Source organism: Lactuca virosa, chromosome 4 (genome assembly GCF_052849685.1).
Source record: "Lactuca virosa cultivar CGN04683 chromosome 4, Lactuca_virosa_CGN04683_v6, whole genome shotgun sequence".
Taxonomy (NCBI): domain Eukaryota; kingdom Viridiplantae; phylum Streptophyta; class Magnoliopsida; order Asterales; family Asteraceae; genus Lactuca; species Lactuca virosa.
The window spans coordinates 20,698,438-20,770,526 of NC_136429.1; positions in this window are offsets into that span (position 1 = coordinate 20,698,438).

Consider the following 72,089-nt stretch of genomic DNA (forward strand, 5'->3'; position numbering starts at 1 on the left):
GAACTTTTAATTCATAAGTTATGAAATGAAAAGTTTTGGATAGTTACAAAACTTGCCCTCAAGTTTTGGAATTTATAAAGTTTCACACACTTTAATAAACTTTAATTCCAAACCCTTAGAGTTTTAAAAGTTAAAATTCAACCCTTATACTATTTATAACATTAATGGTTAATTATTATATATATGTATAAGATCAAGTCGTTTTACCGTTAGTAGGCCTCATTCACGAAGCCGGTCTATAAGGGGGGTATAAGGTTGTTGCCTATAAAATGGCAACTTAATGGGTGTCTATTCTCACCCACCGCTTCCTTGATCGGTGGAGGGTCGTTAGCCGAACGGGTAGGACAATGACTTTAAATTCTCATTAAAAGTATAATGAATATTATAAAGTAACTAAACCTTTTATAAATTCCCAATCTTAGTTACTTTAGGAAAATGTGAATATGGTGCTAACCCATGAAATTCACACTTTGTACCTTACCAAGTCGTTGGTGGAGCGTGTGTGGTTAACCGGCACACTAACTTGGACTAGTAAGGATCACGAAGGGTGACTTAATGTTTATCATATATCGGTGGAGCGTGTGTGGTTAACCGGCACATCGATTAGGTGATAATATTAAGGGTACCAAGTGAGTTTGCATGGTTATTCACACCTTGTTTTGTGATCCTCGGCATCCCAGTCACAAAACATGAAGGGCACAATCGAGATTGAAACATGCCATTGAAAACTTCAATGAATCTCAAAAGATCTAGGAGTTTCAAATCCAATTAAAACCTAATAAATTATTTCGTTTTTCATGGTGGAAATTGGTGAATCGTCATTCACCTACCTTCAAATATTTTATAGCTTGGATTACGGCATCCCTCTTCCAAGTTATAAAATATTGTGTTGGGTCCTAGCCTTAATATTTCATATTGGGTGTTATATTAAGGACTTGAATCAACTAACTTGATTTTCTCCCATTGTAGATGTCTGGTTCAGACAACTATGATCTTCCCAAATTGCTTGAAACAAGCTTTCCTCTTGAAGATGATGTCCCTCAACATCATGCTTCACTCCCCCCACCTCCTTCATTTATTCTCCCTGACCCACAAGCCCGAAGACTTGAAAGGTTCAAGATCACTCAAGCTCTACTAGAAATGAAACATAAAGATGGAAGACCTGTGTGCACTCATGTCTTAGGAATGAAGTCACACATAGACAGGTTGAGAATGTTGGGTGCTGTTATTTCAAGGAAGTTCGCTGTTGACTGGGTTCTTCAGTCACTTCCTGAGTCATAGAGTGAGTTTATTAAAGACTACCATATGACAGATCCCGACATAACCCTAATAGATCTTTCTTATTTGCTTGTTGCTGCTGAATCAACAATGATTTCGCGCAATGGTCGAGCAAATATTGATGGAAAATCTATTTCTCAAACTTTCATGGACATGGACAATGGTAACATTGGAAGTCCAGAAAAGCTTTCTCGTCCCAATGGAAGGGGATCGGCCTTGGTCAACCCGGTTGACCAAAAGGTAAAGGGAAAGGCTAAGTCTGTGATTGTCTCGTGTACCATTCCCAAAGAGTCTATATGTTTTTATTGTCATGAGAAGGGACATTAGAAGCGAAGCTGCCCTGAATACCTGAAATATTTGAAAGCAAGTAGAGACAAAATGTTTGACTCGGCTTCAGGTAAGTCCACTATCTTACTTTGTTAAAGTTCCTAATTGTTGATTCTTATTACATGATGTGGCTAGGTTGCATCTTGATGTTTAGCAGGATCGAGCAAAAGGAAGGTTAAAATAAGAGTGTGCTGAATCTGATCACGAAGATGGATTTCTATCGCATGGTTCGAGGATCGGATTTTTGAGCTACTACTTAAAAGTTATGATAGATTGCTAGGAAATATGTAATATCATAGTTTTCATTTGAAGATGCATTGTAAGGAATATTTTTTCGCATTTTAATAAAGAAATAAAAGTTTTGTTTAGTTTATTTTATATTATATCCCCTTACAATGGCATTTATGGAAATTGATGTTTGTATGTTTCTAGCAATATTGGAAATATGAGTTTGATTCTCTCATATGTGGTAGTGTCTGAATTTACCAAATGAGGAAAGGTTCTCATCACCCAAGCTTCAGTTAGACAGAAACTTGGAATCATACAAGTTGTATTGTATGATGAATGAGAATTTTCATCTTTGTAAAAATTGAGACTAATTCATTGATCACATGCATATGTGAGTCAATTGAAGGACTAAGGAATTAGGTACACTGGGTGTGTGCTGGTCAAGGTCCACCACAAAGATCAATTCGTCATGATTTACTAGAGATTAGTAAATATGGTTATACTTATAAGGTTAAGTATAATTCTGTAACATTGGAAAAGTTTCAATGTATGGCAGAACGGATGAGATGAATCAAATTTGGCGGAAAGATAAAAGTTTCTCAAATCTGAAAAGATGGGAGAGTACTTTAGTATCATGTTTTTATGATCATCTTAATGATTATGAAACCATATCACAAATTCATACTCTAAGGACATCTTAGTGCATTGTTATGACTAAGATGAGGGGTCATGAATTGTTGGAATGGTTAAAATCAAGAAGATGGATCATACATGTTTTTTATGATCATCTTAATGATTATGAAACCATATCACAAATTCATACTCTAAGGACATCTTAGTGCATTGTTATGACTAAGATGAGGGGTCATGAATTTTTGGAATGGTTAAAATCAAGAAGATGGATCATACTTCGTTCCAAAACAACTCTTAGAGACATACTCCAAGATTGTAACATTGAGTGACATAAAGTAAGGTTTAAAACACTTATCAAATGTAGTGTAAAATGTTTTCTACTCCTGTACATTTGAAATTGGTAAGTTGTGATGTCTTGGATAAGACAAAGACCAACTAAGACCAATTATGTGAAGTGTTTATCTTAATAAGAATCTGCGCTATCCCTTGAATATTTGTTTTGTCAAGGAATGGTTCTTGACTAGGGAAACTTATATGTCAAGAGGACAGTGGGAGTCTTAAAGATCCTGAAAGGATTTCAAGATTTAATCAAGAGTAAAACCTGAGTTTTATCACTAGCACACGACTTAAGGTTTGAAACCTATTAAGTTGACTATGCATATGAGTTCTGTTAGTTCTAAACTGTGTGCATAACAGCTTGGAAGCATTGGTGGGCCTTGTGCTACCAGATGACAAGAAATTAAGATTGAACAAGTTCAATCCATGTAAGGCTGAATTTGTTACTAACCTTGTCTTGTGATTATGGTTTTGACAAATTCACATGGATAGGAACTCATACACCATAAAATCTGAGTGTCATAAGGTTTCTCTCCGATTCATGAAAATGATGGTGAGGAAATGCTTTCACTAAGAAGATTTTAAGTAGATAGCAATTGTGATGTTTGCATTCTCAAAGTCGTTAGTGGAGCGTGTGTGGTTAACCGGCACACTAACATGGACTTGTGAGAAATGGCAAAGGTCTAAACAATTAAGACTATGATTACGGCATCCCTTTTCATAGTTCTGGAAATTGTTTAGACACACATGTGAGCTATCTAAGAAAGGGTGTACGAATCTAAATTTCAGAAGTCCAGCTGATTTCTGGAAATATGTCAGAGCTAGTGGGAGCATAAGTGTTATGCTGATAATCATCATGTTAGTGGGAGCATGATTATTATGTTTAGTGTTGCAAGTTAGCAATGTTAATTATAGAAAAACAAAATTTTCAATTCGTAAAGTTGTAGGGGTTGAAAAAGTTGTTTTGCTATAATTAAGGGAGAGGAAATTATACTTCATTTCAATTCTAAAAGCTTAGATTGAGTTTTAATCATCTTTAGTCAAGGATATATATATGAATTTTATGTTGGAATGGTTCAGCATAAGGAAATTCTATATATATTGCGTTCTCAAATTCGATTATGATTACAGCATCCCTCTTCATAGTCGATTTTTGAAAACATGGAAAATAAAAAAATATTGTAGCAAAAGACTGATCCAGTATCAGGTCTTTATATGAGACATCGTGAATCGTGTCCCATATGCTTCGGGTATAGGATCGGTCACATGTGCTATAATATTCATCCTTTCTAAATTTTCCAAATGCTCAGAGCATTAAGAAGGGAAAAGTCTAGAATTGGATAAGACTAAAATGATTAAGCAATTGTCGAGGACTATCTAAGGCTCACCAAAGATTGGTTGCTCAGGGACAGTTGGAAGTATAGTGTTAAATTTTGGAAGGACCATATGGATATATTCTGAAAAGAGGTAGCTCTTGTTCGGATATGATAATCAAAATAGGAATATGGAAATTTTCCATATTGGGAGTTGGATATTAAGAATCTATGAGAAAGTTAGAAACTTTTATGCAAGAAGGATGTTCAAAGCAATGTACTTTGAATATGAGAGTTCGTTTCCATAGAGTTGATCTCCTTTGGAATCCTCTCTAATGACTGATGACAAGGTTTTGGTGACCTTGTGCATAATCATTACGAGAGGATCAGTGCATATAAGTTTAAAATCTAACAGTTTTTTGGTAAATGGTAGGAATTAGGAATTCTTACATTTACAATAAGGATTTGGGATTGTGAAATGAGCATCATTGGAATCATGTTCAATTAATCTATTTCACAAAGTAAAGATCATAGACAAACATAGTGTGCATACTTGGAGTATGGCATAACTATTGTTTAGAAAAACAAAGTGTACTTGCTAGGAGCATGGGACGACTGTTGTTTTTGTTCAAGTATTAAGTTGATTATTTGAAACATTATACAATGAATAATGTGTAATCAATATGGTGATAAATAAAAGGTGGTTTTATTTATATTCAAAAGGGTTCTGAGACCATATTGGATTCGATTATTATTGTGTTTCACTTTGCATGTTTTGACTTCCAGGATAGCTAGGTTACTCTTTCCAAATGACTAAGTTATTTAAACACTCCACAGTCGTTCATATGTTGGAAGTAGGTATGAATTAAGACTGTCATGAATCGAGTTTGTAGATGGCTAAACGTGTTTAGACATAGCAATGGTTGCTACAACATTCATGAGTACTCATAAGTTATGAGTATTGGAATTAACCCACGCTCACTTGTATCACTTCATGGAATTTATCTCGAGTGATCGTGAGACGGTAATATCATATAAGTCTTCAAACCTAGAGATATGAGTTGTTACCTATGAGTTGGTTGTGCATTGATTGCACGTAAACGCATCAGTAACTTGATGTTATAAAACGTGCCTTTGTGTATAATTCAACAAGTAGTAGAAACAAGTATATGAGTCGAAGTTTATCTGTTCCTTCTAGTCCTTGGAGGATTAGAAGCGATATCTGGGCCCCTCGATGATTTTGTTTTGACCTATGTACCGGGCCCGGTCAGAACCTAATTGATGTGTTCAATTTAGTTCTTTGTCACACAAATCGGAAATCGGGAAACAAACTGCTGGACAATAAGTACGACGTTGTTCCATGTATTTGTCCGGCTGATATCATGAGAACAGAGGATTATATGATCACTTATCTAAAATGGCGCTTCATAGTTCAACAGAGTTTTCGAGAGCTACGATTGATGGTTGGTTCCTGAAGTAACATACGCAAATACAGTTATTAGACTTATCCAAGTGGGAGACTGTTGGATAAGGTGTCTAAGTCCATAACTTATTTGGTATATACTTGACCCGACCCGGCATGGTCCATTTGGGTTGCACTTCACCCAAACTTTTTATGGATAATTTTATGAGAATTGTATACTTACGATTTATTAATATATTATAAGTTATATATATTAATATAAAGTCATGTTATTTAATTAGTTTTAATCTTGAATTAATTATGAATTAATTTAGTGATTAAAAGGAAGACCAATTAAATCATGGGCTATTATATTTATATGGTGTGGGCTAATACTCATTTGTTAATGGGCTAAGCTTATGTGGAAGTCCATGGATGATCCATGGAGCTTTTAACCCATGGATCCTTGGAAAGGAAAAGACATGGGTTATTAGGGTTTCACCCTAACCATGCACACTATATAAACAAGCTCATGTTGCATGAAATAAGACCCTAGTGTGTGTGTAATAGTGGTGGCCGATTTCTAAGTGTTAGTATACTCTCTCATACATTTTCCAAGTTTGTGGTGATTTGTGATTTCCATTTGAGGCATTCACATTATTGGTGCTTGGCTCTCAAACTCCAAGGAATCAACAATCAACAAAAGGTATGTAATTCATCTAGTCCTTTTATGTTTAAAAGTACCCCATGCCATGCTAGATAGGTTATAAACCTTGGAAATTAATATTTTGCATGTACCTTAGACAAACATAGATCCAAGGTTTATTAGGGTTGCATGTACACTTAGGAAGTGTTAGAATGCTCAAAACCCAACACAAAAACTCCCTAGCAAGCTGCTGCACCTCAATAACAGGTGCGAACTCGGCTCTGAACCTGGTCGTGAAATCACCCCAGGTCATAGCATCCAACACAGTGTCATCTCCAATGGCTCTCCCGACCTCCTCCCACCAATCTCGTGACCTGTCCTTCAGAAGACATGATGCTAATCTGACCTTGTCCCCCTCGGGACATTTGCTAGTACGAAACGCGTTGGCGACATCTGCCAACCATCTAGTACTCGCAATTGGGTCCCGAGCCCCATGGTAGTCGGGAGCTCCACAAGCTCTGAACTCCCTGAAGGTCAATGTGCGCAATCCCATCATGGCTTCTATCTCAGTACGGAACGCGCTCAACTTCTCATCCAGAAGCTCTAAGATACCCTCCTTGACCGATCCAAAGATCACAGGAGTCTGGTCTAGTATGCTGTGCGTGACCTCCGAGGAGATGAACTCCCTGGTCTTCTCATCTAACTGCCCAGCTCCAGAGCCTGAGCCCGATCCCTCTCCTGCACCTGAGCTACCCACTGCTGGTCTAGAGCGCAAAACCACCATTCTGAAACACATCATAACAAATATCAAAATACTAATATAACTGGAGGGATCACATACACTACTAGTTCCCTGGTCTTATCTCAGCCTTCCTTGATTCGAGTACGGATCCTCTGCTTTCAGTAATACGGGCCCATACTACCTTCCACATCTATCCGTACTTTCCTCAAGAACTACCTCGACTCCACCAAGTCCCTTCCACTCTCCGCCATCAGCTGCATAAGAAGTCTCTGCTTTCTTTCACTAACTAGCTCGCGAATACTATTACATATTACTCAGACTAGATAATTCTTCGAATGAGAGATCCTACTCTACAACGGTTGGACTCAGACAAGAGCTGCGAAATAGAGCTAGACTTAACCTTCTGAAATTATTTAGTCCTTGCAATATGCAACGTAACATATTCGTTTACTACTTAGTGAAAGATAACTAAGACTCCTAAAAGCACAAAGCAAGCAGCATTCAAGCATCGAGTACACATAGTCAAGCATCTACTACTCTGCCTATCATACTGACTAATTTGTACTAACATGCAGTTCTCATAAAGCTAAACACATATAACAGGCACATAAGGCATCCTTCCTAGATCCTTAGTCCTAATCTAGCATGCTGTTCTAATAAAGTTGATAATCATAACATAGCATAAACTTGTATGGGTAATTTGGGAGTACTTACTTGAGCTCGGCTGATTGCATGCACCATACCCTTTTCTCTTTTCAAAGTTCTTTTCTATTTTCAAAATCCTTTTGTAAAAATGATTTTCTTTTGAAAGTTTCATACCACTTCCTTAGTTTGAGTTCAGACACACACGAAAGTGTGCCCGAATCCCTCAAACCAAGGCTCTGATACCAACTTGAAACATCCCAAAAATACTAGCCAAAAATTTCGTTTTCAAAATCATTTAACAAACATAAATATCATCGCCATAGTATAAAATCATAAAACATGTATCTCAAAATCTCATAAAATTCGTCATCATATCACAATATCATATAACATATCAGAGTAAACTCCCAGGCTAAGAAAACTGTGGTGTGTGCCATGCCATCATCCCGAGCCCTTTCCCTTGCTAGCTGAAGTACCTGAAACCAGAACTGAAACTGTAAGCACGAAGCTTAGTGAGCTCCCCCAAACTACCACATACCATACAAATCACGTATAGCAAATAACATAACTCTGGGACTACTCCCAACTGCATCGGAACGAATCCCAGCATCGAACTCCTGTCCGGCATCGGGCTCACCCCGGCATCCGACCGCATCGGGCATCGGGCTTACCCCGGCACATACACAGCATAACATATATCATAAACATATAATCTGCATCGGGATTTCCCCGGCATCGGACCGAAGCCCGGAACACATAATCGTAACATATAAACTAGCATACATCGGGCTTGCCCCGGAACATATAACTCATGGCATAATAATTAACATACATCGGGCTTTCCCCGACATCGGGCTTACCCCGTAACACATAACATATAAACATGCATGAATCACAAAGACATCAGGCATACATAACTACTTCTCGGGACCGCTCCGACATCGGACCGAAGTCCGGAAACATATAAACTGCATCGGGCTAATCCCGGAATCGGGCTCACCCCGGCATACTCTACAACTTAAACGGGCCGGAATTGTGGCCGTAGACCCGTTCCTACTGGAAGGAAACTCACCTCATATGGCTGACTGCTGAAAAACTGGGTGAGGGATCCCTATCTGCTGTTCCGACGACTCTCCGGCTATAATTCCATAACAACACTTAATCAAAAACTGATAATCCCTCTTAGGGTAAAATGACCATTTTACCCTCCTCGTCAAAGTCAACGCCAAGGTCAAATTCAACTCTGAATCAACCCAACTCGCCGAGTCCCTCTACCAAATCGTCGAGTTCAAACGGTCATAACATCGGGACATCTCGATTCTACTCGTCGAGTCTCTCCTTGGACTCGTCGAGTTCTTTTGTTTTCGAGTCTCACTCATGTCCAACTCGCTGAGTCATCTCCTTAACTCAGTGGTTTCACTCATAATCAAATAAGGGTTTGGGGACATCGATCCGACTCGTCGAGTCCCAAGAACAACTCGGCGAGTCAATTGCATGCTCATATTATACAGTTGATCCTAGGTGATTCCACTGCCTCTAATTCATAGATCTGGACTCCTTAGGCTAGAATAACACGTAAAGTTGCTAACTTTACGTGCATGCATGATGCTATGAAGCTAAATCACCCAAAACAAGCTAGAAATGAGAGTCTAGGGCATAGAATGGGATCTTGGCTGAATAAAGGTTGTAACTTTGAGCTTCTGGAGCTCAAGAGTGCCTAGATCTAAAGTCCTTACAATCCCAAAAGCTCTCTACCCGAAATTAGCTTGGAAAGGACCCAAAAGTGGCAACAAACAAGCTTTCATGAAGATCTAAGTGAAAATAAGCCAAGGTATAAACTTTATACCTTCAAGAGCTCTGAAATGCAACAAAAACTCTGGATCTCCTGCCTCTTCTTGAATCACCAATAGATCTCTTCCTTCTCCTAACTTCAAATCACACAAAAATGGCAAGAAAGGCTTTAAGACACTCAATGGTTGCTAGGGTTTCGAGAATGGACTGTGGAGGTGATGGAGGTTGGGGTGAAGACTCATAATGTTGCTTAAATAGGGTGCAAACCCTAAGGTTTAGGGTTTCCTCCTGATGGACCTACTCGCCGAGTCCATTTCTGACTCGTCGAGTAGTCCACTTAAACCCCGCGGTACAGCTCGCACCTACTCGACGAGTTAGGGCTACCAACTCGTCGAGTAGCTCTTATAAAATGAACATTTAGAGAATTACTTTCGTACCAGGAATGGGGCGTTACATCAAAACATGCAAATGAAACAATAGTAAACAATTGATATAAGACAGTAACCTTACTTATAAATACAAAACACCTTTTATTTAATCATCAAATGTCAATTACATTTTATCTATTAAATGTTTCAAAATAGCTATCTAATCATTAAAACTAATATCATCCTTCAGACCAATGCGCCTCGCATGCTATAGATGCTTAACCATACTCAGTCCCTTCGTGAGGGGATCTGCTGGGTTTTCATCCGATGATACCTTTTTTACCAAGAGGAGTCCTTCTTCCACCCGATGTCTTATGAAGTGATATTTCCTGTCGATGTGCCTGGATCTGCCATGATCCCTTGGTTCCTTGGTTAAGGCAACCACACCCTCATTGTCACAGAAAATATCCATAGGCTCCTTTATAGTTGGTACAACTCCATGGTCTCCGATGAAGTTCTTCAGCCATATCGCCTCCTTTGACGCTTCGCTTGCTGCTATGTACTCTGATTCGCACGTTGAATCAGCTACAGTCTCCTGTTTGGAACTTTTCCAAGTTATTGCTCCTCCATTCAGTGTAAAAATCCAGCCCAACTGAGAGCGGAAATTATATTTGTCGGTCTGAAAGCTGGCATCACTATACCCTGTGACTCTTAATTCATCACTCCCACCAAGAGTAAGGACCCAGTCCTTAGTCCTGCGTAGGCACTTAAGAATGTTCTTTACCGCAGTCTAGTGAGCTTTACCAGGATTTCCCTGATATCTGCTGACCATGCTCAAAGAAAAGGCCACATCAGGGCGAGTACAAGTCATAACATACATGATCGAGCCAACTGCGGAAGCATATGGTACTCGACTCATCTCAGCTATCTCAACCTCTGTACTCAGACTTTGAGTCTTACTCAGTTTGGTATTGCCTTGGATGGGTAAGTCACCTTTCTTGGAATTCTCCATGTTGAATCGTTTCAACACCTTATCCAAGTAGGTACTTTGACTAAGTCCAATTAGTCTTTTACTCTTGTCTCTCATTATCCTTATCCCTAGGATGTAAGCAGCTTCTCCAAGGTCCTTCATAGCGAAACGCTTCCCAAGCCAGGACTTAACCTCCAGCAAGGTTGGAATGTCAATTCCTATGAGGAGTATGTCATCCACATACAACACCAGAAAGCTAACTATACTCCCACTAGCCTTGACATACACACATGACTCATCCTCGCTTCTCGAAAATCCAAACTCTTTGACTTTCTCATCGAAACAAAGATTCCATCTGTGAGATGCTTGTTTTAATCCATAAATAGATTTCTCAAGCTTACACACTCTATTAGGGTACTTTGCATTGACAAAACCCTATGCCTGACTCATGTAAACATCTTCTGCCAACTTCCCATTAAGGAAAGCGATTTTGACATCCATTTGCCATATTTCATAGTCATGAAATGCAACTATGGACAACATAACCCTTATGGATTTAATATTCGTTACTGGTGAGAAGGTCTCATTATAGTCAACTCCATGAGTTTCAGTAAATCCCTTCGCAACCAGACGCGCCTTATATATGTGTACATTCCCATCCATGTCGGTCTTCTTCTTGAAGATCCATTTTCTCCCGACTGTCTTACGACCTGGTACATTGTCAACCAAGTTCCAAACTTGATTGTCATACATGGACTGAATCTCGCTGTCCATAGCCTCTTTCAACTTTTGCAGACTCGGGGCCTGCCATGGCTTCCTTGTAATTGTTAGGTTCATCCAAACTTACCAGTGTGTTATCACTGATAAATGTATCACCCTCAGATGTTATACGGAAACCATATAACACAGGTGGAACACTAACTCTACTGGAGCGCCTCAGAGGTACGGACTCATCAACTGGATCAACAGGAGTTTCCTCCTCAAGTTGATTGCTAGTGTTTTAGGTTCCTTCACCGCTTGACTCTTGAAGCTCTTCAAGGACAATTTGCCTCCCACTGTTTCTTTAGCCTATGAGTTCTCTCTTGCGAGAGGCTCCTCTCCGTGCAACGAAGCCAACATTGTCACTCAGACTATAGAAGAGATATCCAAAGGATTTATGTGGGTAGCCAATGAAAATACACCGCTCACTACGAGGTTTGAGCTTGTCGTGAGTCTCGCGTCTCACGAAAGCCTTGCTACCCCAAACCTTAATGTGTGCTAACGAGGGAACCTTCCCCGTCCACATCTCGTGAGGTGTTTAGGCAACCTTCTTAGTTGGGACTAGATTAAGGATATAGGCGGCAGTCTCTAAGGCATACCCCCAGAATGAGATAGATAATGAAGCTTGACTCATCATGGAACAAACCATGTCTAACAAGGTTCGATTGCGCCTCTCAGCCATACCATTAATCCATGGTGTCCTAGGTGGCGTCAATTGTGAAACAATCCTACATTCCTTAAGATAGTCTAGGAACTCGATACAAAGATACTCACCACCCCGATCAGATCGGAGCATCTTTATCTTCCTGCCCAGCTGATTCTCCACTTCTTGTTTAAACTCTTTGAATCTTTCAAAGGTTTCTGACTTATGTTTGATTAAGTAGATATAGCCATATCTGCTTTAATCATCAGTAAAAGTCACATAAAAGCGGTTAGCATCCCTTATGGCGGTTCTGAAAGGTCCACCCACATCGGTGTGTATGAGATCCAACAAACCTTCACCCCTTTCACAAGTACCAGTGAAGGGTGATTTGGTCATCTTTCCAAGCAAACAAGATTCTCAAGTGTCATCCGACCTTAAGTCGAATGACTCCAAGACTCCAGCCTTTTGGAGTTGGCCTATGCGCTTCTTGTTGACATGTCCAAGACGACAATGCCACAAGCATGCCTTATCCAGATCATTGGAAGAATCATTGTGCAACACATTATTTCCTAAGTTGTGTACAACCATCACAGTTTCATATACACCATTACAAGGCAATGCTTTAAAATAAAAACACCATTATAAAAAGCATTAATAGCACCAATTTCATTATCAAATGAAAAACTAAAACCTTGTTTGTACAAATCATGAAAGGAAATAACATTTCTCGCCATTTCAGATGAGTAGCAACAACTATTCAAATCTAATTCTAACCCACTACTAAGCAATAAAGAATAAACTCCAATCTTGGTGACAGGTGAAACCTTCATATTCCCCATGATCAAGTTCATCTTCCTGTGCCCCACATCCTTACTTCTTTTTAATCCCTGCAAATCAGAACAAATGTGAATTCCACAACATGTATCAAGGACCCAAGAACAAGAATGTGATGAGTTATTAGATAGAATAGTATAAATACCTGCATGGGTGGGTTTAACCTTCCAATCCTTTACATCCTACAAGTATTTGGGGCAACTTCGCTTCCAGTGCCCCTTTTCATGACAATAGAACACTCTGCTTCCTTAGGAATGGTAGAGGGAGCAGCAGAACCAACTTTGGTCCCACTTGAAGAGGATCCATCAAGAGACTTTCCCTTGCAGCTCTTAGAGGGAGCTTTCCTCTTCTGCCCTTTCCCATGTCCGATTGCCAAGACAGGGGTAGTAGCAGTAGGAGTAGAAACAACAGATTTACCTTTAAGACTACTTTCAACAGTCCTCAAAAGGCCTTGAAGCTTACTAAGAGTGACCTCCTCCTTGTTTATATGATAGGTCATACAGAACTAATCATAACATGGAGGTAAAGAGTGTAGAATGATATCTATGGTCAACTCTTCATCGAAGTTCACATTCAACTTCAGCAAGCAGTCCACAAACCTTTGCATTTTCTGCAAGTGGGCCACGATGAGTTCTCCACCCTTCATCTTTGTTGTTATCATGGAGGCGATTATTTCATACCTCTCTTGCCGAGCACTCTGATGGTATCTTTCCATCAGGTATTGGTGCATCTCAAAAGGGTAGAAGTCCTCATAGGACTTTTAGAGTTCAGCTGTCATAGTGGCCAACATGATACAAGACACCTTGGTGGCATCCTTCTCACGAGTCCTAAACTCAGAGATCTCCTCAGGAGTAGCAGAAGACTCATCAATTTCCTTAAGCTCTTTGTCAAGGACATATTCCTTGTCCTCGTAACGAGTAACCATCTTGATGTTCCTGATCCAATCATTGAATTTGGAACCATCAAAGATAACTCTCCCGCAGAAGTTCATTAGGGAGAAAGAGCCAGTAGGGTTTGAGCCAGAAGCATTGTTGGAAGACATCTGAAAAGAAAGACAAAGTTTAGATTAGATAAGAGTCCTTAATATAACACCCAAATGAAATATTAAGGCTAGGACCCAACATAATATTTTACAATTTTGAAGAGGGATACCGTAATCCAATTGCAAAATAATTGAAGGTAGGTAAATGACGATTTACCAATTTCCACCATGAAAAATGAAATTGATTATTAAGTTTTAATTGTATTGAAATTCCTAGATTCCTTTGAGATTCATTGAACTTTTCAATGGCATGTTTAATTCTTGATTATGCCCTTCAAGTTTGTGACTGGGATGCCGAGGATCAGAAACAAGGTGTGAATAACCATGTAAATTTACTTGGTACTCTTAATGTCATATATCACCTAATCAATGTGTCGGTTAACCACACACACTCCATTGATCTATGATAAACATCAAGCTACCCTTTTCCACAACGACTTGGCAAGGTGCAAAGTGCAATTTCATGGATTAGCATCAAATTCATGTTAGTGTGCCGGTTAACCACACACGCTCCACTAACGACTTGGCAAGGTGCAAAGTGAAATTTCATGGATTAACATCAAATTCACATTTTTCCTAAAGTAACTAAGATTGGGGGTTTAATAAAATTTTAGTTACTTTATAATTATCATTATACTTTTAACGAGAATTAATGTCCTATCCTACCCGTTCGGCTAACGACCCTCCACCAGTCAAGGAAGCGGTGGGTGAGAGTGGACACCCATTAAACTTCCATTTTATAGGCAGTAACCTTATACCCCCCTTATAGACCGGCTTCGTGAATGAGGCCTACTAACGGTAAGACTGACTTGTCTTATACATATATATAATTATTAAACTTTTAATATTATAATAGTATAAGGGTTGCATTTTAAAATTTTAAAATTCTAAGGTTTCGAATTAAAGTGTTCATAAGTGTGACTTTACAAATTCCAAAACTTGAGGGCAAGTTTTGAAACTCTTCAAAACTTTTCATTTCCATAACTTATGAGTTTAATGACTTTTAAAGAAAAAGACTTTTCATTTTCCATAACTTGATGACAGCTTATGGAATTCATTTAAAGACATTTAGATCAAACATTTTAATCAACAAAGTAATCAAATTAATCTATGATCTAGTTAAACTCATAAGTCAAGATAATTTATATTAACAATTGCAAGAAATTAGCCTAATCATATAAACTAATACAAATCTTGAAATTTTGACAATTATCTCTTAATTGGATGAGCATGATCATTACCATATCAAGAAAATAAATTACATGTTTCAAAAAACAGTTTGTGGTAATGATCCTAATCCAATTCTGGCCAAAAACTCGAAATTCTGCACCCAGACCCAACAACTCGGCGAGTACACGAACTGGATTCGTCGAGTTGGTCATTTACTAAGTGGACCCATCGAGTCAGCCAGTGGACTCGGCGAGTTCATCAGTCAGAAGCCAGAAAATCGATTTTTTCAACTTTGAAAAGCAATAAGCATCAAGTATAACAGAACACAATCCTAGGCTCTGATACCACTAATGGGTTTTTAGCGCTCTAACAACCTTATGGTGCACATGTAACCCTAGATTCTTTGGATCTATGTTTTCTCTAATTATACATGCAATTTGATTTTCCAAAGCATTCATCCTAACTAGCATACATTTGAACAAAATAACTAGTTAAATAATTTACCTCTTAATAGGACTTGTAGTTCTTGGCCTTCAAAAGCTTTAGCACCTCATGTGTGATGCCTCTAATGTGTCACAAATACCAAGTGCAAAAGGAGGCTTTAGAGAATAAGTTGCTTAGCTCAAAATCAATATCAAACTCTAAGAATGATAGGTGTAACCGATTTTAGGGGTGTCTATTTATAGTGTGGCAAGTGCTAGGGTTACATCCATGCAAACCCTAATGCACCATGACTCTTCATCTTACTTAGGCTGCATGGGTTAACCTCCATGGACTATCCATGTTGGTTTAGCCGACCCAAATAACCATGTATCATTGACCCACACTATAAGAATCATTGATTTACCAAATCAGTCCCTGTATATTTAATTAGTCTCTTTTGATCACTAAATTAATTCCAAATTAATTCTTGATCAATACTAATTAAATAATATGATTTCATATTAATATATTATACTTGTAATATATTAACAAATCACAAATAACCTTATTCTCAAAAGTCCATCCTATCAAGTTGCATTGGTGAAGGCAACACAAAAGGACCATGCTACTCTCGGGTCAAGTACATACCAATTATAGTTATGGGCTTAGACACCTAATCCAACAAGTCCATGCCATGTTTTTGCCTTTTTAGACCTAAGACTTGAGATCTACACCTCTTAGAGAGTCTTAAGGGGTAAAGTTGAAAACTTTATCCATCTAGACTATAAAAATGACCAAATAAGGCTTTAGAACCTTTGGAATAAGAGGATTTGGCTTAACCTGTTAAGATATTTTGAATCCAGTGCGCACGACGTGGCCCTAGGTTGCCACGGCCTGGCGAATGGGGGTAATCGCTTCTGTTTTGTCGTTTGAGGGCCATGACTTGGCCAAGGATGGCCATGACGTAGTGAGTCAACTTTTACTGTTAACTTTGACTGTTGACTTTTTTACCTAAGTTTATTTTTGGTTAAACCCTTAGTTTTGTAAGGTAAACTAAGGGTATACCTTATATGGATATATAGGTGGTGTATAACATTTGTACTCTCGACAGTAGGATCGGTAGCAGTTGATCATTGTCTGATAGGTGAGTATTCTCACTGTACTATGTAGGATGCTAGTTGTCTTTGTGATACTTGCATGGAAGACCTTGGAGGTAGCCCATAACATTTGTATGAATCATCATAGGGGTAGCCCATGGCACTTTGTTGTGATATGCTGGAGAGGATGGAGTCGGAACTGCATGAGGGATCCGTATGAGTATCTTCTCCTGTTATTACAGTGCAAAAGAGAGAAATGACCGTTAGTCGATGTCCGGGAGGAGCTCCCGGGACGAAGCTCTGACGATCAAGTCAGTATGAGATCTGAGAAAGATGGTAGCAGATTACAAGGAAGAGAGAATTTCGTCCCCTTCCTTGTAAGGAAGATGGATCCTTTTATACCTGTTTTAGAGGCGTGTCCCTCAACCGATTCTGTTGAGGATTCCCTCGTGAGGTGCGACGTGACGGACCCATATTGGAGGGTCCTTCGTCACGCCTTTTGCCTCATTTCCTCATTGGATGGGAGGGAATCTCCTAAACGCTTATGAAGACCATGGCTATCGTCTAATGGGCGAGTGGTACTCTTTGATTGTTCCCACATTTGTCGGGATGTAACTTCCTGAAGAAGGGATGAAGGCGCGGTTCTGCACCTTAACCGCCATATCAGCGCTCTTCGCGTTGGCAAAGGCTGGAACTTGGCTTTAGACAAGGTTCTGAGTAGGCCAAGCCCGGTGTCAGTTTGAGTTCTTTCTTGACGTTCCCCAGAGGGATACGTTAACAAGTCCCTTAGACTCGTAGGTGTATGCGTCAGCTTGACAGCGTCACCGTTCGAGTCTATGTCCCAAGATGTGTATGTTCGGGATTAGTTCTATCGTTTGACAGGCTTTATGCAGCACCGTCAATGTGTGTCAGTCCCGTTGAGAGACGGTTCGTGACACCAGTTTCGCCTTTAAAATCCCCCTTTTCCCCCAGGATCTTCATCGTCATATCCCCATTCTGGCTTTGCTGCATCAATTTGGGTATTCTGTTAATTTTCTTTTCGATTGTTCATCCTTTTCTCAACGATGGAGCGTTACGGTAGAGTCCCTACTGCTGAGGAGTTCCAATTTCTGCAAGATCGCTTCGGCTTCTTACTAGAGCACGACGTAATGATTCCGGCAAAGGGGGCATCAATCTACGACCGCCCTCAAGATAAGGTGGGGGTTCCGATTCCTCTATTTAAAGCGGGATTACGCTTTCCGACATCTGATTTCTTCAAGATGATTGTGGACCACTATGGCCTTTCCGTCGACAAGTTGACCCCGAGCGCAGTTAATAAAATCGTTGGTTTTGAGCTGATTTGTTGATCTCTGGGTTATGTACCAACTTTCTGGGTTTTCAGTTACTTCTTCTGTTCGACTACGAATTCAAGGGTCCGTACTTTAGTGAAGAGAAGAGGCATTCATCAGTTGATTTCTGACCAAGATGCTCCGAGGAAAAATTGACAACGTCTGTGGCTTTGGGTTAACCAAAACCTTGTGGGGCGCGGATATCGTAGAACCGGAGACTTTTTTGACCATCTCCTCAAGTTGTTTGGGAGTAATCTGACTCTTGGCAAGCGTCTGGGAAACATCACCATCGCTGGGAGGAACTGGGAAGATTTCATTCTTGCAGCGGCCGGTATGAGTGCTGCCAGGAGGGCTCGTGGGAAAATGGTGCAAATGTTCGTCGTGAGATGCGGTATTAACCCTTCTCCTTCTCCCCCCTTTTTGAAAACAGAGTGAGGATAAGATATATTGTTTGGTTGTGAGATCTTACTTTTGGCGTCTGTTTTCACATGTGCTGAGGCTGAGATTTCTTTGGAGATGGCCCTGCATGGTCACTATCAGGGCAAGATTTGCCATCGGGAGATTGATCTTGTAGAGGATCTTCCTCCTCCTCTGTCTGAAAAGCACATGCGAGAGCTTGCTGGACTACCCTTGGTAGAAAGAGGAAATATAGGTTCTAGCGGGCCTGCGTCGCCTTCCCAGCTGACCGTTGGGGTCGTTTCCCCAGTTCGCTCGCCGTTTTTGTTCCTTCCGGTTCGCCTGTGGGGGTACAAGCAGGAAGAGGTAGTGCTCCTACTTGGAAAAGGCGAAGTTTGCGTGTGGTGTCGTCGTCGAATGAGGAGACAGAATCCGACGATGCGGGTCTTCGTCCTCGTAAAGCCCGTAGGACTGTATCTGTGGCCATGCTTCTTGGCGGTATCGGGGGTATTCTCGGTGGTTAATTTTCTGTGCCTGGGCAGAAAGAGGTAGTGGTGGCTCCTAGTTCTCCGGAGGCGTCACCCTTACCATCCGCGGGTTGACCCTTGGTTAACCCTGGTTCCAGCTCTATGTCTGGGGGTGCGCCGAGTTCACCTGGAGGTTCTTTTCAGCGTGAGAAGCCTTCCCTGATTGATGAAACAGGAACTTCATCTCACTCCTTGTCTTTCGAGGCTTACACTTCGGGCTGGGCAATTACTAGAGATTCCTTACTGGTCGGAAGACACCACCGCCCAGGAGTGGAGTAGATGCGCTCATCCTCCGGCCACGACGAGCTTGCTTGCGGGTCAATCAAGTGCTCGTATGGCTGGTGACCTTTTTTACGCCGCGGCCCAAACCTCTGCCCTTATGGTTGCAGCCGCCGACCGGGTTCGCCATGCTGGGGCAGTTGAAAATATTGCAGGGTGCCTTGGCAGGCATGAGGGAGGAGGTTCGTGATTCAGTGGCGGGTCGCCAATTTCTTGCTGAGCAGAACAACATTGTGGCCTGCGAGAAGGCCACTTTAGAGGATCAAGTGGCCACTTTGGAGGATCGGTCAGGGTGACTTCAGGACCAAGTGAGCTCTCTCACGCGAGAGAAGGATGTGTTGGCAAGGTGTCAACGTCAATTGGCTCGAGCCCATGTTGAAGGTGCCGTCGCTCGAGGTAATTTGCAATGGGTGCTGGAGAAGGGGGTGGTTCGCGTGATCGACAAGGTTATCTAGAGCGTTGAATTTGCCAGTGGGGTCAAGGGTGTTCGTGAGGCATGTGAGGCCCTTGGATTTGAAAAGGGGAAACGACTGGGTGGTTGCTCTACAAGTGCCGGAGAACCTGAAGTCCCAGATCCTGGCCGTGTTGCAAGAAGGGCTGAAGAGGTGGATGCCGCTCTATCGTCCCTGGCTGAGACGGATTTCGCAGGCCTCTTTCGCTTGGGGAATCTGGATTATGACAGCTTCCACCAGTTTTGTGGTAGGTCGAATCCGGGAGGTTCTTCTTCCGACTCTGAAGGCTGATTTGTGTCTTACCCTTTTGCTCGTTGTGTAGTTGCCTTTTTATGTACTATGTGTATAGTAAAGAATGTTGGCAATTACTAACCATAAACTTTGTATTTTGTTTTGTACTTTTGATTGGAAGTGTTTTCTTCCATTTTCTTGTACGTATACACGTTGTTGTGGCATGTTAGCAAATATATATTATCGTTTGTCCTGTGGTACCTTTCAGAACACTCCCTTGTTCTAGGGTTTGTGTTAATTGGCTAATGTGTGCTTCAGACGTCGTATGGCTGCTATTATTGAGCCATGCTCCGTTGATTTGTATGCTTAGTTAGGCTTATTGTGTGAAGCCGTAAAATGTTAGTCACTGTTGTGGACTTGTATGGTCTATCTGCCAATACATAGGCCGAGATCGTCACCTCAATGCCTCTTACTGTTATGATATCAGGGGAAAGGTTATGAATCTTATAGAACCCCTTGTACTGTGCCATTAATTTTGATTTAGACATTCTCAGTTATGAGATGTTATTGGCACATTGTAGGTAAAGATTATGACTCTTTTAAGACCTACGGTTGCATCATTGCATGGATTTTGGTCAAGTAGCGTAGGTGATCAGCCGTTGTTGCTACTTGGAAAATATGCACAACCTCTATGCTTTGTGTTTTTGCAATACAGAATTTTGGAAAGCCTTTTCAAAATGCAAATTATATTATTTCTTGAAAAGGAAAGAAAGACTTAAGACAATAGACCCTGAATGTCTAAGTGTCGGGGCGTATGCCCGGTCTTCTCTTCGGCAACTGGAGTATGGTTATCCTGGGCGGAGTTCGACCATAATCCTTTTTCTAGGCCTCTGCTTTATTTTGGATTGAGTGTTCTGCTATGGCTACATTATTTTGGATTGAGTGATCTGCTATGCCCCATCTGCGGCAAGTGCTTCTTGATGGGGTTCCCTCATGTCGCTGCTGGCGATACCCAGCGTGAAAGAGATGAACTTTGTTGTTCATACTCTGGAGGTGCCTGGACTTTCCTTTCTTCTCGACACAGTGCAGGACGCAACATCGGAAGCGCCTCCCCGTGGCCTGGTGAGAGTGCCACCCGTGCTGTCTAGCGTGTCTATCAACCTTGCGTCTCACATCGTTGCCTGGGGTGTCGTTTAGTGCGTCAAGGGCACCTGTTAGTTTTCTCCCATAAGGAAGTTTGCGGATTGGCACTCTGTCCCTGGCTTTGGTGCTTCTCGTGCCTATTTCCTTCATTCCTTGGGGTTTTGGTTCATATTCTGCATTGGCCAAAATGTACTTTGAGTCTCGAACGCACATTGGTCGGGCACGGCTCGACCATAGGTTATGGGCCTGGCTGGTGCCTTTGCCTGTGAGTAGGCGCTTTTTTGCTTTGCGATTTTCGCTTCATACTTTGGCTGATTCATCTTTAGGTCGACACGTTCTTCCCTTAGGGGGAGAGGTGTTGTGAGCCGGCTGAATGCACCTCTTTGTCTTTTCCTGGGTTCGCGGGTCAGCGCTTGTGCTGCTTTCCGCTGTGGATTTTCCACCTTCTGGCGACCTTCACTCTGAGGTAATTGGGTTTTTCGTTTCATTCCTCCTTGGGCGTCACATCTATTACCCGGCTTGGCTGCCACTACCGTTTCTGATCCGTCATCCGTGCTGAATTTGAGAACACCGTGAAAGGTAGACGGGATTGCCTGCAGTTGGAACAGTGCTGACCGGATTAGTAGGATATTGTGATCAGTCGGGCGGTCAACAACCGAGAATTTGAGCGCCCTTGTTATTCACTTGGTTCCATCATGACTGATCAATGTAAATGGGAGCGTAACTGTTCCTGTTGGCTAGATGCTATGACCAGTGAAACCAACTAACGGGCCCTGGCGTGGTAACTGGATGTGCTTTTTCCATTCAATCAGTAATTGCCGAAGGCAGTGTTCGTAAATCACGTTGACCCTGCTTCTGGTATCGATGTACACTTTTTCAACACGGTTTTGGCTAATGAAACCGGTGATGTGTAGAGGATCATTCGGATCCCAGTGCTCTGGCTGGGGATCGTGCGTTGAAAATGTTATATTAAGGATGTTATGTTGGTATACCTACGCGCCCACGCGCTGGCTCTGGCGATTGCTACATGGGCGGGGCCCTGTGATGGTGAGTATCTTAGCCCTTCTTTCGTTAGCCTTGCCCGCATCTTTTTGATTTTTGGGCTGGTGCTTGTCCCCATCAAATCTCACCCTGAGGTCCTTCGCTATGTCGACTATATTTCCCACAAGCTGTTTATCATCAATCTCTCGCTTCAATATTGTACACTCGTTGGTATCGTGTGTTTTGCTTCGATGGTACTTACAGAACTTGGTCTTTTCTTTGTTCTCCTTGGCTGGAGTCTTATTGATTGCGTAGACATCATTGTGGCTACTTCTTCTATCATCCCTGTTGAATGGTCTATACCGCCGTGATATGTGCCTGGAATGACGGTTGTGTCTCTGTTGGTTGCCATCTTTCTTTTCTTGGTGAACCAGGCTTGGCCGGGGCGCCATTTCCTCCTGTTTGAGGTAAGCCTTGGCCACAACCTTGAGATTGGCCTCTTTTCGTTCCTCCCCCTTGATTTGATGCAGATATGTTTCCACACGGAACTTGAGTTCGTCCCTGGATCGGGGAACTGTTCCTTGCATTTTTCTTGATAGGGGTCCAGGAAGCAGACCTTGGGAAAAGGCGCCTGTCACTACCCATTCTTCATGTCCTGGGACATTCATGGTAGCTAGCGTGAACCGATCGTAGTAGTCACGGATCGATTCTCCTCCTTTTTGTTTGCACTCCATCACGGAGTTGGCATCTCCTTTTCCTTTTCTCAATTGCATGAAGTTGTTGAGGAAAAGGTATTTCAACTGCTCAAAGCTTAAGATACTGCCTGGCCTTAGAGACTTGAACCACTTACATGCGTTTCCTGTTAAGGTACAAGGGAAATACGTGCAGGTGAAGCGGCGATCCATCTTAAGAGATGTCATCGTCCACTCGTAGTTGTCGATGTGGTCATCTGGGTCTGTAGTGTCGTCATACTTTGGCATGTTTGGAATCATCGCAGTGTGCGGGATCTCGTACTGTAGGAGTTCATGGCTGAAGTTGGAACTTACGCTTCACATGGGGTTGTCCATGTATGAATATGGCATACCACCATGAGCCATGTGTTGCTGCATATGGTACGGGCTCGCATACATCTGGTTATGCATGGCCGCCTGCGAGATGTATGGCTAATACTGCTATAGGTTTGGCTGCAATCCAAGGTTCTGGATTGCATATTGCCCTATCGGAGGAACTAGATGTGGGCTTGCTCCTGTATATTGTTGTGTGTACGGGTTGAATGGCTGACTGGCTGCCATGAAGGGGTTGAATTATGATGCTACCAAGAACTGGACGCCAAATCCATAAGGGCCAGGTCCCTGGCTGGACGAAGTCTGCACGCATGTTACTTGTGGCTGAGACGGTGCAGGGGTTACACCTGGCGTCTGCTGTGCAAGCTGGTTGAAGCTCGGCGGTTGTTGTGCAAATATCGGCACATGAGACAACCCTGGCATGGCGGCGTGTGGATGGACCATCGAGGAATATTATGGCTATGGCTGCATGGTGTGAGGGATCCAGGTTTCAGTGCCAGAAACGTGCGGGAAGGATTATTGTTGCGATGCATGGATCTCTGTTAGTTGCGTTGTGATGATTTGTGGAGTTGTGGTTACGATTGCTATTTGTGGGGTTGTGCTGGTTGTTGGGTGCCATAGATTGGCGATGTAAGTTGCCGCCGTTTCGACTGTAGAATTGGACGGTTTCTGTGAGACCGGTGTGCGGTTTGAGGCGTGATCCTCCTGAACGGAAGTTTGCCCGCCATCAAGTGACTGCATTGGGCACAGCGGGCTTTTCGCTACTGTTCCTGATGTCACTGGGATATCAACTGTCATTGTTGCTTTCTGGGTTTGTTTCGTGGATGTATCGTTCTAAAGATACGCTCGGATGGCGCCAAATGGTTTGATACGCTGGAGAGGATGGAGTCGAATATGCAGGAGGGATCTGTATGAGTATCTTCTCCTGTTATCAGAGTGCAAAAGAGAGAAATGACCGTTAGTCGACGTCCGGGAGGATCTCCTGGGACGAAGCTCCGACGATTAAGTCATTATGAGATCTGAGAAAGATGGTAGAAGATTACAGGGAAAAGAGAATTTTGTCCCCTTTCTTGTAAGGACGATGGATCCTTTTATACCTGTTTTAAAGGCGTGTCCCTCAACCGATTCTGTTGAGGATTCCCTCGTGAGGTGCGACATGGCAGACCCATATTGGAGGGTCCTTCGTCACGCCTTTTGCCTCATTCCCTCATTGGCTGGGAGGGAATCTCCTAAACGTTTATAAAGATCGTGGCTATCGTCTAATGGGCGAGTGGGACTCTCTAATTGGTCCCACGTTTGACGGGATGTAACTTCCTGGAGAAGGGATTAAGGCGTGGTTCTGCACCTTAACCGCCATATCATCGCTCTTTGCGTTGGCGAAGGCCCAGACTTGGCTTTAGAATAGGTTCTGACTAGGCCAAGCCCGATGTCAGTTTGACTTCTTTCTTGACGTTCCCCAGAGGGATACGTTAACACACTTGGATGTTAGACCATGGGATAGTCCATGACATTTCAAGGAAAGACCATGGGGTAGCCCGTGACACTTGGTTGTAAGACTCTTGGGGTAGACCATGGCATTCCAGGGAAAAGACCATGGGGGTATCTCATGGCACTTGTATGTAAGACCATGAGGGTAGCCCATAGCAATGTATGTATGGTATGTGGTATTTTGGGGAACACACTAAACTTTGTGCTTATGGTTTATGTTTGAAATGTTTTTAGGTACTTCTCGTTCGAAGGGGATGGGCCCGACATGATCGCACACCATCCACCCGTGTTCTGTATTTTATGATTTTGGGATTGTACTATGATAACTATTTCTACAATGACATGCCATGATGGTTTTTGAAATGTATGGTTGATGTTTTGGTTGATTTAAAAACTAAAATTTTTTACTTAGAATTTTTGGGATGTTACACATACTCACCTTCCTCGAGCACGAGCTTAATCAAGTAGAACTGGGTTGCGCTCCTGGATACCCCGATCGAAAAGAAATCAGTGGGGCACTTATGACGTAATGTAATCTTACCTATGTTATAACATTGACAACCAAAGTATGGCATACATACGACAGAGGAGATGTGGATGACTAGAGTGTTTCAAATATGCCGTGAGAAGTATACACCAGAGCTTTACCGGTCATTCTGGTTTTGTCTTCCCCGATATATATTTCTCTCCGCGGTTATGCATAGTGGGTGTTGGAGACAGATATATGATGGTGTCGTAGGAGAAAATCGACAGTGACAGTTGTGTTGCCAGATGTTGTCGGCGAGAAAGTAGCTTGGAATGGCATGACTCCATCATTGAAATGAGAAATTGGCGTGTACAAAGACAAGATATTAGAGCTTATTTTTTTTAATTTATACAAAATTGGTCCCTCTAGTTAATAAAATGTGAATAATATAATAAACAAATTAAGGGTATGTTAGTCATTTTGCTTTTATTTAACAGTACAATTTTGACAATAACTACCTCAGGGACCTTCGGTGCAACAAATGCAAACCACAAAGACTAGTCATGTCAAAAACTCAATACTAGGACTAAAAATGTGAATGAAAACCATAAGACCACATGTGTAATTTACTCTATATCTATTTTAAAATAAAAACATCACATTATTCAAAATTTTCAATATTCTACTTTACTTTGGAGTAGCCCTGAAAAATAGGGTTTTCAAAATTTTATTACGGAAAACCAATCAATATGTTACCAACCGAACCAAGATAGTTGGTAGCTAATATATTTGGTAGCCAACATGGTACAAAAGTTTGAATATCATGGACATACCGTGTCAACCAATTCATTATATATATATATATATATATATATATATATATATATATATATATATATATATATATATATATATATATATATATATATATAGGGAAAAGTTCAATAGAGAACCATAATTATTGGTTCTCCAAGGAACCAAATCTTTTTTTTTAATTTCTAGAGCTTATTCTTTATCGAAAAAAAAACTAAAAATATCTAAATTCATAACTTTACATTGTGAATGTTAAATATATTTTTCGGATACACCGTGTGAATTTAGATTCACATTGTGAATTTGACGAAAAAAAAAATAATTCTTTTTTTTATCGAATTTGATATCATTGGAAAAAGGATAAAAAATTATGAATTTCTGTATTTTTAGTTTTTTTTTTTGATAAAAAATAAGTTCTAAAAGTTGAAAAAAAGATTGGTTCTTTGGTTCCTCGGTTAATTATGGTTCTCTATTGAACCTCATCCTATATATATATATATATATATATATATATATATATATATATATATATATATATATATATATATATATAGAAAAGTTTAATAGACAACCATAATTATTGGTTCTTTAAGGAACCAAATCTTTTTTTCAATTTGTAGAGCTTATTCTTTATCGAAAAAAAAATCTAAAAATATCTAAATTCATATATTAACAATGTGAATGTGAAAAATATTTTTCGGATTCACCATGTGAATCCGGATTCACATTGTGAATTTTCAAAGATTCACATTGTGAATTTGACGTAAAAAAAAATTCGAATTTGATATGATTGGAAAAAGGATAAAAAGTTATGAATTTCTGTATTTTTAGTTTTTTTTTTTGATAAAAAATAAGTTCTAAAAGTTGAAAAAAAGATTGGTTCCTTGGTTAATTATGGTTCTCTATTGAACCTCACCCTATATATATATATATATATATATATATATATATATATATATATATATATATATATATATATATATATATATATATATATATATATATATATAATTACTAGATAACAGATATTTATGAGGTTCCACGACATTGAATTTTTTGACGCATATAGCCATATACATTGTTTTAAAAATTAGATGGACAAAATATTTACGTCATTAAGTATTGTATAAAAATCAACATGTGAATTGGATTTTAGTGACCCAAATAAATAATCCGACTCTAACGAATTGAAGAAACTGATTTCAAAGATATAATTGTTTGGGGTAAATTGAGGCATGTTAGGCACCATAGTTGCTATTGTTTACGTCTATAAATATTTGTAGTAGTTAAGGATTCCAATGTAATTAATTCTGAAACAAAGTGGTAATTGAAGAGACTTTCGGTTTTTGTCCATGGACGTATGTCACACTAACCAAACCGTTTTAATTTTTTTTTGTCAATATTATCATTTTATTTTATTTTCTTGTATAAAAAATGATATTAGAGTTGTTATTCGAACGGCTGGACTTGTTGGTTGAAAGGATATTGTCTTACAAACTCGATTTGTATAAGTTCAATGGATCAAATGATTTCATATTGTTGAAGGTGGTGATGAAGACTTTTTTGATTCAACAGAGTTGTGCGGCTGCATTAGAAAGAGATGCGAAATTGCCAAAGGAGAAGATAGCATATATGAAAGCGCATAACGTGATTATGTTATGCATGATTGATGAAGTGTTACACGATATTGTGGATCACACGACTGTCGTTAGAGTACTATAGGTAAAGCTTTGTGACAAATATTAGAATAACTCTCTCACAAGTAGGTTGTATCATAAACATAGTTTATACGCTCTTCTCCAAAGCACTGGGTTTATTGGTCGTAACTTTATATTTTCAAACTTTTGTATATATTGGCGATAAATAAATTTCAATTATCTTATTAGCATGTGTTACTTCTTTTGGTGACATAAGAGGACAAAAGGGTAATGTGTGTAATGGCCATGATTAGTGGGAGTATTACTTTGAAAATAAGTGTATGGAATGAAATCTTTGTGATAGATTGTGTTTTTATTTCTAACGACTTTTTCAACCTCTCCATGCTAAGGCAACCTAACCATCATACAAAGTCATATTGCACTCATAATCATATTAACTTACAACATTAATTGTGTAAAATACAAGTCTGTGGTTTGACAAATACAGAGATTTATTCTATAATAGAATGAACTGATTTAAAAAATGTTTATAAATTGTTATTATGTATTAACTAAGTCTTTAATAAAATTAAGAATCATGTAAAGTATAATTTCAAGCTGGATAATACATGTATATCATTTTTTATTTTAAATGGATATCAATTTAATAACTGAACGTGGAGTGAATACATATAGATTTTGGGTTTAATCTTATTGAAAATATGAATAAAAATCGAGTATCAAAAATTTAATATATTATTTTTTACAAAAGAAAAAAGAATTGAACCTAACATTAAACATTATAATTAGTGGGGAGTAGCTTTTAAAAAGCTTCAATCTTCTTGTAATTATGGTTTGGAATGCGACTGAGGTTGGAGTTTTCTCAAGGCAAATGAATTGTCCACTGATTAAGGGATCATCATTCATCAATAATTTTTTATTTACCCGTCAATTCTACGTTATTTATTTTTTTTATTTGACAAAATACAAATAAATGTGACATTGTCAACACAAATTTTGATTAATAATGCTCTTCGACTTATATTGATACTTAACATGACATGTAACTAGTTTTATAAAGAAATTATTATTATTATTTTCATAAATTACATTGGTTAGCTACTTAGTTATGATTTTTTTTTGATTTGTTTAAAAAATGCAACATTGCATAAAAGTGACAAATTAGTTGACATAAATAATAAAATTATTATTATTATTATTATTATTATTATTATTATTGTTACATTCAGTATTTTATCATGAATAGCTTGTGTATTACGATTGTCAATAAAACAATACAATAGAATAGGGCTAACAGATCAGGTCACACGATATCTCTAAGCGGACTAATACAACATATGTACATATACATACAATCAAATACGCTAACAACCACCCGCAGTTGGAACGAGAGGTCTCGAACGAACGTTCTGACTGGTTCTAAAGTCAAGAAACAAAGTCGATAGAAGCCTTTTGGTGAAAATGTCATCATATTGAGATGATGATGGGCCATGTAGAACGCGTATCTGTCCCAAAGCAACCTTGTCGCGAACAAAGTGGATGTCGATCTCAATGTGTTTGGCGTTGATGTTGCACCGGATTTGAGGATAAGTATACGACAATGACATTATCACAATATACCAGAGTAGCGGTCAGCGGAGGAAAACACAGCTCTCGAAGGAGATTGCAAAGCCAACTAGTTTCTGCAACTTCGTTCGCAACTCCCTTATATTCAGCCTCAACACTTGAGCGAGATATAGTACCTTGTCGCTTAGAAGACCAGGAGAGAAGGTTTTGACCAAGAAAAACACAATACCCAGATGTAGAGCGCCTAGTGGAGGGACAACCTGCCAAGTTAGCATCTGAATAGGTGATCAAACCATGAGATGGGGAGGCATAAAGTTGTAGACCGTGATCAAGAGTACCTCGGATGTATCGAAGGATGTGTTTGAGAGCGGCAAGGTGGGGCTCTCGGGGATCATGCATGTAGCGACATACTTGTTGGACAACATATGAAATATTGAGTCTGATAAATGTCAAGTACTGAAGTGCACTAGCCAGGCTGCAATACATAGTTGGATCAGAGATAGGCTTACCACTGCCATCAACTTTGGTGGATGTATCTGTTGGATTAGGTGTCTAAGCCCATAACTATAATTGGTATGTACTTGAATTGATAGCAGCACAGTCCTTTTGGGTTGCCCTCAACCTAGCAACTGGACAAGGAAATTATGAAAGGAGAGATATTAATTTATAAGATTAATAAATTAATATATATATATAAATGATTTATTAATATGTTAATGGATTAATATATTAATTAGAAATCATTATGTTTAATTAATTGTTAGCCAGAAATTAATCAGAATTGATTTTGGGGTTAAAAGAATTAATTATAAGGTGCAGGGACTAGTTTGCAATTATCTAATAGTTGAGTGGAAGGCTCTAGAACCCCCTTGGAAGAGGGTGGACGAAATCTTTAGGGGAAACCCTAATAATTTCGTCCATAGGGGCTTGGATAAGGCCCTTGGGTTTGCTTAGGCCCTAAGCAAAGGATAACTAGGGTTTCCCTTAAACCCTAGATCCCTCAGCTATATAAGGAGCCTCCTGGTTCATGTTTTTGGTGACTCTTTCTTTTGAAGAAACCCTAAGGCCGAGATTTTGCATACTCCATCTCTCCTCTCTCTTCTTCTACTTTCCTTCTTGCTAGTTTGGGTGTGACTCCATTAGAGGCATTACACTTGTGGTGCTAAAGCTTCCAAGAAGATCAAGATCAAGATCAAGAGGATTGTCAATTGTTTGCTATAACAATTGAAAGGTATGTAAACCCTAAACCCAAGTTTACTATTTTCGAAAATAGCCTCTCTCCTCTAGGGTTCTTGTTTTGCAATTCAAAGTTGTATGTTCAATAGTTAAAACATAGATCCAAAGTAGGTTGCATGTGAAATTAGGAATTGTTTCTAGTTTATTTGTTTTACCTAAAACCCATCAGTGGTATCAGAGCCATTGTTGTTTTAAATTGAATTGCTACAATTGTTGAATTGCAAATTAGGGTTTATAGCTATTAAACCCTAAAGGCCAAAATTTTCGATTTCTAGGGTTTTGGATCAAAGGGTTTTTTCGAAAACCCTAGCCTCCAAAGAACCCTAATCGAAATTAGGGTTAGGGTTTTGAAAACCCTAGCCTCCTCCCTTGTAAATTTCGAAATTTGCTTAGAAGTTTTAGGGTTTCTTGTTTTTGGATAATTGTTACTTAATTAGATTAATTGGATAATTATCCTTACCCTATTTTTCGAAATTAGAGGGATAAGGATTAGGATTAAATTAATTGATTAATTTAATTAGATAATCCTTACAAGATTTAATAATTTGATTAATAGTTAATTAATAGATAAATATTAAATCTAGTTAATTGGTTTATTTAAATTTGAATTTAACAGCTTAAATTTCGAAATTTATATAAACCCTTGAAGTTTTAAAAAGTTTTAAAACACACCTTATATATATTATAATTAAAGGTTTAATATTATATGTATAAGAATATGGTCAGTCAAATCGCTAGTATGCCTCATTCACGAAGCTAATCTATAAGGGGGGTATAAGGAAACTGCCTATAAAATGGTAGTTGAATGGGTGTCCACTCTCACCCACCGCTTCCTTGATTAGTGGAGGGTCGTTAGCAGAACGGATTTGATAGGACAACTACTTCTCATTAAAAGTATAATGATATTAAAGAAAGTACTAGAACATTATTTTCAAAATCCCAACTCTAGTTACTTTAGGAAAAATGTGAAAAGTATGCTAATCCATGAAATTGCACATTATGCTTTATTGGTCGTTAGTGGAGCGTGTGTGGTTAACCAGCACACTAAAAGGCACTAATAAAGAGTAGCAATGGGTATCTCATAATTGTCATTTTGATGGAGCGTGTGTGGTTTACCAGCACATCAATAGTTAATGATAAAGACAATGAGGTTACCAAGCACATTTGCATGGTTATTCACATCTTGTTTGTGATCCTCGGCATCCCAGTCACAAATAGAAGAGCATAATCTGAGAATAAAACATGCCATTGAATAGTTTCAATGTATCTCAAAAGAATTAGGAATTTCACTTTGTTTGTTTCGTCTAATGGTGGAATTCGTGAATCGTCATTCACCTACCTTTATGAAATTTGCACTTGGATCTCGGCATCCCATTTCTGAGTTGTGAATCTTCATAGTTGGATCCTAACCTTGATATTACATCTCTGGGTTATTTTATTAAGGTATCTTGAAATCTAACTAAAACTTTCTTTCTTTTAAGATGTCTACTCCTGGAAACACTTCTGCTTCGTCCTCCTCCAACCAAAACTTCTCTTTGCTCAATATTTGCTCCAAAGTCGTTATGGATGGCTCAAACTATAACGATTGGATGCGCAACATCAAGATGGCTCTTCGTTTCGAGAACACAGAATATGTTCTTGAAAAGGAGCTCAAAGAGCTTGATGAGAATGAAGCTACTCCTGAAGATCTTGCTGCCTACAAGAAACATTACGATGATGCTACCAAAGTGGCATGCATCATGGTGGCAACTATGTCCCCAGAACTGCAGAGGTACTATGAGGACTACTGGCCTTTCGAGATGAACAAGGACCTTATGGAAAAGTACCATAAGCGAGCTCGTCAAGAAAAGTTCGAAGTAGTCAAGTCACTCATGGCTTGCAAGATGAAAGATGGGGAGTCGGTTGTGTCACATGTGCAAAGAATGCAACGCTACATAGAGCGTTTGGTCAAGCTCAATATTCACTTTGATGAGGAATTGGCCATTGACATGGTCTTGAACTCACTTCCTGAATGTTATGGTCAGTTTATTCTAACTTACCATTTGAACAATACTGAGCAGACCTTGGCCCAATTGCACAACTTGTTGCAGACAGCTGAGGCAGGGATGAAGGGTAAAAGTATACCCTCCACACCTGCTAGTGCCCCTGTTTTGGCTATTGGACAGGGAAAGGGGAAAAAGAGGAAAGGTCCTCCCAAGCAAAACTGGAAGAGCAAGGCTCAAGCTGGGTCATCTAGTAATGGCCCAAAGGCTAAGCCCAATGGTTCCACTCCCCATGTTTCTGATCCAAAAGAGGCAGTTTGCTTTTACTGCAACCAAAAGGGGCATTGGAAGAGATCTTGCCCACAATATCTGCAAGATATCAAGGATGGCAAAGTGAAGCCATCTTCGGCAGGTATTTACACTATTTCTGCTAATAACTCATTATCTTCTCGTTCATGGGTCCTTGATACAGGATGTGGTTTTCATATCTGTTCTGATTTGCAGGGTCTAAAGGAAAGTGAGGAGATAGAGCGAGGAAGGATAAACCTGATCATGGGAAACAGAAAGTCTTCACCAGTAACCAAGATCGGAGTTTATCAGCTTCTGCTTAGTAATGATGTTAGATTAGATTTAATAAATTGTTGCTATTCGTCTGAGATGACGAGAAACATTATTTCATTTCATGCATTGTTCAGACAAGGTTTTACATATTCTTTTAATGATTTGAATGGTTCAATTTTTGTTTATAAGAATGGTGTTTTTATGTTTGAAGCTTTGCCTTGTAATGGTGTGTATGAAACAGTGACTTGTGTTGATAGCCTAGGAAATAGTGTACTTAATATTGACTTGTCTAATAGTGTAGACAAGGCATGCTTGTGGCATTGTCGTCTTGGACACATTAACAAGAAACGCATAGCCCAACTCCAAAAGGATGGAGTGTTGGAATCATTTGACCTAAAATCAAATGATATGTGTGAATCTTGTCTTTTGGGAAAGATGACAAAATCACCATTCACAGGGTCTTGTGAAAGAGGTGAAGGTCTGTTGGATCTCATACACACGGATGTGTGTGGGCCCTTCAGATCAACTACAAGAGATGCTAATCGATTCTATGTGACTTTCACTGACGATTATAGCAGATATGGATATATCTACTTGGTCAAGCATAAGTCAGAAACTTTTGAAAAGTTCAAAGAGTTTAAGCATGAAGTCGAAAATCAATTGGGCAGAAAGATAAAGATACTTAGATCCGATAGAGGCGGGGAGTATCTTAGTATCGAGTTCAACGACTATCTGAAAGAATGTGGGATAGTCTCACAATTGACTCCTCCTAGGACACCACAGTTAAATGGTGTAGCTGAGAGGCGCAATCGAACCTTATTAGACATGGTTCGTTCTATGATGAGTCGGGCTTCGCTTCCTATTCACTTCTGGGGGTATGCCTTAGAGACAGCCGCCCACATCCTCAATCTTGTCCCTACAAAGAAGGTTGCCAAAACACCTCACGAAATGTGGACAGGGAAAGTTCCCTCGTTAGCACATGTTAAAGTCTGGGGTTGTGAAGCTTTCGTAAGACGAGAGACTCACGACAAGCTAGCAGCTAGAAGTGAGAAATGTGTTTTCATTGGTTACCCAAAGCAGTCTTTTGGATATTTGTTCTACAGGCCTAGTGAGAACGTGGTCTTTGTAGCACGAAGAGGAGTCTTTCTTGAAAGAGAGCTCATATTCAAAGAGGACAGTGGGAGCACTATTGATCTTGAAGAAATTCAAGAGTCAGCCAATGAAGGAACCTTAGATGACACTAGCACTCAACCAGAGGAAACAGTTCCTGTTGAACCAATTGATAACTCATTACCTCTTAGAAGATCCACTAGGGTGAGTGTGCCACCTGAGTTGTATGGTTTTCATATTACTTCAGATGGTGACACATTCATAAGTGACAGAACACTGGTAAACTTAGATGAACCAGTCACTTATAAGGAAGCAATGGCAGGCCAAGAGGCTTCCAAGTGGAAAGAGGCAATGGACAGTGAGATTAAGTCCATGTATGACAACCAAGTTTGGAATTTGGTTGATAGTGCACCAGGTCGCAAGACAGTTGGGTGCAAATGGATCTTCAAGAAGAAGACAGACATGGATGGAAATGTGCACACATTCAAGGCTCGACTGGTTGCAAAAGGTTTCACTCAAACCCCAGGGGTTGACTATGATGAGACCTTCTCACCAGTAGCTAAGATTAAATCTATTAGGATATTGCTCGCCATAGCTGCCTTTCATGATTATGAAATCTGGCAGATGGATGTCAAAACTGCTTTCCTTAATGGGAAGTTGGCTGAAGATGTTTACATGAGTCAGCCAGAGGGTTTTGTTGATGCAAAGTTCCCCAATAGAGTGTGCAAGCTTGAGAAATCCATTTATGGATTGAAACAAGCATCTCGCAGTTGGAATCTTTGCTTCCATGAGAAAGTCAAAGAGTTTGGTTTCTCTAGAAGTGAAGATGAGTTCTGTGTGTATATCAAGGCTAGTGGGAGTATAGTAACTTTTCTGGTGTTGTATGTCGATGACATATTACTCATTGGTAACGACGTTCCAACCTTGAAAGAAGTTAAGTCTTGGCTTGGAAAGTGTTTTGCCATGAAAGACCTTGGAGAAGCTGCCTATATTCTTGGGATTAGAATATTGAGAGATAGAAAGAAGAGACTAATTGGACTTAGTCAGAGCACATACTTGGATAAGGTACTAAAGAGGTTTAGTATGGAAAATTCCAAGAAGGGAGAGCTACCTATCCAGAGCAATACCAAATTGAGTAAGACTCAATGCCCGAGTACAGATGTTGAAATAGATGACATGAATCGTGTACCTTATGCTTCCGCTGTCGGATCGATCATGTACGCTATGACATGTACTCGCCCTGATGTGGCATTTGCTTTGAGCATGGTCAGTCGCTATCAGGGAAACCCAGGTAGAGCTCATTGGATAGCAGTTAAGAATATACTCAAGTATTTGCGAAGGACAAAGGACTGGGTCCTTGTGCTTGGTGGCAGTGATACTTTGAGAGTAGATGGTTACAGTGATGCCAGCTTTCAGACGGATAGAGATAACTTCCGTTCTCAGTCGGGCTGGGTATTTTTACTGAATGGAGGAGCAGTTACTTGGAAGAGTTCCAAGCAAAATACGGTGGCTGATTCTACTTGTGAATCAGAGTACATTGCAGCAAGTGAAGCGTCGAAAGAAGCAGCTTGGTTGAGGAACTTCATCGGGGATCTCGGAGTTGTTCCAACCATCCAGGAGCCTATGGAACTGTTCTGCGATAATGAAGGAGCGGTTGCCTTGACAAAGGAACCGAGAGATCATGGTAAGACCAGACATATCGACAGAAAGTACCATTTCATTAGACATAGAGTTGAAGAAGGCCATCTTATAGTAAAGAGGGTGTCATCTGAAGATAACCCAGCAGATCCCCTCACAAAGGGTCTGAGTAGGGCTAAGCATATTCAGCATGCTCGGAGCATAGGACTGAAAGATGATATTAGTTTTAGTAGTTAGATTAGTTTTTGAAACTTGTAACAAAGTAAATGTAATTGACTTTTGGTGATTAAATAATAAAGTATTATTTATAAGTTTGGCTACTACCTTTTGTCAATTGTTTATTATTGTGTTTCATATTTTGCATGTTTTACTTCCTGAATAATGAGATTATTCAAACTCCACAGTCGCTCGTACTCTTGGAAGTAAGTAGTGAATTAAGACTGTCATGAATTGGATTGCAGATTGTCTAAGGATAGACATGGCAATAGAATTGCTGCAATGTTCATGAGTACTCAGAAATTGAGATTTGAGTATTGGATAAACCCACGCTCAGAGTATTACTTCATGGAATTCATCACGAGTAATACTGAGACGATAATATCTTATAATCTTGAAACGAAGATATATGAGTTGTAATTTACAAGTCGGTTGTGCATTGGTGATACGAAAACGCATCAGTAACTTGGTGTTATAAAACGTATTGTCATGCATAATTTGATGAGTAAAAGATACAAGCATATGAGTCAACGTTTATTCGTTCCTTTTGCCCTAACAGGAAAAGCGATATATGTGGGCCCCTCGATGATTTGGTGTTGACTTATGTGTTGGGCCCAGCCAGGACTAAATTGATGTGTTCGATTAGAAGTCCTACATCATCACAAATCAGGAATCGGGAAACATAGATTCTGGACAAACAGATTGATTACATTCCATGTCTTTTGTCTGGGGATATCAAGCAGAACGAAGGGTTATATGATCACTTATCTTAGGACACGTAACTGACTGGGTCAGAGTTCGGCAGCAGCTTTTTGGAAGCTACAATTTGCTGGTCAAATTTAGAAGGCATACTAGCAATTATAGTTACAGACTTATCCAAGTGGGAGACTGTTGGATTAGGTGTCTAAGCCCATAACTATAATTGGTATGTACTTGAATTGATAGCAGCACAGTCCTTTTGGGTTGCCCTCAACCTAGCAACTGGACAAGGAAATTATGAAAGGAGAGATATTAATTTATAAGATTAATAAATTAATATATATATATAAATGATTTATTAATATGTTAATGGATTAATATATTAATTAGAAATCATTATGTTTAATTAATTGTTAGCCAGAAATTAATCAGAATTGATTTTGGGGTTAAAAGAATTAATTATAAGGTGCAGGGACTAGTTTGCAATTATCTAATAGTTGAGTGGAAGGCTCTAGAACCCCCTTGGAAGAGGGTGGACGAAATCTTTAGGGGAAACCCTAATAATTTCGTCCATAGGGGCTTGGATAAGGCCCTTGGGTTTGCTTAGGCCCTAAGCAAAGGATAACTAGGGTTTCCCTTAAACCCTAGATCCCTCAGCTATATAAGGAGCCTCCTGGTTCATGTTTTTGGTGACTCTTTCTTTTGAAGAAACCCTAAGGCCGAGATTTTGCATACTCCATCTCTCCTCTCTCTTCTTCTACTTTCCTTCTTGCTAGTTTGGGTGTGACTCCATTAGAGGCATTACACTTGTGGTGCTAAAGCTTCCAAGAAGATCAAGATCAAGATCAAGAGGATTGTCAATTGTTTGCTATAACAATTGAAAGGTATGTAAACCCTAAACCCTAGTTTACTATTTTCGAAAATAGCCTCTCTCCTCTAGGGTTCTTGTTTTGCAATTCAAAGTTGTATGTTCAATAGTTAAAACATAGATCCAAAGTAGGTTGCATGTGAAATTAGGAATTGTTTCTAGTTTATTTGTTTTACCTAAAACCCATCAGTATCAACATTTGTACGAGCAGGTTTGCAGTTTGACATTTTGGTGTGCTCAAGGATCTCTGTGGCATATTTCTGTTGAGAGAGAAGCATGTCACGCTTGTCACAGGTGACTATAATGCCAAGAAAATAGTTCAAGGAGCCAAGATCAGTCATGGAAAACTAAAACTGTAATGTCATGATGATCTGCTGAAGTAGACCCATAGACGAAGCAGTGAGAACAATGTCATCAACATAAAGAAGTTAATATGCAATCTGGTCACCATGTCTATAAATAAACAAGAAGAGTCAGATTTGATGTTTTGGAACCCGAATTGTGTAATAAACTGAGCAAACCGCTGGTACCATGCATGTGGTGCCTGTTTCAGGCCATACAAAGACTTCTGCAAAAGACAAACATGATCAAGAAAAGAATGGTTGCAAAAACCAGGTGGCTGATGTTGGATTAGGTGTCTAAGCCCATAACTATTTTGGTATGTACTTGACGCGATTGTGAGCATGGTCCTTTTGGGTTGCCTTCACCATAGCAACTAATAGGATGAATTATGGAGAAAGAAGATTTATTATGATTTATTAATATATTATGAGAATAATATATTAAAGGAGAAATCATATTATTTAATTAATATTGGTCAAGAATTAATTTAGAATTAATTTTGTGGTCAAAAGAGATTAATTGAATTAACGGGGACTGATTATGTAAATCAATAATATTTATAGTTTGGGCTCATGGACCTTATTGGTATAAGGTGGACGAAATCTCTATGAGAGTCCATAAAGATTTCGTCCAAGGCTTGTCCATTAAGGAGTCCATATGTTGCTTAGGGCCTAAGCAAGGGAACTAGGGTTTCCAAGTTGATAACCCTAGAAGCCTCAACTATAAAAGGAACCCCAAAGGCTCCCAAAAACGTCCCAAGTCATTCTAAGAGAGTCCTAGACGTTTTTGAAGCCTCCTCCTCTCTCTCTTGTTCTTCCTTGTTGCTAGTGGTGTTTGTGACTCCATTAGAGGTGCAACACTTGGGGCACTAAGCTTTCAGAGGTCAAGGATATTCAATGAGTTCTTGTTATTGCTACATAACAAGTAAGGTAAGATTCCAAACCCTTATTTACATATGAATTTCGTTCTTAGACATGTTAGATTAGGGTTTATGCTTTGGAAGATTGTTTGCATGTATAACTTGAGGAAAACCTAGATCCAAAGCATTAGGGTTGCATGTACACCATAGGAATGATGTTATGCTCAAAACCCATCAATGGTATCAGAGCCTAGGGTAATTTTTCTGTTATGTGATGTAAAAATTAAGTTTTCAAAGCTGAAAAAATTGCGAATTTCGAATCTGTCCAGACTCACCTCGTGAACATAGTGTGTTCACCTCGTAAACACAGTCTGACAGCAGATTTCGAAATTTTTGCCCTAATTTGATTTGGATAATTACCATAAATTGTTTTTCCAAATAAAAATCAGATTTTTTAATTATGGTAATTGATATCCTAATCAAATTAATGGATAATTGTCAATTTAAGATAATAACTTGTTTTATAAGATAAAGATTAATTATTTGTATTTTGATTTGAATTATCTTGTAAGTAAAATAGATTAGGTAAAATTATGTGATAATTATTAATTATATGATATTTAATTATTTTTTAATTTTGATCTAAAAGATATTTTGAAAAAGTTTTAAAATTTGCCCTCAGGTTTTGGAATTTGAAATTTAATTAAAAGTTTTAATTTTGAAATATTAAATTCTAAAACCCTAGTATTTTGAATAGTTCAAATTACACCCTTAAGGTTTTATTAAATTAATTAAGTGTTTAATTAAAAGAGATAATTAATAAATCCATAATAGTATGGTTTAAGATTAATCAAATTAAAAGTCTAATTTATTAATAGATTAAACCACCTAGTATTTTAAATGTGTAAAATACACCCTTATACTATATATAAAATTAAAAGTCTAATATATTAAATATGTATAAGTAAAGAGTCAGTCTTACCGTTAGTAGGCCTCATTCACGAAGCTTGTCTATAAGGGGTGTTTAAGGAAGAGGCCTGTAAAATGACCGTCATTGAGTATCCACTCTTACCCACCGCACCCTTGACTAGTGGAGGGTCGTTAGCCGAACGGGTAGGATATGACACAACCTTCCATTATAAGTATAATGAAATACGAAGTAACTAAACACTTTTATAAAAAAATTCCCAAATCTTAGTTACTTTAGGAAAAATGTGAATTTGGTGCTAATCCATGAAATTGCACATTGCACCTTGTTGGTCGTTAGTGGTGTGTATGTGGTTAACCGACACACTAATATGAGACTAATGAAGGATGGCAATGGGTAGCTCTTAGATTATCATAGATCAATGGAGCGTGTGTGGTTAACCGACACATTGATTAGGTGATAAATGTCTTCGAGAGTACCAAGCTAATTGGCATGGTTATTCATACATTGTTTGTGATCCTCGGCATCCCAGTCACAAACTTGAAGGGCATAATTGAGATTAAACATGCCATTGAAAGGTTCAATGAATCTCAAAAGAACTAGGAGTTTCAATTCATTTAAAACTTAAACTACTTTTTCGTTTTTCATGGTGGAAATTGGTAAATCGTCGTTTACCTACCTTCAAATATTTTGCAATTGGATTACGGCATCCCTCTTCCGAGTTGTAGAATATTATTTTGGATCCTAGCCTTGATATTTCATTTGGGTGTTATATCAATGACTCTTATCAACTAACTTGAATTTCTCCCTTTCGTAGATGTCAAAATCTAACAACTATGGTCTTCCTGAATCCCTTAGAAAAAGCTTTCCACACGAAGATGATGTTCCACGATTAGATCATGGAAATGGAAATAATGCTTCACTTCCTCCACTTCCTCCAAGGTCACTCAAGCCCTTTTGGCAAGCAAACACGAAGATGGAAAGTCTATATGTGCTCACGTCCTAGGGATGGATTTGCACATTGACAAGTTGGGAATGTTGGGTGTCGAAATCTCAAGGAAGTTGGATGTTGACTTGGTTCTTCAATCACTTCCTAAGTTGTATAGTTAGTTCATTGATGATTACTATATGAAAGACCATGACGTGACCCTCATTGATCTTACCTATTTGCTTATTGCTACTAAATCAACAATGATTTGGCGCACTAGTAAAGCAAATTTGACTGGTGGATCAACCTCCCAAACTTCCATGTACATAGGCAATAGCAACGATAGTCCAGAAAGGATTTCTTCTCCTAAGGGAAAGAAATCAGCCATGGTCAAAAGGTTCGACCATATAAGAAAGTCAAATTCTAAGATTGTCCCTTGCACCATTCCCAAAGAGTCTGTGTGTTTCTACTGCCAAGAGAAGGGGCATTGGTTAAGAAGCTGCCCTAACTACCTGAGAGATCTAAGAGATGGGAGAGTCAAGATGTATGACTCTGCTTCAGGTAAAATCCACTATCTAACTCTATTAAGTTCCTATTTGTAGATTCTTAATACATGATGTAATAAGATTGCATTTTGATATTTTGTAGGATCGAAGAAAATAAAGGAAGCTTAAAGGAAGAGTGAGTTGAGTCTGATCGCGAAGAGATGGATTTCGATCGCAAGGTTTGATGATCGGATTTTTAACTATTACTTAGGAGTTATGATAGATTGATTAGGAATATTTACATAGTTTTCATTTGTAATTGCATTGTAAGGACAAGTTTTTCCGCATTTTTATAAATAAAATAAAATTTACTTTTGTCTTATTTATATTTTCCTTGCAATGACATTTGTGAAAATTGATGTTTGTATGTTTCTATTGTTAGCAATATTGAAAAATGGATGTGATTCTTAGTTATGTTATTTGTGGTAGTGTCAAAAATTTTACCAAATAAGGAATGATTCTCATCACCTAAGTTTCAATTGGACAGAAACTTGGAATCATGAAACTGGTATTGTATGATGAATGAGAACCTTCATCTTTGGCAAATTTAGACTAATTCCTTGTTCACATAAAGATGTGAGTCAAGTGAAGGGCAGGGGAAACTAGTACACATTGATGTGTACTGGTCAAGTCCACCACAAAGAACGATAAGGCTATTCGTTATGATTTAGTAATGTGTAGTAAATATGGTTATACTTACAAGATTAAGTGTAATTGGAAAAGTTTCAATGAATAGCAGAACGAATAAGAATAATCAATTAGGCAGAAACATAAAAGTGTCTCCAATCTGAAAAGAAGGGAGAGTACTTAAGTATCGTGTTTTATGATTGACTTAATGATTATGAAACCGTGTCACAATTGATCCTCTAAGGACACCTTAGTGCACTAGTATGGCTAAGAAGAGGAATCGGGAATTGTTTAAATGGTTAAATCAAGAAAAATGAGTCATACTTCGTTCCAAAATCGAGTCTTAGAGTCATAATCCAAAATTATGATTTGAGTGACATAATTAGGTTTATAACACTAAACAAATGTGGAGTAAGAAATGTTTATTACTCTTGCGCGTTTGAAATTGGTAAGTTGTGATGTCTTGGATGAGACAAAGACCAACTAAGATCAATTGTGTGTAGTGTTTGCCTTGATAAGGACCCACACTAACTCTTGAATATTTGTTTGTCAAAGAATGTTTCTTTACAAAAGAATTTTATATGTCAAGAAGTCAGTGGGACTCTTAAAGATCTTGAAAAGGTTCAAGAACTAATCAAGAGTAAACCTATTGTTAATCACTAGCACATGACTCGAGGTTTATAACCTATCGTGTTGACATATTCTTGTTCCTGTGTCATTCCAGTTGAGTTGACTTTGCATGTGAGTTCTATAAGTTCTCATTTGAATGCATAAAGGTAAAGCACCTTGATTAGTGAAAGTTCATTGATCTGTGAGGGTGAGCTGCTAACAAACTGGAAGCATTGGTAGGCCCTTATGCTAATAGATGGCAAGAAATTAAGACTGAACAAGTTCAGTCCATAAGTGTTTGGATTTGTCACAAACCTTGTCTTGTGATTATGGTTATGACAAATTCACATGGATAGGAACACATACACCATAAAATCTAAGTGTCATAAGCTTTCTCTCCAATTCATGAAAATGATTGTGAGGAAACGCTTTCACTACAAAGATTTTAAGGAGATTGCAATTGTAGTATTTGCATTCTCAAATTCGATTATGATTACGGCATCCCTCTTCATAGTTCAAATTATGAGAAATGGCAAATAGTTTGAACATTTAAGACTTATTGCTATAAGTTCTGAAATTGTTTAGACACACATGTGAGCTTTCTAAAATGTGTATGAGTTTAGGTAAAGGCTTATTGAAGCAACTCGTATCAGAAATATGAACTTTGGTTATGAAACTCAATAACTATTGCAAGTTAGTGGGAGCATAAGTGTTATGCTGGTAAGGATATAATCATCATGTTAGTGGGAGCATGATCATTATGGTAAGTATTGCAAGTTAGCAATATTAATTATAGAAAACAAAAGTTTCAATTCGCAAAGTTGTAGAGGTTGAAAAGTTTTTTTGCTATAATTAAGGGAGCGAAATATTATACTTCATTTCAAATCTAAAGTTTAGATCGAGAAATTTTAATCAAATTTAGTCAAAGAACATTTATGAATGTTATGTTGAAAAGATTCAACGTAAGGGAATTCTATATATATGGCAATATTATAGCAAGAGACTGGTAAAGTATCATGTCTTTATGTAAGACATTATGAATCGTGTTCTATACGCTTTGGTTATAGGATCGATTGCATATACTGTAATATTCGACCGTTCTGATTTTCCAAATGCCTAGGGCATTAAAAGGGAAAAAGGACCGGAACCAGAAATGACTAAAATAATTAAACAACTGTCAAGGACAATCTGAGGTTCGCTAAGGATTGGTCGCTTGTGAGCAATTGGAAGTAAAGTATTGAATGGAACATATTGGCATTATTATGAATAGATAGGAATCTATTAAGAATAAGTTGTCATATGGCGAATATGGAAATGTTTCCGTAATGGGAGTTGGATATTAAGAATCTATGTAGTTAGAAACTTTTATGCAAGAAGGATGTTCAAAGGAATGTACTTTGAATGTGAGACTTCTTGTCTATGGAGTTGTCTTGTAACAATCTCCAATAGAGCACTTTGTATTTTCATTGGCAAGGTCTTGGTGACTTTGGTGCTGTGACATTACAAAAGGATCATTGCATAAAATGTTTGAATCTAACATATTCTAATAGTGGCAAGAATTTGGTATTCTTACACTTATAATAAGGATTAGGAGTTGTGAAATGATCATCGTTGGTAATGTGCTCAATTGATCTATTTCATAAAGTGAGGACCATAGGTAAATATGGTATGCATGCTTGGAGCATGGGATAACTATTGTTTCAATTCAAGTAGTAAGTTGATTACTCGAAACATTATACAATGAATAATGTGTAATCAATATGGTGATTAAATAAAAGGTGTTTTATTTATACTCAAAAGGTTGATACCATATTGGATTCGATTATTCTTGTGTTTCAGTTCGCATGTTTGGACTTCCCGAATAATAAGATTATTCAAACATCCACAGTCGATCATACGTTGGAAGTAAGTATTGAGGCAAGACTGTCATGAATCTGTCTGTAGATTGTCTAAAGTGTTTAGACATAACACAAGTCTGCTGCAGAGTTCATGAGTACTTCTGTAATAAGATTAGAGTATTGGATTAAACCCACGCTCACTTAAATCACTTCATGGATTTTAACACGAGTGATTAGTGAGACGATAATATCTTATATTCATGAAACCAAGACATATGAGTTGCAGTTTACAAGTCAGTTGCGCATTGATAATGCTTAAACGCATCAGTAACTTGATGTTATAAAACGTATTGTTGCGTGTGATTTGATGAATAAATAGAGCAAGCATATGAGTCGAAGTTTATCCGTTCCTTTTACCCAAGTTGGATAAAAGCGATATATGTGGGCCCCTCGATGATTTAATGATGACACCCCAAAGCGCTTGGCCAAACCTTGACTAATTTGATCTGTTCAATTAGTCAGTTGTCATAAATTGGAAATCGGGAAACAACACATGAACAGAGATAATGATTAAAATCCATGTCTCATTTCATACGATATCTTGTAGAATGGAGGAATATATAATCCCTTATCTAAAGGACGCGTTGCTGATAAGATCAAAGTTCGACAACGGCTATTGAAAGCTACGATTGCTAATCAAGTTCTGAAGTCGTACTTGAAAAATAGTTATTAGACTTATCCAAGTGGGAGACTGTTGGATTAGGTGTCTAAGCCCATAACTATTTTGGTATGTACTTGACCCGATTATGAGCATGGCCCTTTTGGGTTGCCTTCACCATAGCAACTAATAGGATGAATTATGGAGAAAGAGGATTTATTATGATTTATTAATATATTATGAGAATAATATATTAAAGGAGAAATCATATTATTTAATTAATATTGGTCAAGAATTAATTTAGAATTAATTTTGTGTTCAAAAGAGATTAATTGAATTAACGGGGACTGATTATGTAAATCAATAATATTTATAGTTTGGGCTCATGGACCTTATTGGTATAAGGTGGACGAAATCTCTATGAGAGTCCATAAAGATTTCGTCCAAGGCTTGTCCATTAAGGAGTCCATATGTTGCTTAGGGCCTAAGCAAGGGAACTAGGGTTTCCAAGTTGATAACCCTAGAAGCCTCAACTATAAAAGGAACCCCAAAGGCTCCCAAAAACGTCCCAAGTCATTCTAAGAGAGTCCTAGATGTTTTTGAAGCCTCCTCCTCTCTCTCTCTTGTTCTTCCTTGTTGCTAGTGGTGTTTGTGACTCCATTAGAGTGCAACACTTGGGGCACTAAGCTTTCAAAGGTCAAGGATATTCAAGGAGTTCTTGTTATTGCTACATAACAAGTAAGGTAAGATTCCAAACCCTTGTTTACATATGAATTTCGTACTTAGACATGTTAGATTAGGGTTTATGCTTTGGAAGATTGTTTTCATGTATAACTTGAGGAAAACCTAGATCCAAAGCATTAGGGTTGCATGTACACCATAGGAATGATGTTATGCTCAAAACCCATCAGCCGATTCATGTAGACCGTCTCTTGAAGGTGCATGTGACGAAATGCATTCTTCACGTCTAACTGATGAACCGGCCAGTTATAAGAGAGAGCTAAACTGAGAACGATCTTGATGGTGGCTGGTTTAACAATAGGGCTTGAAGTTTCATCACAGTCAATACCGGGTCGTTGACTCCGACCATTTGCAACTAAGCGCTCATTGTGTCGTGCTAGAGAACCCTCTGCTTAAATTTCTTTTTGAACAGGCAAATACAATTAACGATATTAATATTGGGTGGCCTCAAGACAAGTACCCAAGTCCCGTTAGAAATAAGGGCATTATATTCTTCTATCATTGCATTTTGCCAGTTAGGATCTCAAAAATCTTGAGAGTAGAGACGTGGAAGAGAAGAGGAGGGGAAGGTGTCAACATGTAAGTTAATACGGTCAACAAGTTTGTAAATCCTGACTCTAGAAAGGGTGGTCATCGGGTGAGACTGATTTGGAGCCATAGAAGGGGCCCTAGAGACACTAGGATTTTGAGATGGGGCTGTTTCCGAGTGATTAATGGCAGACGTGTCGGAAGTAGATGACACAACTGAGGGAGAATTAACTCCGATGGGCGAGGATTGGTCAGAGACAAGTTCATTGTCACTGTTGGAGGGACCGGTCGACAAATTGTGACAAACGAGAGGATAAGAAAGACGAGTATGTGATGGGTTTTGAGCACTACAACAATCCTATGGTGTACATGCAAAACCCTAAAGCTTTTGGATCTAGTTTGTCTAATGAACATGCAATAATTATCCAAAGCTTATAAACCCTAGATCTAGCATACAATAATCGAATTAACATATGAATTAGGGTTTAGATATTACCTTTCAATGGTTACAAGAGTTCTTTGATCTTCAATAAGCTTAGTGTCACAAGTGCCACACCTCTAATGGCTCATAAACACCAAGATCAAGAGAATGATGAAGAGGAGAGAGGATGATAGGCACCAAAACATCTAAGAACCCTTAGGGATTACTTCACCCCGTTTTTGTAAGCCTTAGGGGTCTATATATACTTGTGTGGGCTGCTAGGGTTTCAGGAGAAACCTAAATTCTCTGCTTAGGCCTTAAGCAACCCATGGAGTTCCCTTGGAAATCCCTTGGACGAAAATCATATGGGCTTCCCATAGATTTCGTCCAATCCCCTTTCTATTAGGAATCCATAGCCCAATTTACAACTATCATATAATTGCAAGATCAGTCCCCTTTATTTAATTAATCTCTTTTAGCCACAGAATTAATTCTTAATTAATTCTTGTCTAATATTAATTAAACAATATGATTTATCTTTTAATATATTATTCTTATAATATATTAATAAATCATAATAACCTTTCTCTTCCTAAATCATCCTATCAAGTTGCTTTGGTGAAGGCAACCCAAAAGGACCATGCACAACCGGGACAAGTACATACCAAAATAGTTACGGGCTTAGACACTAATCCAACAATATGATCGTTAAAGACATTACGAGAGTCATCAACATCAAGGAATTGATAATTCAGAGACGTTTCGGGTGTCATAGAGCCAAAGGGAAAGACGGATTCATCAAACGTGACATGGCGGGAAATGATAATTTGCTTGGTGTGATGATTAAGACAATGGTAACCCTTATGATTGGTAGGATAACCGAGAAAGATGCACGAAACTGAATGATGCTCAAGTTTGTGGGTATTATTTAGGTGGGGGTAACAAAGACAACCGAAGACACGAAGGTGATGATATGAAGGGTGTTTGTTAAAGAGTTTATTGTAAGGTGTGTCATTTTTTAGGGTAGAGGATGGGAGAATATTTAAAAGGTGAGTTTCCATATGAAGAGGTTCAACCCAATAAGTGGGAGGAATGTGAGCTTGTAATAAGATAGTTCGAATGATATTATTAATGGTACAAAACATTCTCTCAGATTTACCATTTTGTTGTGATGTGTAAGGGCAAGAAAAACACATATGAATGCCATGAGTGTCACATAATTGATGGAATTGGGTGTTGTCAAATTCTTTGCCATTGTCACATTGAAAATTTTGAATGTCAGAATGGAAATGATTTTTAATAGAAGCACGGAAATGAAGAAATTTACAGAAGAGATCAGATTTGTTGCGTAGTGGATAGACCCATAGAAAATGCAAAAATTGATCTAGGAAAATAAAATAGTATATAATGCCATTATGACTTAAAACAGGAGAGGTCCAAACATTAGAATGTATAACTTGAAAAGAAAACAAAGCATCTGTTTTAGATAAATCAAAAGACAAACGAGCATGCTTTCCAAGTTTACAAGCATGACATAACAAATGAGAATCTCTACTATTACAAGAAATGAAATTATTTGAAATTAGATGCTTGAACACAGGTTGACCAGGGTGATCGAGCCTTTGATGCCACGTAGAAGAGCTGATATTGACGAACGCTTGAGAATTTAGAGTCGTGACAGGATTGAGGTCACATGTGCTATCACATCTAAGGAGGACTTATTTGGTCAGGAAGTCCTTCACAGAAAAAAACAAATTCGTCAAACTCGCTTGAACATTTATTATCGCGAGTAAAAGTACAAACATAAATGAGGTTTTTAATAATTTTAGGAGTGATAAGGACATTTTTAAGAGAAAGAGTACGAAATGGATTGAGACATAGAGTAGTGTGATAGACTTTAGAGACTGGAATACGAGATCTATTACCAATCAAAATAGAAATTGTTTTGCAATTATCTCTAAAGGACTTGAGTATACCTGAATTTTTATGGATATGTGCGGTTGCCCATGTGTCCATGTACCATTCTGCATTGCTTGGATCTTAAAGTGACATGGTGCTAAAAGCTTGTGGAAGTGAGGTGGGTTGATCTATGGTGTCGGGATACTGAAAATATTGCCAGCTTGTTGATGTTAGGCTGGAACAGAATTGGCCCAATGCTGAGCAGATGTGTTGGACCAAGAAAGTTGATGCATGCATGGTCCTAAATGGGTAGGCCATGGATCCATAGCGATAGGTGAAGGGAGAAGTCCACGAGTAGGTATGTATTGCATAGGTCAGGCGTAAAAGCCTCCATCCCAGCCGACTGTTGGTTGAGAGCCACCCTCGGAGGTGAATCTGCCTTGTCCGCCACCACGTCCGCCGGAATCTACATCATCTCAGGAAGATTTTAAAGATATAAAGTTCATACGTTGTCTATCCTTTGCTTGGATCCACTTCTTTAGCTTGTTATGGTCCTTTTGGCTGGTCTTGTTGAGTTAAGACCATTTAAGATGCTAAATATTGTAGATCTGGATGTTTGGTGGGTTCCTTAAGCTTAAAGGCGCAAACTTTATGGTGTTTATGACCCTTATGCAAGTATTAAGTCATTTATTAAGCTCTTTTGAGCTCTAGGGCCTCATTAAGTCATGCACGCAAGTAAAGTTGGCAACTTTACTTGATAAACCACCTCAAGGAGGTCAGATTTGAGTTTTGGGCTAATGTCTTAATCGATTAAGAGCTAAAAAGTGAAGTTGGCCAAGAAGGGGGGTACATTGGGCGTACAAGCTCATATGCGACGCATACAGGCCCTTAAGCATGTACGCTTAGCGTACAAGCTGAGTACGCCCTGCGTACTCAGCAATGGGTTGCGGATGTTTGGGCATTTCGGTATTGGGCTTCATCTTGGACCATAGGAGTTTAGGGCTTTATTTTGGGCCACCGGAATATTGTTATGGTCTAAGGGTGTTTTTGGACTTTTGTTGTGGGCCTTAAGTGTTATGAGGTGGGCCTTTGGGCCTTAGGGCTCATCATTGTGTTTTGGGCCAAGAATGATTAAGCCCATTAAGGGTAAGGTGAATGGGGGGGGGGGGGGAGCTTTACCTTAGGAATTAGATTGGAATTTAGGTCCATAGTCATGATTGTTAACCCATTCCTAATTAGGGTAATTTGTCTATGTTCAGTGTGGGATTTCCCAGATCAGCAGTCGAGCAGTTAGTATTTATCAGCAGACCGATGTGAGTCTCCTCCCTGTATCCATGGGTCGAAGGAACCAAGGGTGGTCCACTATCCAGTTATGTAGTATGCTAGTTGTTGTGTGATATATGTTGTGTTTGCATGATCGGGTTGAAATATACCCCAGGGCGGGGCCCAATATGGCATGTCGGGTTCAAATATACCCCAGGGCGAGGCCCATTATGGTATGTTCGGGTTGTAATATACCCCAAGGCGGGGCCCACTATCCTATGATCGGGTTGAAATATACCCCACAGCAAGGCCCCATGGCGGGTGCCATACTTGATTTTTGGGTTGGAATATACCCCATGGCTTGGCCCAGCTGTATGTTTGGTATGTGGTATTTTTGGGAAAACTCAATAAGCTTTTGCTTACAATTTGTATTGTGGTTTTAGGTACTTCTGGTACTAAGGGAAAGGGCCCGACTTTATGGCGCAACATTCACTCCCCACTATTTTCCGCATTTATTTTTATTGTCACTCTAATGATTTGATATGAAGATGATTATGTAATGGATTTTGGAATCAAATTTATGATTGTAAACCTTAATTAAAAATGAAAAATTTTTCTCCTGGTTTTTGGGCTGTTACAGATCGGCTTTCGACTCATCGAGATGGCCGTGAAGAGAGTATCCCACACATTGAGTTTTAAATAACTCCTTCCACTTATCATAGTTGAGACGGTCCAGATCAAGTAGATGGGGGATGCAAGACTTGATATTAGTGATGCCATAGACTTTGTCATTAGCTTTAGGTTTAGAGGAAGATTCGTCAGGTGCAGTCATGATGACGAGAAGATCTGAAGAAGATGAAGATGGAGATGGATCGATGAAAGTAATACGCTATAAAGGGATCGACTAAGTTAGAAAGAGAAGCCTAATACCATGTTACAATCAAGGATTACACGAATGGTCCCTATGGTTTGGGTTAATCTGCGTGCTTGGTCCCTAATAATTTTTTTTAACTCGGATAGTCCCTATAATATGTTTTTATTACGTCTTTAGTCCCTTACTGACTTGAATTGACTATATTGACCTTAATGATATTTGCTTTTATCTTTTTATTATTATCAATTACTTATTATTAAAAAGAAATGGTAATTAGCTTTGTGGATCCCACACAACCTCCTATCCCTTCCCTTTGACTTTTGTCTCCAGTCAAACCCAAACCAACGTTTGTCTCTCTAGCTCTCCTCACTCTCTTCGATCGACGGTATTTCCCTTACCACCACCTACCTACCGCCCACCCTTCCTCCATCTCTATTTTTCACAGCCAGCTGCATCTCCCCCTTCGTCTATTTTCACAATTCATTCTCCTCTTTCAAATACTGGACACCATTTCCAACATTGGTCACATCTTTGGCTACATCTTCGGCTGTAGTTCTGGCCACCGGAAAATATTCCACCCACCAGAAAATACGTGAAGAATATTCGGTTGAAACCTAGCCACCAAGTTCATAAATAACACAATTTTGAAACATGAAACCTTCATTTTTTTAGAGCAGCCCATGAATCATCGGAATCGTCAAAGAGAGGAGTGGCAAACATTAAAGCACATATATGTAACATGAAATTCTTTATTTTTTTTCTGGTCGAAGACATGAAAATTCGTTTTTTTCCAGTGAAGATCTAAAACCTGCATTTTCATACAAGTATCGCCAGAGATCGAGAAAAACCAACATTAGAGGTGTTCCACCAATCGCCAAAAGGAGAGAGAAAGAGAGAAAGATGGAGATCTAAAACTGTCATTTTTTCTGATAGAGATTGATGAGAGAGAGTGAGAGGAAGATCTGAAACATGCGTTTTTCCAATGGAGATCTGAAACATGCATTTTTTCTAGTGGATATCTACAGCAGGTAGATCTGGTACATGCGTTTTTTCCGATGGCGGAGGATGGAGTTTTTCGGCGGCGCCTTAAGTCCGTTGACGGCCACCTTGAGATTTCTAGGGTTAGGTCTTCATTGATTTTATAAAAAAGAGAAGAAGAGAGTTACAGGTTATGCATAGAACGATCGGGTCGGGTAAATGTAAGGTGGGGTTGATTTGTTTTTTAATTATAAATAATAAATAAAATGACTTAAGAAATTAAATAAAAAAAATATTAAGGGTAAAAAGGTCTTTTTATATATGGTAGGGACCAAATAAGAAATAAAAACATATATTAAGGACTGTCCGATATATTAAGGACTGTCCGAGTTAAAATAAGGTTTTAAGGATAAGCGTGTAAATTAACACAAACCATAAGGACCATTCGTGTAGTTTACCCTAGGATCAATATTTTCTCATGGATAGCTTGTGTATTACGATCAATAAATACAAAACAATAGAAGGAGTAACATAAGGTGGGCTAACAGATTGGGCCACACGATATCTCTAAGCTGACTAATACAATTAAATACGCTAACAATTATAATTATTATTATTATTATTATTATAAAACCATAAAATATTCTCTGCCATTTCTATTTTTTTATCACTTACTAAGATGTCCCACAAAAAGAATTTTAAATATTGTTTTTGGTTAGAGCGTCGATTTCGGGTTTTTTTTTATGTGTTTTAGAATTTTTGATTTTGGGTTTTTGTTAAATACTCACAGTGAAGAAGGTATTATGGGTTGTACAATTTGAGTTCGATTCTCAGAGTTGGAGGTCATCAAAAAAGACGATAATGTCATAATGGGTAATACTAAGAAAAGTCAAAATTTCATTAGTATGTATAAATAATAACTCATTTAACTCATTAGTCTTACTTCACGTAGTTATGTTTTTATTTCATTTTATTATTATTATTATTTAATTTTTTTGGCGAGGGTTTTAAACCAACTACGTACTTGTATGTGTTAGGTGTCAAACTAGTTTTAATTTAATGGATTTTCAGCCTCAAAGTATTTATGTTTAAATGAGTTTAGCTTCAAAATATTTTGTCAAAAGTACATACAATGGATAGAAAATTTATGATCGACAGGTGAACAAATGGATATAAATTTCTGAAATAGACATCATGCGTGAAGAAAAAATACCTATAACTTTTTATTTTTATTCTTATAATGAGAGGTGAGAATGATGCAATTTGATGCGGTTATTGATTAAAATCGAACCACAAACGGAAAATACGGTTTTTCCAACCACATAACCGAATACTGTAGTTATTTTTGCGGTACGGTTTTTACGATTTTTTATGTGGTTCAGTTTCATGCGGTTGCGGTCCAGTTTTTAATCGCATAAATTAGGTTGCAATTTTTTTTTGAAGTTCATCGAACCGACCGATTTAACCGGAAACCAAAGCTATCAGTTCGGCCATATAGAATTGCATTTGCAAACAAAAAAATTATGAAAAAAATGTGCATATATGAAAAGTACATATGCATAAACGTCGGAATTGCATATGTTCATCGAAAATAAGTTTTATATGTGCACATTTTTTCGAGTTTTTTTTTCAATGCATTTTTATATGACCGACTTAATGTCTTCAATCACTTTTCTTAAAAAAATCACACGAAAAAGCTCGCGGGAAAATATTGATTCACAAAAAATATGGTTAGGTTCGTATGACATCATCATATTTTAAGAGACATGGAGATGCAATCTTATCCATCCATTTTGGAGATCAAAAGAAATATTTTTAAAATACAAAATAAATGACAATTTTTGAAAAAAAAATTTAAAATATTATTTTCGTCATTTAGAGTATCCAAAAAAAAATTTAAAAAAAAGTAACCGTTTTTTTAAATATACATGAAATATTCTAATAGAATATTATACTATAAATATTCAAATCGAAATTTTAGAATATTAGAATATTCTAGTAAAATATTGAACTATAAATATTCAAACAATTATAATAGAATATTAAAATATTCTAATAAATCTAACAATTCTAGTAGAATATTAGAATAATTTAACATATCTAACAATTTTAGTAGAATATTAGAATATTCTAAAATTCTATGAATTCAATATGAGTATTTATAGTGTAATTATAATATCCCAAATTTCAAGACCAAAAATTTCATTTTTGATATAACAATTTAGAAAACATTTATAAGAAAACATAATTGAGTCATATCATTTCATAAAACCATAATCTCATGTATCAAAATCATATCGTAAAAATAGTAATAATGTCAGAGTACAATCCTAATAAATTTCATAGTGCGGAAATCCTGCGTGTGTGTGATGTGCCGCTACCGCGCCAGCTCATTCCCCTTCACTGAAGAGGTACCTGAAACAAAACTGAAAACTGTAAGCACGAAGCTTAGTGAGTTCCCCCATCATACCACATACCACATAATGCCTATTCTTCGGTATCTTTCAATCGATATCTGTCTGGCATAACTGGGAGCTGGGCTCCCATTCAGTATCTTTCAACCGCTAACCGAGAACTAACCTCCCCTTCGGTATCTTTCAACCGGTAACCGAGAGCTAACCTCCCCTTCGGTATCTTCCAACCGGTAACCGAGGACTATTTCACCCCCTACCACTACCACATAATAACATATCATAAGCATACTGATCGCATTATAACATATCGTGATCATACTGCTAGGCATGCATGGGTACTATCTACCCCTTCGGTATCTTTCAACCGGTAACTAGGACTATATCACCCCTACCACTACTAACACATATGTCATAGCATTCTAGCACATAAAGCATATGAAATAACCACATCAGATAATTGTCACAAAGACAATCATCTAACAAACAAATCCCACTAATGGGCTGGCATTGTGGCCGTAGACCCACTCCTACTGGAAGGTAACTCACCTCGATGTCGTGTAGTATCTGCACGGTCCTCGACATGGGAATCGACTAGTCTCTACTCCCCAATACCTACACAACAACCTTTTCCGATTACTAATGCATACTAATAACCCATACAAGGGTCAATCCAAATCCAAGTCAAAGTCAAGGTCAAACCCTGGTCAAAGTCAACATCCAGTTGACATGACTCGCCGAGTTGGTCCACCAACTCGTCGAGTCCCTATCCTTTCAAAATGATACAACTCCTGACTCTACTCGTCGAGTCTAGCAAGAACTCAACGAGTTCACCTTCAACCATAGCATCGGGACCATCTTCAACCGACTCGCCGAGTTCATCCTTGAACTCGTCGAGTTCATCTTCGTCTTATGAATATGTCCAGTCTACGACTCGCCGAGTTCTATGAACAACTCGTCGAATCCGTCTTCAAGAGTTGGGAGATTGTCTTGGACTCGCCGAGTCCGCTCATACACTCGTCGAGTCCTATGATTTCCAGTTCCAAAACAAACCCCTAGCAGGCTGAGTGTTCCCTCCACTCAACCAAAACCATTTCCAGAAGTCGTTTTAGGGAAAAAGCGTCCCGACTCGCCGAGTCACCCAAGTGACTCGCCGAGTCACCCAAGTGACTCGCCGAGTCACCCAAGTGACTCGCCGAGTCACCCAAGTGACTTGCCGAGTCCCTCTTTTTCCAAAACTATACAATCGATTATAATGGGTCTTAACGCGTCAAAACCATAGATCTGGCCTCCTAGGGTCCATTTTATACGTAAAGCTTCAAACTTGATGTACATGCATGGGTCCTTTGGCTCAAAAAGCCATGAAAAGGGGTTTATATGATGCATGGGTCTCCCATGGCCATAAAGTTGGCACCTTTATGCCAATGGAACCCTCAATGGTTCCAGATCTGAAGTGCAACTCTAAGCATATCCACACAATCTGCTGTTTGCTTCTCTATACTCATAAAAAGGGGTAGAAATGGTCCCAACTCAAAATCTAAGAGATAAATGGTCAAGGTTCCAGCTTTTTACCTTAATTGAGTTGAGAATGAAGTAAAACTTCTGGATCTCCTTGCTTCTACTTGAAATTCCAAGCTTCCTTCTCTTCTCCAACTTCAAACACACACAAAATGCACAAAAATGGCAGGAGAGCACTCAAACAAGGCTAGGGTTTCAGTTTAAGGTCTTCTGGAAGTGTGAGGGACGATGAAGGCTGGCTTGGGACAAGTTAAGTTGTTTAAATAGGGTGCAAACCCTAAATATTAGGGTTTTGTCCAGACAGCTCCTACTCGTCGAGTCGGTCTTCCGACTCGTCGAGTAGGTCACTTAAACCCCCGATCAACAGTCTAGTCTACTCCACGAGTTGGTCCCCCAACTCGCTGAGTCCTAGAGTAAAATGCAATATTTGTTAAATTTAAATACGTAGCAGGAATCGGGTGCTACAAATCTCCCCCACTTTCTTTAGACTTCGTCCTCGAAGTCTGCTGCTGAATCTGGAAAAACTCGCGGTAGTGCTCCCTCATCTCTTCCTCCGGCTCCCAAGTCCATTCTGACCCCTTGCGGTGCTGTCATTGCACATTCACCAGCTCCACCCTCTTGTTCCTCAGATCCTTCGACTTCCTGTCGAGGATCGCCACTGGCCGCTCGATGTAGTTTAGGCTGTCATCCACCTGAATATCCTCCAAGGGCACCACTGCCGAGTCGTCCACTAGGCACTTCCGTAACTGGGAGACGTGAAACGTGCTATGAATCTGACTGAGTTCGGCTGGCAGGTCCAGCCTATACGCCACCTTGCCCACCCGGGCAGCAACCTTAAAAGTTCCAATATACATGGGACCCAGTTTGCCCCGCTTCTTGAATCGAATGACGCCTTTCCAAGGCGACACCTTCAGGAGGACCATATCCCGACTTGGAATTCCTTGTCCGAACGGCGCTTGTCGGCATAACTTTTCTGCCGACTCTGAGCAGTCTGAAGCCTACTCCTAACCTGCTGAATCCTCTCTGTCGTCTTGAGCACCAGTTAGGTGCTCCCCATGACCCTCTGTCCGACTTCACCCCCAACATATCGGGGTCCTGCACTTCCTCCCGTACAACATCTCAAAAGGAGGACGATCGATACTCGCGTGATATCTGTTGTTGTAGGAGAACTCCGCTAAAGGAAGATAGGTATCCCAGCTACCTCCGAAGTCTAAAACACACGCCCGCAACATATCCTCCAGAGTCTGGATGGTCTGCTCACTCTGACCATCCGTCTGCGGGTGGAAAGCAGTGCTGAAGTGCAGATGAGTACCCAACTCGTCGTGAAACTTCTTCCAGAATCTGGAAGTAAACCATACGTCTCGGTCCAAAATCACCAAAACTGGAATTCCGTGCCGAGCTAGTACCTCTCGGATGTAGATATCGACCAACTTCTCGGCCGATATGCTCTCCTGGATCGGTATGAAGTGGGCACTCTTGGTCAACCGATCCACGATGACCCAAATCGAATCCACTCCCCCGTGCAGTCCGGGGAAGCTTGGTGATGAAATCCATAGTAATATCTTCCCATTTCCACATGGGAATATCTAGCGGCTGCATCTTGTTGTGTGGCCTCTAGTGCTCAGCCTTGACCTTCCTGTAGGCCAAGCATCGCTCTACGTACCAGGCGACGTCCCGCTTCCTGCAGGGCCACCAGTAATCGGGGCGAAGATCCCTGTACATCTTCGTCGCCCCGGGATGAATCGAGAATCGGGATTTATGCGACTCCTCCATCAGAACCTGGCGCACACCCCCGTTGTATGGAACCCACACCCTGCGGTGTAGTGTCAATAACCCTCAGCTGTTGTAATCGAAGGAGGAAACCTGACCCACGATACGCTCGCTCTTCCGATGTTCCTCCTTCATGGCCTCTAGCTGGGCCTCTTGGATCTGCTCCAAAAGTGGAGTCACTACGGTCATCCTCATGCAGATGTCTCTGATCGGCGCTGCCTTGCGGCTAAGCGCACCGGCCACGACATTGGCTTTCCCCGGGTGGTAAAGGATCTCACAATCGTAATCCTTCACCACGTCTAACCACCGACGCTGTCTCATGTTCAGATTCGGCGGATCCATGAGGTACCTCAAACTCTTGTGATCCGTATAGATGGTACAACGGACCCTATAGAGGTAGTGTCGCCAAATCTTGAGGGCGAAGACGACCGCCCCCAACTCCAAATCTTGCGTCGGGTAGTTTGCCTCGTGAGGCTTCTGCTGCCTCGAGGCGTAGGCGATGACATACCCTCTCTGCATCAAAACTGCGCCCAAACTCGAACTGGACGCATCACAATATATCATAAAATCCTCCACACCCTCGGGCAGGGCGAGGATTGGCGCCTCGCATAATCTCTGTCTCAGAGTCTCGAATGCTGCCTGTTGCTCAGGCCCCCAGCGAAAGACAACGACTTTCTTCGTCAGCTGGGTCAAGGGTACGACTATCTTGGAGAAGTCCTTAATGAATCTCTTGTAATAGCCCGTCAATCCGAGGAAACTTCGAATCTCAGATGGAGACTTCGGAACCTCCCATCTCATCACGGCCTCCACCTTGGCCGGGTCAACCAATATCCCGTTCTGGTTGACAAGGTGCCCAAGAAACTGCACCTCGCGCAACCAGAACTCACACTTGGAGAACTTGGCATACAAGCTCTCCCTCCTCAGGGTATCTAACACCTCTCGCAAGTGCTCCTCATGTTGCTCCTGCGTCTTGGAGTAAACCAAGATGTCGTCAATGCAAACTATCACAGACCGATCCAGCATCGGCCTGCACACGCGGTTCATGAGATCCATGAACGCGGCAGGAGCATTGGTGAGCCCGAAGGGCATCACCACGAACTCGTAGTGGCCATAGCGAGTCCGGAAAGCAGTCTTCTGTATATCCTCATCCCTGACCCTCATCTGGTGGTAGCCTGAACGCAAGTCTATCTTGGAAAACCAAGACGCACCGTGATGCTGGTCGAACAAGTCATCTATTCTCGGGAGTGGGTAACGGTTCTTCACCGTTACCTTGTTCAGCTCCCGGTAATCTATGCACATGCGATGTGACCCGTCCTTCTTCTTGACAAACAGGATCAGGGCTCCCCAAGGTGAACTACTCGGCCTGATAAATCCCTTGTCTAACAGCTCCTATAGCTGCATAGACAACTCCTGCATCTCGGGAGGAGCCAACCGATATGGTGCCTTGGCTATCAGAGCGGCACCAGGGACTAGGTCGATCCTGAACTCCACCTGTCGCTCCGGAGGTATCCCAGACAGCTCCTTTGGGAATACATCCGCGTAATGTCGCACCACCGATACATCGCTCACCGTCGCCTTACCCACCTCTCGGGTATCCATAACATAGGCGACATACCCAGTACAGCCCTGCTGAAGATAGCGCCTAGCCCTTGCTGCTGAACATAGTGCTGGTCCGCGTTGTGGCCTCTCGCCCTGAATCACCAGCTCTCCCCCACTCGGGGTCCTAATCCGAACCAACTGTTGCGCGCAGTCGATCACTGCCCCGTTGGGGCTCAACCAATCCATGCCTATAATCACCTTGTTTCCACGCAACAGAATGGGAACCAAGTCTACCAAATAACGCTCCTCGAACAACCTTAAAACACAGTCCCTGAAAACCTCTGACGCTCGCACTGATCGATCATCCGTAATCTCGACCTTTAGAGGGCAATCGAACATGCCCGAAGACTCAGGGAACCTCTTGCTAAGCGCAAGAGAGACAAACGATCGGGTAGCACCCGAATCAAACAACACCTGAACTGGGATACCGTTCACATGGAACGATCCTAAACAAGACATATCATATGGCACATCGATATCATAAGCAGCATAAACTAAAAGCTAGGGAGAAGAAATCATACCTGTCACCACATCGGGTGCGGCGCGTGCCTCCTCGGTAGTCAACCGGAAGGCTCGGCTCCTCACCACTGGAGCCTCTGTCTTGCCCTACCGGCCATCAGTGAGCCGCATGGTCGCTGGAGCTGGCGCCGCCACCGGCACTGCTGCTGCTGTCAATCTCGGACAGTTGGCCTTTTTATGGCCCTTCTGATTGCAATGAAAGCAAATCAGGTCTAATGTTTGAAAGGTGGGGGCAGGAGCAGTACAATCCCTACCAAAGTGCCCAGTCTTGCCGCACTTATAGCAGCCTGATCCCGACCTAGTGCGGCAAACCCCCTCGTGTGACCTGCCGCATTTCCCACAGCGGCCCCGAACCGGCTGGCCCTTCGACCTAGAGTCGAATCCCTTGGGCTTCTTCCCCCAAAGACCCAGTAACCTGTCCCTCCTCCTCCTTCCTCTTCCTGATGTGCTCCAAGTCTATCTCTCTCTCCCTCGCCCTGGCAATCATGGAATCTAAGGTCGGGCATGCCGAGTAGCTGACATGCTCTCGGATATCTGCCCTCAGCATATCGTGATAGCAGGTTTTCCGCATCTCCTCGTCTCCCGCATACTGGGGCACCAACAATACCCTCTCCCAGAACTTGGGGGTAATCTCCGCCCTAAACCTGGTCACAAAGTCAGACCAGGTCATAGCCTCAGTGGCTGAGGCTCCCAAAGAATCGCCAAGTGACTCCCACCAATCACTAGCTCTGTCCCTCAAACATCCCGCAGCATAACGAACCTTCGACCCCTCAGGGCAGAAGCTCGTCAACTGTGCAGACTCAATGTCTGCAATCCATCTCTTGGCTGCGATGGGGTCCTTGGCCCCATGGAAATCCGGCGCACCACTGCCCCTGAAGTCCTTGAAGGACAGTGTTCGTGATCCCGACTGACTGAATGTCATATCGCTCCTGAATCCCCTGAGGTGATCCTTCATCAGCTCTATGATCCATTCCTTGATCGACCCGAAAATCACCGGGGTCGACTCAAGGATGCCTCTCGTAATCTCGGACGCGATGAACTCGCGTAGTCCCTCATCCACTGGCTCGAAACCTGCACCCGAACCTGATCCTGAACCGGATCCTGATCCTGAACCTCCCCCTCCATGACGTGTGATCATCACCATTCTGAAACAGAACACGTAATCGTCAGAATCATACATAACTCTCGGGAAGTCTCATACATTATACAGTTCCCTGATTCCATCTTAGCCCTCCTTGACTCGAGTACGGATCCTCTGCTTTCAGTAGTACGGGCCCATACTACCTTCCACATCTATCCGTACTTTCCTCAAGGATTGCTTCGACTTCATCAAGTCCCTTTCACTTCTACTATTGCTCCCAACACTATTCTCATCCTAGGCTTACCCTAGGGTAACCCTCCGGCCTACTCTCTGCCATCAGCTTCATAAGAAGTCCCTGCTACCTTTACCTAATTAGCTCACGAATACCCTTACAAATCACTAAGCCCAGATAATTCTTCGAATGAGAGGTCCTACCCTACAACGGTTAGACTCAAACAAGAGTTGCGCAATAGGGCTAGACCTAACCTTCTGAAATTATGTAGTCCTCGCAATATGTAACTTAACGTATTCGTTTACTAGTTAACTAAAGATATCTAGAACTCCTAAACGCACGAGGCTAGCAGCATTCGAGCATTGAGTAACCTTACCAAACATCTCCTATTCAGGCCATCACACTACTGACTAATCAATTATAACATATAATCCGATAAGCGCATATAACAGGCACATAAGGCATCTTCCTAGATCCTTTAGTCCTAATCTAGCATGCAGTTCTCATACATATATAGTAGGCATATAAGGCATCCTCCCTAGATCCTTAGCCCTAATCTAACATGCAGTTCTCATAATCATATCATATCATATCGTAACATGTATGGATATCTTGGGGAAAACTTACTTGAGCTCGGTCGGTCGCGCACATCACACATCTTGTTATTTTTCAAAGTTCTTTTCTCTTTTCAACCTCTTTTCATAAAAATGATTTTCCTTTTGAAAAAGTTCATACCAAGTCCTCAGTTTGAGTTCAGACATACCCGAGAGTGTATCCGAATCCCTCAAACTAAGGCTCTGATACCAACTTGTAACATCCCAAATTTCAAGACCAAAAATTTCATTTTTGATATAACAATTTAGAAAACATTTATAAGAAAACATAATTGAGTCATATCATTTTATAAAACCATAATCTCATGTCTCAAAATCATATCGTAAAAATAGTAATAATGTCAGAGTACAATCCCAAGAAATCTCATAGTGCGGAAATCCTGCGTGTGTGTGATGTGCCGCTACCGCGCCGGCTCCTTCCCCTTCGATGAAGAGGTACCTGAAACAAAACTGAAAACTGTAAGCACGAAGCTTAGTGAGTTCCCCCATCATACCACATACCACATAATGCCTATTCCTCGGTATCTTTCAACCGATATCTGTCTGGCATAAGTGGGAGCTGGGCTCCCATTCGGTATCTTTCAACCGCTAACCGGGAACTAACCTCCCCTTCGGTATCTTTCAACCGGTAACCGAGAGCTAACCTCCCCTTCGGTATCTTCCAACCGGTAACCGGGTACTATTTCACCCCTACCACTATCACATAATAACATATCATAAGCATACTGATCGCATTATAACATATCGTGATCATACTGCTAGGCATGCATGGGTACTATCTACCCCTTCGGTATCTTTCAACCGGTAACTAGGGCTATATCACCCCTACCACTACTAACACATATGTCATAGCATTCTAGCACATAAAGCATATCAGATAACCACATCAGATAATTTTCACAAAGACAATCATCTAACAAACAAATCCCACTAATGGGCCGGCATTGTGGCCGTAGACCCACTCCTACTGGAAGGTAACTCACCTCGATGTCGTGTGGTATCTGCACGGTCCTCGACACGGAAATCGACTAGTCTCTACTCCCCAATACCTACACAACAACCTTTTCCGATTACTAATGCATACTCATAACCCATACAAGGGTCAATCCAAATCCAAGTCAAAGTCAAGGTCAAACCCTGGTCAAAGTCAACATCCAGTTGACATGACTCGCCGAGTTGGTCCACCAACTCGTCGAGTCCCTATCCTTTCAAAATGATACAACCCCCGACTCTACTCGTCGAGTCTAGCAAGAACTCAAGGAGTTCACCTTCAACCATAGCATCGGGACCATCTTCAACCGACTCGCCGAGTTCATCCTTGAACTCGTCGAGTTCATCTTCGTCTTATGAATATGTCCAGTCTACTACTCGCCGAGTTCTATGAACAACTCGTCGAGTCCGTCTTCATGAGTTGGGAGATTGCCTTGGACTCGCCGAGTCCGCTCATACACTCGCCGAGTCCTATGACTTCAAGTTCCAAAACAAACCCCTAGCAGGCTGAGTGTTCCCTCCACTCAACCAAAACCATTTCCAGAAGTCGTTTTGGGGAAAAAGCGTCTCGACTCGCCGAGTCACCCAAGTGACTCGCCGAGTCCCTTTTTGTCCAAAACTATACAGACAATTATAATGAGTCTTAACGCGTCAAAACCATAGATTTGGCCTCCTAGGGTCCATTTTATTCGTAAAGCTTCAAACTTGATGTACATGCATGGGGCCTTTAGCTCAAAAAGCCATGAAAAGGGGTTTATATGATGCATAGGTCTCCTATGGCCATAAAGTTGGCACCTTTATGCCATGGGAACCCTCAATGGTTCCAGATCTGAAGTGCAACTCTAAGCATATCCACAAAATCTGCTTTTTTGCTTCTCTATACTCATAAAAAGGGGTAGAAATGGTCCCAACTTAAAATCTAAGAGATAAATGGTCAAGGTTCCAGCTTTTTACCTTAAATGAGCTGAGAATGAAGTAAAACTTCTTGATCTTCTCACTTCTACTTGAAATCCCAAGCTTCCTTCTCTTCTCCAACTTCAAACACACACAAAATGCACAAAAATGGCTTGAGAGCACTCAAACAATGCTAGGGTTTCAGTTTAAGGTCTTCTGGAAGTGTGAGGGACGATGGAGGCTGGCTTGGGACGGGTTAAGTTGTTTAAATAGGGTGCAAACCCTAAATATTAGGGTTTTGTCCAGACAGCTCCTACTCGTCGAGTCGGTCTTCCGACTCGTCGAGTAGGTCACTTAAACCTCCGATTAACAGTCGAGTCTACTCGACGAGTTGGGCCCCCAACTCGCCGAGTCCCAGAGTAAAATGCAATATTTCTTGAATTTAAATACGTATCAGGAATCGGGTGCTACAATAATATTCTATTAGAATATTTCACGCATATTTCAAAAAAAAAATTGTATTTTATTATTATTATTTTTATTTGGATAAATTAAATGAAGAAATAATATTTAAGAAAAATAATTTTTGGATTTTTCATTTTATTTTGCATTGTACAATTTTTTTTTTAATTTTTTGTTCTCCAAGATGAGTAGTTAGTATCTTGTCCCCATTTTCCCACATAATTAGTATGGTCACAAATTGAAATATGCGTCATTTTAAATATTATTTTCGTTATTTAATTTATCAAAATAAAAATAATAATAGTAAAATACTGTTTTTTTTTTTGAAATATGCGTGAAATATTTTAATAGAATATTACACTATAAATACTCAAATTGAATTCATAGAATTTTAGAATATTCTAATATTCTACTAAAATTGTTAGATATGTTAAATTATTCTAATATTCTATTAGAATTGTTAGATTTATTAGAATATTTTAATATTATATTATAAATGTTTAAATATTTATAGTTTAATATTTTACTAGAATATTCTAATATTCTAAAATTTCGACTTGAATATTTACAGTATAATATTATATTAGAATATTTCACGTGTGTATATATATATATATATATATATATATATATATATATATATATATATATATATATGGGAAAAGTGAATATACCGTAAGGGTATATAAGCTTAGATACCCAAACGTTCATATTATGTCGTTTTATATCATATATATACATTGTAATTGTCCAATATCCTTATAATTCAACTTCTAACTTGATTTACTTCCAACAATTTTATAAATTTCACATTTATCTTCCTCTTATATAATTTTCATTTTCAAGTATAATATATATAGCCTAATAGGTGTTCGGCAAAAAGATGTGATGTAAGAGGAAGATAGTAGTGAAATTTTGAAAATTTTGAAAGTAAATCAAGTTAGGGATTGAAGTTTAAGAACATTATAATGAATATATCAAACAAAACGACGTATTATAATGAGTTTGGGTACCTAAGCTTATATACCCTATAATATATCAAACAAAACGACGTATTATAATGGGTTTGAATACCTAAGCTTATATACCCTTAAGGGTATATTCACTTTTCTCTCTCTCTCTATATATATATATATATATATATATATATATATATATATATATATATATATATATATATATATATATATATATATATATATATATATAGTTTAACTCATTAGTCATACTTCACGTAATTACGGTTTTATTTCATCATTATTATTATTTTATTTTATTGGTGTGGTTTTTAAACCAACTACTTGTATGTGTTAGGTGTCAAGGGAGTTTTAAATTAATGGATTTTCAGCCTTAAAGTATTTATGTTTAAAGGAGTTTTAATTAGCTTCAAATTATTTTTTCTACAGTAAATAATAGAATGGATAGAAAATTTATGATCGACAGTGAACAACTGGATATAAAATTCTATAATAGACATCACACAAAATGCATGAAAAAAAATAAATACCTATAACCTTACTTTTATTCCTACAACAATTGTTTTAGCTTCAATGTTCAAAGTTTTGATTCATAGTGTTTACTTTAGACCATTATAAAATTTCTTACTTCTATTTTTATCATGGACACAGATTTATGTTCTATTTTTATAAGACAAAATTGCAAAAATGGTCCATGTGGTATGCAATTTTTTAGAGTTTTTATCCAAACTCTGACTTTTTTGGATTCGTGGTCCTTTTGAGCTAGTTTCATTACGGATTTGGTCCATCCGTAAACTGAAATGACTTTAATACCCTTGGGTAATTATTTTCTATTTCTAAATTCATTTTTTTAAATTTTTAATAATTATTTATTATTTTAATAATTAAAAAATGAAAAGGCTCTCTCTCTCTCTCTCTCTCTCTCTCTCTCTTCGTTGCTTTTCATCAGAAATCACTTCGAATAAAAAGTTCCATACAAAACCCAGGTAGAATATAGTGGATTCAAATTCATTTATGACTTGGAAGTTCTCTCCCTCTCTGTTTCTCGCTCCATGTATCTCACCCCACGAAGGATTTCATAGGCTTCAAATCGGTGAGTTTCAGAAGGCGATCGGAGATCGTGACGGCAATTGAACCGCCACAGGTCCAATCAAAACCCTCCTCCCCTAACCCCTCTAGTTAAACCCATTTTCGATTTAATGCCTCCCTCTTCTCTGTTTATTTTTTTTGTATCTAATCTCTTTTCATCATGATTTAATGATTTGATGGGTCTGATGGATGCTTATGGTGGAGGTGGTGGATTTGTATATTTGTTGTAGGTATTCTGGTCTAGAAATGGTAAAAAAGACCAGGTGGGGAAGAAGATGGAGTGGGGCTGTTTGAGGATGGTTTAGCTTTTTTGCAGGATTTGTATCTTTGTTGCAGGTTTTCTCATGTAAAGATCGTTCTTGCTGCATTTTCTTATACCCTTAAACCATTCGTGGAAATGGTTTAGCTTTAAAGTTGAAAGAATGGGGAATTGAATGATGTAAGATTTCTTAGGTTAGGTTTTGACCTATATAGATGGCTTCAAATCCTCCATTTTAGGTGGAGGATACTGACAAAGATTTCTTTGATAAATTGGTCGATGATGATTATAAGGTCACTCCATTATCCTCAGAAACGACCAAATTAGTTGATGGGACGATTTTGATGATGCTAAAGCTTTTGCTAATTTAGGTATCAGTGATGTTGGCACTGGACTCAAAGATTTGGGGAAAGTAGGTGAAGCTTCTTCTTCCATTGATGGGGATACCAAACATGCGACAATCCCCAATCAGTAGAACACCAGATTGAATCGCTTTCTTCGTTTGAGTCAAATCAATTTGATAATCAAATCCACATGCCAATCACTTTGACGGTATCATTACATGTGAAACATAAATTTTGACTATCCAAAAACTTCTTTGGTGAGGAACAGAGGATGGTGACGGGACGATGAAGGTGAACGTCAATGGTGATGATGGTGCTAGTGTTGATGGGTTTTTGGTGAGGAACAGAGGAAAGTAATCGTAAAAGAGAGTTTGGAACTAGTTGATGGGTTTTTATCTGGAGAGAGAGAGAGACACACACACACACACAGAGAGAGAGAGAGAGAGAGAGAGAGAGAGAGAGACCCTTCTTAATTTATTAATTATTAAAATAAATATATTAGTATTAGATTTAAAAAGAAATGAAAGAAAAATGAAAAATAAATAACCCAAGGGTATTATAGTCATTTCACTATTCAGAGGGACCAAAAACGCAATGAAACTAGCTCAAAAGGACCACGAAACCAAAAAAGTCGTGGTTTGGACTAAAACCCCAAAAAAATGCATACCACAGGGACATTTTTGCAATTTTGTCTTTTTATAATGGGCATAAAAGTTGTATGTATTTCCATGAGTTTTATCTATATTGTTTCGACAAATGGTTGTAAAACTAATAAAATTATTTTAATTTTCATATTTAAAGTTTCTATCTAGAGTAAACTTTTAGTTAATAAGCAAAAAGATTTCGATTCTCATATGGGGATTTCCATTCCTCGAAATGGAATTTCCTAATTTTAAACATAGACATATACAATTGTACATACCGTTTTCTTCTAATCAAGACAAACACCTACCCTAAAAATTCGAGACACGACGATTCTCACTTAATGAGTTAGATGAATCATTCAAACCCAATAAGAAACTATGTAATCAATGGTGTTTCGTTGATTTTAAGGGTTTTGTGCGAAAAATAAAATAGGGTCTCTAAACATAATTTTTTTAATATATAAACAAAATTCATTAATACTATAATAAGTCGACAACTGTTAGAAAAACAATAAAAAAAGCGATAATAGAAAATATAATCTTACATAATTACATGAAACACGATGTTCTCATAGCATTTTTAGAAACAAAGTTATTCACCAACTCTTCATAATTAATAATTTAATACTTCCAAATATATTATTCTCAACAGGCCCGATCCTGACATCTCGGAGGCCTTGTGCGAAAATCAAAGTAAGACAATATAAAAAAAATTATTGTAAAATATAATTAAGTAAATTTGTCACCACTAAATCAAAACTCAAAGTTTCTAACAAACATCTCATAAATTCACTACCATATCATGTCTTCACTTATTAGACGTTCTAGTTTCTAGGATCATAAATGTTCATTGAAATATCTTCTTTGTCATCACCATTATCATTCAAGGTGGTTATGTATTGATATATATACATGACATATATTATGTCACTTGCAGTTCAACTTCTTTTTTTGGTTCTTTCACAACATCATGAACTTCTTTCCTTAGTTATTCCACATTTTCATGAACTTCATCCATATTTTTTGGCACACATAATTTTGCTTTTTCTACTCTATGTTCTTCCACACTTGATTCTTCATTACGATGATATTTCAGTATTTGTATGATGCTAAATTGATTGATAGATCCTCTTTGACTATGAATAAATTGTTATTCTTTTTGTTTTTCTTTTACATTTAGAACAACCTAATTCAAATTTTCTAGTTGGAAGCATCTTTTCCTTAACTAAAAAAATCAATGGTAATAACTTAATGATATATATTGTATTATTTATTAAAAAATTAATGTTTAAAATAGTTAAGACATCAAACAAAATTCTTGTTTTTTAATCTTTCTAAGTATTAGATTATGTTATATTAATTGTAGAAGCCAAACAACGGGAAGCCCATTGGACCTCACCACCACCCTAAAATCAATTATTTCTTTATTTTGATCCTTCTATACCAAACATTGTAATGCTAAATCAATAAAACATAGTGATAGAATGATAAACACAATTCATAAGACATTGTATTGTACAAAAAGACAACTTAAGAACATTGTTTTTGACTTTCTCTATTTCATTATTCATTAACATCATTATGAATTTACAAATAAATCATTCAAATAAGAATGAATATTTAGCCTAGGAAGGAAAGCAGACAAGCACGGTTGGGAGTTGATAAATTTAAAGAGATAAAAGATACTAACTTGTAGTAAAGGTGTCACATAGAAGCAGTGACGAGTCTAGAATAGAAAACCATCTGGTTCACTAATAAGGTTCAACCGAGCTGATTCAAAAGAAAACCGGGTTCATCTGGACCGGCTCAACTAGAAAAATATACAATTCAACTTGCATAAAAACTAGTGGTGAAAAAACGTAGTCCAAAGTGGTAATTCCTTACAAACGAACTTAAACTTGCAGTAATGTCGGTATCATACATCAACAAGCTTTACGGTGTGGAAGAGTGAAATAATGAATCGTGTATTTATAATGGAAAACCTCTCACCGATTTCTTTTTGGAGTCGATGTGGGATTCCTTAATGCTACCAAATATTATATGTCTTTTATTGTCTATAGTTTATACTTCTTTTTTCCTTCTTCTTGTTTTGTCCAACACAATAAAATGGGTCTTAATATCTATCTTCTTTCCTTCTTTTTTTTGCCAAATACTAAAAGGTAGGTCCTCATATTTTATAAGGTAGGTCATAATATTTTTGGTATATATTTTGTTGTATGTTTTGAAATTTTAGGTGGGTCAAAGGACCCACCTTACCATAATGTCAACTCGCCACTGCGTAGAAGAATTAGAGGAGGAAAAAGCGGCGACCAACGACTCAATGAGTTATCGCTATTCAAAACAGCAAAACTATAGTTTTAGGTGAGAGAGACGAATAACATCGACGATCTACTGACATTGTTATTAGGTTTGTTAGTGTAACACCCCAAAAATCACAATAATTTAAAAAAAAAACCAACCATGGGTCAATATTGTTTATAAAAGAGTCATTGTTTCCAAAACATTATTTCAAATCAGAGTTTCCAGATATAAAAACTGGAAGTTGTGTACGATCACGTATTCGCTTTCCCACGATCCTCGGAAGTACCTGAAACCACAAACTAAAACTGTAAGCCAAAGCTTACTAAGTTCCCCCAAAGTACCATCACATAAACATAACCAACAACAACATACAAATATGAGCCTTCAGCCTAACTAGACCGCCTCACAGGGCCTACAACCTATATGGACCGCTCTATGAGCCTTCAGCATGACTGGACCGCCTCGCATGGCCTACAACCTATCCGAACCGCTCTATGGGCCTTTGGCCTGACTAGACTGCCTCGCAGGGCCTACAACCTATCCGGTCCGCCCCGGGTATCTTGTCCTTCAACACAACGCAGGACCGCCTCAACCCCTCTACAATATGTCGACATATACAACAGATAAACATAAACACATACCTAGAAAATACAGGTAGTCATACAGATCCAACAGATCACTACAGCATATCAACATCCTATATACCATGATACAAATCTAACAGATCACTACATCATAACCACATATAGTAAAACTAGGATATCAATCCAATGGGCCGCCCTTGGTGCCTTCGACCCATAAGTATAGTGAGGATAACTAACCTCACAGTCTGACGAATAGTTGATCAGTACTATGCTCCCCAAATAACGACTCAACCCAAATCCTTTTGGAGGTAGCTAACAAGTGAAGAATCCTAGATCTAAGTTTCTTCCAAGCTTCAAGGTCCTTGCACTAACTTCTTCTTCTTCAAGAACACCAACAAAGCACAAAATAAGCTTAAAAGCACTCTTCTCACTTAGGGTTTGCTAGAGGGTCGAATTCTCAGTTGGAGGCTGATGAGGGAATGATAAATGAGGCTATAAAGATGCTTATATATGGACCAAACCCTAAAAATTAGGGTCTGAGGTTTCATTGTGTATGCTCTGCGTACGTGGTGTACGCCCAGTGTACTAGGGTCCACCCTAGTACGCCTAGCGTACACAACGTACGCTTAGCATACTACCTCCTGGCCAGAATTACCAAAATGCCACTATGGGCCATACTTGGAATCTTTTCAAACCCAAGGGCCAAAATGCAATGTTCTGTTATACTCAAGGTTAAAGTTGAAAATACCTCATCATCGGGGTGTTAAAGTTCTCCCCAACTTGAAGTAGACTTCTCACTCGAAGTCGGCTGTTGCGAATAACTCAGGGTAATGCTCCCGCATCTCCGCCTTCGGCTCCCAGGTCTACTCGAAGCCTTTCCAATGTTGCCACCGAACCTTCACCAAATGTATCTCTTTGTTGCGCAGAACCTTCATCTTTATCTCTACTAACGCAATCGGCCTCTCAATATAACTCAGACACTCATCTCCTGAATATCATCCAAAGGGACCACCGCCTCATCGTCGAACATGCATTTCCGCAATTGCGAAACATGGAAAGTGCTGTGAATCTGGTTGAGCTCACTCGGCAAATCCAATCGGTAGGCCACCCTGCCTACCCTGGCGATCACACAGAATGGTCCAATATACCGGGGACCTAATTTCCCCCTCTTCCTGAAGAATATCATGCCCTTACAGCTTGATACCTTTAGTAGAACCATATCGCCGATCTGAAATTCAAACTCTGATCGGTGTCGGTCGGCATAAATTTTATGTCGACTCTGAGTTGTCTACAGTCTCTGCCTGATCTGTTGTATAAGCTCCATGGTCTGAAGGACCATCTCATTCCTCCCCCTAACAAACTGGGGTACGACATCTCCGACCATACAGGAGCTAAAAAGGCGGGGCACCTGATATTGGCATATTTAATCATATAATTCATGCATTATCTTGATATTTTATGTTGAATTTGTGTCAAATATTGAACAAAAGGTACTTAATTAGTTTAAAATTTCTTTTGAAGCAACAAAGACATGCTCGGAAGGAAAAGGAAGCGGAATTGGCAAATGGAAGCTAGGATTTTGGATTTTCAAGAAGAAGATGAAATTTAAGAAGAACACGATGTGTTTATCCTCAAACACGGCGTGTTGCATTGGAAATTCCCGATGGAATATTTCCTTGCCGTACACGCATTTTTAATGAATAACACGGCGTGTTGGGTCCTCAAACACGCAGTGGTTCACTGTTTTTCAGAATCTATATTTGGATCGTTTCTATTCGAAACCCTAACTTATGCTGGAGGTTTTTATCGAGTTTTGGAGGCCAGAGATATCCCTAAGGAGTTGTTGATTATAGAATTCAAATAGAAGCTTGTTTTTGAAGAGATCAAAGGCAATTCATCATTACTTTACCTAATTCTTTTGTTTACATGATGTTTGCAATGTTGAATTTCGTTTTTATTATTGTTTTTGCTGAAGTCATGGGCTAAAAACCATGCTTTCTTTTAGAGTAGAGGATCTTATGACTATGTGTTGATTTTTTGGTTTTGGGTTATGTTGAATTGATTATTTATCATGCTAATCTTGTTAAAAGAACCCTATGTGTTAATGATAATTATTTTCTGTTAATTACTAAGTATATTGAGATTGTATGAACATCTTCTTGATTGCTTGCCTCTTATGATTTTGTGACCATCAAGATTGTAAGCCTAGTGTTATGAACATAACCTAGGGTTAACTGGAGAATAAGTAAATTAATGTGTGAGCTATATATGATGACCAACCATATATGAATTAATTTAACCAACCAATTAAATTAATCACCATTACAAGTCTTGTATCATTCGAACTTAATACTAGTAAACTTTTTAGTTTAATCAACTGATCACTACTTGAACTGATTTGTTTGCTAAAGGAT